The 72,089-nt window shown below is 45.5% G+C and overlaps 1 protein-coding gene across 3 annotated transcripts; it reads right to left on the bottom strand.

Moving 5' to 3' along the window:
- Positions 1–30,486: 30,486 nt before the first annotated feature.
- Positions 30,487–69,103, bottom strand: IL1R2 (interleukin 1 receptor type 2). Of its 3 annotated transcripts, none has more exons than XM_012740529.3 (10): positions 68,882–69,103; positions 54,718–54,845; positions 54,340–54,369; positions 53,832–54,096; positions 48,192–48,372; positions 44,883–45,057; positions 42,672–42,734; positions 40,568–40,703; positions 38,596–38,738; positions 30,487–31,470 (listed from the first exon to the last, which is right to left on the bottom strand). In XM_012740529.3, exons 1-10 carry the CDS (start codon positions 68,893–68,895, stop codon positions 31,382–31,384), a joined length of 1,224 nt encoding a protein of 407 aa, XP_012595983.2. In that variant the 5' UTR covers positions 68,896–69,103; the 3' UTR covers positions 30,487–31,381. The 3 variants fall into 3 exon arrangements, with proteins under 3 accessions (XP_012595983.2, XP_012595981.2, XP_012595982.2); XM_012740527.3 differs by lacking the exon at positions 30,487–31,470 and adding an exon at positions 36,378–36,575 and having other exon boundaries at positions 68,882–69,100; XM_012740528.3 differs by lacking the exons at positions 30,487–31,470; positions 54,340–54,369 and adding an exon at positions 36,378–36,575 and having other exon boundaries at positions 68,882–69,099.
- Between the last annotated feature and the right edge of the window lie 2,986 nt (positions 69,104–72,089).

Genomic DNA, 72,089 nt, shown 5'->3' with positions numbered 1-72,089 from the left:
CTGTGTCCCCTTCACTCAGCAGCCCCTCTGCCAAGCAGCTCTCAGCCTGCAGCTACCCGGGGGCCCTGGCCCCAGAGGACACCGGCACCCCGCACGCTCCTGCCCAGTGTTTTTATTTTCTTTCACCATTCCCCGTGGCCGAGTCAGGGCTCCTCGGCAGCCTGGGGACAGGACGCTCTGCTGTGGTGCGGGGGGTGACAGGAACTGGTCTGCGAATTAAGAAAAGGAAACCTCAAACTTTCTGAGCGAACAGTTTTATCTGTTGGAAAATAATAGCCGGACTCACACGGTCAGGAAGAGAAAGGGAAATAACAGCCCCCAGATGCTCAGGGCCTGCCTACTTATCACAGAATTCTTTTTTTAAAAAGGTGTTGGCTGGTTTCCCGGACGCAAGAGCTCTTTGGGAGCTTCTCCAGGCGGCAGAAGTGATGGAATCAGGAAACTGCCTGCCGTCAGCAAGACCTCAGACCCAGGGTGGAGCCGCTGCCTGTTACGGAGTAACTTGGGCAAATTACTTAGTTTTTCTGTGCCTCAGTTTCCTCATCTGAAAAAAGGAATGTTGCATAATGATGGAACCTAAGGCAGAGGGTTCCTGTGGGGACCATGCACTTGCTCATGCAGTCATTAGCACCTACTGTGTGCAGACACAGTTCTAGGGGGTGATGCTACGTCACTGAACAAAACAGATTCAGATTCCAGGCCTGGTGGAGAGTGAAGAGGAAAAAAATTGAGCAGGGACTCCGTGGAGTAGGGATGAGACAAGCAGGTACCTAGGGCCCAAAATTTATGGTGGCGTGCACACTGTCGGCACCTGTGTGACCCTGAGAGTGACACGCTGGGTGCCTGGGACCAGGTGGGGGTGGAGGTGGAAGGGTGGCGACTTCAAAAATGGTTGATCAAGGCAGGTAAAGTGTCCAGTGCAGTGCCTGGGATACAGGTCCTTAATGAACACCAGCTGCTCATAAGACTAACAGGAAGAGAAGGAGGCAGGAAAAAAAACTCCAAAAGGAAAATAGATATTTTCAAAAATGTCAGCAGGATGGGCCATTTAGTGTTGGGGCAAACACCTGGACACACCTCAATGCTCTGGTTGCAGCTGTAGCTGCAACTGAGCTCAAATTAAAACAAATCAAAACAAAAACCTCAATGCTAGAGTGGCAGCAACCCCAGAGATATTGATTCAGCAGGTCTTGGATGGGGCCCCGGCATCATGCTTTAAATGCTCCTGCCGGGGGATCCTGGCACCTGGGCTGAGAATGACTACCTCAGGGTGGGATGACACTCGAGTCACAATAGCAATCAGCTAGCAGGGCACACTGTGTGCCAATCCCCTTGCCTAAGCCTTTTCATAAACTATCTCATTTCTCCCTCCACAGTCCCACAGGGTCAATACTACTCTATCCCCATTCATAGATGAGGAATCAGAAACCTCAAGATTGTATGTAAATCTCTCAAGTTTGTGCAGCCCCCACCACATTACGCTGCCTTTCTGCCCTAGAACACACAGTACCTAATGCTTCTAATGCATGTGCTAAGTTTTCAGAAAATCTAATGTGTGCTCTGAGCCCTGCTTAAGAACATAGGGCACAGTAAGATCTGTCTTATAAAGATGAATGTGCAAAATACTTACAAGTTTCTAAAGTTGACTGTTCAGAGCAGTGAGCTCTGCTTCCTGGAAAATCCACTAAATAGCACATTCCTAAACAACGCCCAAGAAGTGAGATGCGTCTGCTCCGTAAGGATGAGTCAGGCGTGGGCAAGAAGCAGGGGGCTTGTCAACTCTGACACACCAGAAACGAACCTTGGCAGCACTTAACAACAGCGGTCTCCCCTCTGAGCCCGTAAGGTGAAGTCTAAGAGGAAACCTAAGTTTCCTGAGGGAAATTAGCCAGGTCACCACTGGAGCTGGGAGGCCACACAGGAAAGAAAATGCAAGAAAGATAGAAGCTTTTGGCCGCAGTGTTCTCACGCAGGACCATAATCATTAAAAAGAAGCTTTGGCAGTTGCCCCAGAGCGAGCTCAAAAGGCGAGATGAGGGTCACGGGGCTGCCCGAAAGTTCTGGAGGGAGGATGGCCCCTGCAGAAGCTGCAGACTTGAGGGCCAAGTGCATCTGCAAATTGTCACTGCAAAATCCCACTCTGCCCCTTACTAGCTGTGTGACCTTAGGCAAGTTACTTAACTTTTCTGGGCCTCAGTATAAATGGTAGCTAATATTACTGTTTTTGTTATTAAAGTGGTTGAATCTTTATAGGCTTAGGTAATGCACTGCCATAATCATGTAGCACTGGGGTAGGCTAACTTTCTTTTATTAAGAGTCAGATTGTAAATACTTTAGATGTTGTGGGCCAAGAAGCATGTTAATATAATATGTATATAAAATATATATTACATATCATATATTATATATCATACATGAGATATAGACACACACACATATAATATAGGTACTTCTATAAGAAGAGAAAAAACTCAGGCACTGTCTGCCTGGGCCTTCGTGGGAGGCAGGTGCACTGCACCCTGCACCTGCGGGGGACAGTCCCAGGAAGAGGAGCAGCCTGGCAGAGGGAGGGGGCCTGGTGGACTGGGTTAGTGGAGCAGGGGAGTTGAAGGGGACTCGGCCACCACAGCTTCTCTCTTTGCCCCAGTGACACCCGGACCCTCTCCTCCTGGAGCGCCCGGCCATCTCCCCATGGACAGCTGACCAGAAGTGAGGCTATTGACTCGCCAGCCCCCAGACCTCGATTCTGCAGTTCGGTGCCTGGCAGCTGCCACAGTGGAGCCCCCATAGGGGTGACCAGTGTGGGCCCTGCATAGCAACGAGGTGATTCCTCTGGCCGGGGAGGGAAGTGCAGGAAGCAGAATGGAACAGAGACCGATGGGGACACATCAGCTTGGGTCCTATGGCTCATGGTGCTCACCAGTTGTCCTTGGGCCCTCCAGAAATTAGTGACAGGCCAAGGTTGGCCCCCGGGCCATAGTTTGCTGAGCATTGAGGTAGCAAGACATTTTGCAAGAGAAGTCTAAATGTCACCCCAGTGTGGGTAAGGGGAGGACAGTGAGCCCATGCTCACCAGCATTCTCTAGAACATAACATGTTACTGGGTTACAAAAACACTTCTGTGCGTCACTACAGGCATTTTCAAAAAACGAAAGTAGGAGAATGGACGATATCCAGGTTTTCAATTGCATCCATATGTGCAAGGTCATATACAATGGGCACAATGTCAAATGTGTTTCTTACTCAGGATTGGGTGCTAGGCACACTTTTTGGCTTCTGTATACCTCAAAAGAGGTTTTTTCATCTATGCAGCGAGTATGCATGGAGCACTCACTGTGAAAGTTTAAGGATAAGCTTCTTGAGGAAAGGGGTCCAGCCCTCACCCTCTGTTTACCCTGAAACCCACCAACTTGCCACATGGTAGGAAGTGAAGGAAGGAAAAGAGAATTTTCTGGCAACTTGGGTGAATGCATGTTCCCTGGAGAAGGGGAGGTCTTTGGCACCATCCCTAGATGTGTCTCACACACTTACCGTTCGACCAGAACATCTTAGAGAGCCTCAGGCCAGCGGTTTTCAGACTGTGCTCCAAGGAACCCTAGGGTTCTGCTGTGTGCTTCAGGGATGCCCAGGGAAAGAGGCTCTTTGGCTACACTTTCTGACTCAACTAGAGTAGCTTTGCATTTTTTATGTATACTTTGAAGTGACGTGTAAATTTCTTCTGACCAACAGACTCCAATTCTAGAACATTAAACAACAAAAAGGCATGAAAACCATCTAGCTTGTCCAATTCATTTTATACCTGGAAAAACCTGAAGTGCCCAAGAAAAGTCAGCAGCACAGGGGAGACTGGGCCTCAGAGCTCTGCTCCTGTCCCATCCTTCCACCCTGCCATGATGACGCCCAAGTGAGTCCAGTCCTGCTCTGGGATGGATTCCCCATGGACAGGCAGCCGTCCAACCAGACAGCATCGTGACAGTGAGCTCAAACCAAAGAAGGGCCAGACGAGAGCACGCATTGCTTCAAATATTCATCACGGGGCTGTCCCCGGATTATTTTTCATGGTTCAGCCGCAGAGTAGCTTTGAGATCTTGGACAAGTCACTTCACTTCTCTGAACTACAGTTTCTGACGTCCTCTCTGACCCTCCGTGATGAGTCTCCATCCACATGAGAACTGATCTTCACCAGAAAGAAAGGAGGAGCTCGGCCGAATGCCCCAGGTGACAGCCATGCGACTCTACCACTATGACACGCCCTTTGGGGAGTGGTGGCCGCCTACGCTCAGCGTCTGCACAGGACGAAGGCTCTCCGAGAAGCCGGGGAGGTGGAGAGAGCAACTACCCTCCTCTGCTCCCAACTCAGCCCAGCCCTGCAGGGAACGCCAGGGAAAGTGCACCGGGACGGAGAGCATTAATTTAGAACCTAGTTGTCCTGGTGTTAAAGCGACATCACTATTTCTCTGTTATAGTTGAAGAAACTGAGGCTCGGAACGGTCACATGATTGTTTAAAGGGTGTAAGGGTGATGGGGGTGGGGAGAGAGAGAGATTTACCACTCGAGGTGAAGGGAGATGTCAATTATTTGTTGACTGTCTTCTGTGACAAGAACGTGACGTACTTTATCTCATTAAACCCTCGCAATAACCATGCAATGTAGGTATCATAAGCCCATTTTTACCAAAGAGCAAAACGAGGTTCAGAGAGATTAAAGAAATTATTCTGGCCGCACAGCTCTTACATGACAGCTCTCAGGCCTCCTCGCTTTTGTTTTTTTTTCCTGATTCCCAAATCTTTGATCTTCCCACTCTTCTTGGGATGCCTGGGGGCCGGGGCGTGGACGCACAGCCAGAATAACCCCCACTTGACATTGTGCAAGGACAGGACAGAGGAGGCAGGGTCGTCTGCAGCACGTGGCGTGAAAATGTGGTGGACAGCCACCGATCAATCACGGCTAGGACTCACTGCCTCTGGCCAGAGGCCGCTGTCTGAGCGCCTCTGATCTCTGTCTCCAGCGTCTTGTCACCAGTGTGTCACCAACTCTGGAACAGTCCGGTATCCACGTAAGGAAAGGACGGAGACAGGGCTGGGATGGACACACACACACCACCCCCCCCCGTCCCTAGTGCTTTGCCTCGATTAGCTTTAAGACACAAATGGCCTCACACAGTCTCACAAGCTCTTTTTACGACTTTCAACTGTTTCCTATGGGACTATAACGTTTTACGAATAAGGTTATTTACAAGTGGTTTCACCATAGTGGGAAAAAACAGGCTTGGGACTGAGAAATCCCTTTACTTCTCAACCTTTGCTTCTTCGTTGTCAAAATGGGATAGCAGCTCTAACTTCCAGGATGGGGGATCGTGAGGAGCCAATGAAGGGCATGTCTTGGTCACATAGGTCCCATGCAGATGTCACTTGGTTTTATGCCTGTGGGCAGCTCCTGTCCTTCCATTAAGCGGATGAGGGCTTCCAGCCTCGCCTGATGGGGCGGCGGGGGCCAGGGTCCCTCTGATGCCGTGGGCATTCTCTCGTTTGAGCCTCAGAGCAGCCCCAGGGTTGCAGATGATGTGCTGCCCCCGTTTACAGACAAGGAACAGGAAGTTGTGTGAAGTCAATCAAATGTAGGACAGGCATCAGAAAAAAAACTCCAAATCTTGAAATTACAGCTAGAAGAGCCCTGGGAGCAAGGGGTGCACATGTTCTCACCTCTGCAGACCTGGAACAGGATCCTGGTGGCCAGATCAGGCTGGTGAGCTGCACCGAGGGGCTCCGGGCTTGCCACTCAGCACTCAGCTCCAGGAAGAGGGAAACCACCGGAGGGAAGGGGCCAAGAAAGAAGACGCCGGGTCTGTTGTGCAAAAACACCACAGACTCCGGAATGCTGAATACAGCGTGGTTGTGTTGCATGGAGCTCCTTGTGCAGAAAGAAGTTGGGAAGCTACCTCCAACTGGAAAGCAGGATCCCCACAGTTCTTAACCCACCTGTTTACAGGCAGGTGCTCACGTGCGCACAGAGCCAGAAGCACCCCCTGCCAGCCTTCCAGTAATCGCACTGTGACCACAGGGGAGGGAGGGCTTGTACTGGCGAGGAAACAAACTTCAAAAGGCTGTTTGAAAGGGGAAACTGATAGTGAACATTTGAAAAGAGGTCAATGTTGATTTGAAAGGGGGTCAAAGGATGTTCGAAAACACAGGGAGTGACTATTTATTCCGAAGTAGACAGGGCAGTGTGACCTGGCAGATCTAGAGAGGGCTCATGAAGTCTGTTCCAGGGCATAAAACAGTAAGATCTTTGTTGTTGGGTGAGTTTAAATGTTAGGATGTGCGATAGGGAGTTCTGTTGATTACGGAGGGCCGGGTTTCCTAAGGAGGATGTGAAAATAAATTTGAAACTGAAGCTGGGTGCAACGTGTCTGAGGTTGTGACAATCTGAGTCGTCGGGGTTCTAGCATGTGACCTTAGCCAAGTGATTCAGGTCACACCTCAGCCTACACACCTGCCTCTCAAAGTGAGATGACACGTGTAGAATCATTTTAAGCCTGTCAGTAGCTTAAGCGTCATCTTATTCATTTTCCCCTAATCACTTTTTCCCCTTTATCTTTAAGGAAAATCTCTCGAAAAGGGGAATTTCAATGAACACTAAATGATGGACTCTCAGTCAGCACAGCCGTGGGAAAGTGATGACTCCTTTCAGTTCTCAAGGTGCTTTCCTGACCAGGGAGGTGTCCCCGGTGACTCCTCCCCCTCGTTTCTGAAAAGGAGAAAGAACCACTGGCCACAGCAGCCTCTGCACTGGGTAAACCATCTGTCAAAGACCAACAGAACCGGCACGAAGTCAAGTGCACATCCATTCTGCCAAGGGTGGCCACGTTTTTATCTCGATGTGCCGGCCCTCGGTTTTCACCAATGGGAGACACGCTGCAAAGGCCGTGGGGATAAATTTGCAGCGTTTCATTTCAACCTAGTTTTCTACTGTTGGCTCTGGGTGTAATAGCAGGGATTTAAAAACTCAGGAAGGGAGAGAGCCCTCTATATATCTCGGAAGGCAAAGGGAAGAGGGTGCAGAGCCCCCCTCCAGGAATCCCATGGAGAGTGGCCTGCTCGGTGCTTATGACCCGTGGGCATCTCACTTACGCAGTTTGTATGTCTACACGCCTGTGTCTTGCAGCATTGCACCCCCAGGGAAATCAAGCACAGGACGGGAAGCAATCGCCAAACCATTTACGTGCATGGCAGCCTCAAGAAATAAACCAGAAGAATATTCTTCTTGCCATTGTTAGAAAAGAGGAAACTGTGGGTGAAACAGAGTCACACTATTTGAGCTGTAGAATGGATACGGGACACGTCACTCAGGCCTCATCAACTAGATTACATTGTCCTCGTGGCCACAGCGACTAGTCCAGAAAGGAGCCCAGGACACAAGCAGAATAAATCAGACTCTTCCCCGGGCTCTTTCAGCCAGAAATATCAGGGAAGATGATCTCTTCTCATGTAGGTTGTTGTGCAAATATAAGGTACACCCTACCCTACCAATGGCTAATATGTCCATCACATAAAAAGAACCTGTCCAAGAAACAATAAGATAAGATATGGGATGGCCCCTAGATCCAGCCATGCCTGAAACTATGTTCTGTTGCTTACTTTACTGTTTAATGAACCAGTAGGTGTCTCTCCTCTCTCCTCTCTCTTTCTCTCTCTCTCTCTCTCTCTCTCTCTCTCTCTCTCACTACTTTGAGATGAGCTGTCACTTGCAAATTAAAAAAATTTCCTAGTACAAGTATTTAGTTATAAAGAGAGGGATTATGTGTAAAAAATTTTTATTCATCCATATATTTTGACCATGATTCAGAAGGGAAAAAAAAAAACCAAAATTGTCCTAAATGAAAAACATATGAATTAGAAATCTTTAAAATTTTGCTTTTATAAATATGTTGAAAGGAGTTGCCTGCTCAGTGGATTTAAATTTAAAGTTAATCCTTGGTCAAATATAGTCAAAACAGGGGCTTTCCACTTTGGGATTCATAATAGCATTTCGCTGTTTTAAATGCTACCCAAATGAAACATTCCCAGAGGAGAGAATGCTTGGTGGACCTACTCAGCCCTTCAATTCAAGAAGAGGAAACTATTTATTGCTGTGGCATTGAAAAGCTATAAAAGCACTTCCAAGAAACTGAAGTCAAATGTTTTCTGTAAAATCTAATTGCTGCTCTGCGTTCAGTAAGGTGTGTTTCATTAATAGAGCTTAGAAGCCATGCCTCCAAGTTCTGGCCTGCTGTCGCTGGTGGGCTGGGGTGCTCAAGCCATCCTCAATCCACTGTGGACCACGTTGGAACTTACCGTAATCGCGGGCTACTGGTTACCAAACACAATGAGCCAGACACTGTCATAGGCACAGCCCTCACTACTACTTTGCAAGGCAGATATTCTGATGGAGAAACACCAAGAGGGTCCAGGTAATAGTTCTGTGCCCAAGATCATAAAGCTATTCGGTGAAAGAGCTGGAATTAGAGCTCCTAGAGGTATGTGCCCAGGCCAATTCACTGTGGCTCTCAGTTGAAAATAGCGAAGAAATACCCATGTGGCAAGTGTATCAGCCCCTGAATGGTTGCCGCGCTCATCTCTGCACTGTCAGAACAGGGTCAAAGCCACGAGGTCATCCTCCACTACTGCCCAGTGATTGCAAGTCATGGAACACTGGTTTCGTAAGAAACATGTGGGTCACTTGGGACACTCTTATTTTACAGAAGGGAAAGATGGAGGTCCAGAGAGTGGAAATGATTTGTCCAAGGTCACACAGGTGTTATCTGGTGACAAAGCTCAGACTCAACCCTTATCCTGCTCACCCACCAGGACACATGGCACGTTCCTGTCTTCCGAGGGCTTGCCTCAGCCTGGTGCCCAGCTGTGCCGGACCACCTGCACACGGCTCGCCCTGCAGGTGTCAGGTGTGTAGACACCACAGGAGAGCAAAGGACAGAGCTTTGCCTGAGCCCCACTCCCCAAAACTTTGGAGATATTCATTGTACTTTTAAAATAGGGACTTTCTTTTTTCATTTTCCTTTTGTTTGAAAATGCGGTTTTAATGTTTTTGATAAACAATTCTAAAAACATTATTTTGAAAGCAGAGCTTGAATTACTTAATTTTGATTCATTTGTGTGTATAAATTAATATATATGTGTATATCTATATACATGTACACATACATAAACACATATATACATGAATATATATTAATATATAGAAAGGAAGGGAAATGACAAAATAGATCATGTCCTAAGAAATGACAGTTAAACCCTGTCTCTTTCACTCTCTCTAGCCCCACTCCCATCCCTGACCCCAGCTCTGACCAACCTTTTGAGCATTTCTCACACCCCCCTCTGTGACTCGTACTTAAGATGTGGCAGCCCTTACCCCATGGGACTGTCCTAAAAGCATCTGGGAAAGCAGGTAGCAGTGCTAGCTCTGAGCAGGAAAACCCAAAACAACCAAAGGAGTAGAATTCCTTCCAGATTTTCTGCTCATGAGCCGAACTCTTTTCGAATGGTATCAAGCTTATAATAAGTTGAGGGGGAGGAATAAGAAGGAAAAACCAAGGATCACATCAGGGCTTTGGGTACAAAATTAGAAAGGTGCAGGCTGGAGGCCCCAACGGGAAGCCAGGAATTCATCGCTTCAGGAACAGAAGGAAAGTGCCATGCAGGATGGCACTCCTTGTCCAGCACCCAGAAAAAGAACAGGTGAATCTTCAGTCTCCAGGGGATGCTAGGGACTTGTTTCTACTATGGTGAAGTAGAATAAAGTGGTGAGGACCAATCCTGAAGTTCAGGGGCTGTGTGTGAGACGCATGCACACAAGGGTCCAGGAATCTTTCTTCACTGGGCTCTCCCAAGTGTGGGAGAAGACCCTCAGCAAGCCCCACACCAGGCTGGCTGCTTCTCTGACTACGGGGGCCAGCCTTGTTGCAATTTAGTGTTCGAGTAGGTGACCAGGTCAGGGCAGGTAACCAAAAAGTGTTAGGTTGCATTGCCGCCATAGTGCACGCATGAGTGGTTGAGTAATCAACCACCTTTGAAGTTCACACCAGGTTCTGATTTGAAAGCCTGAAAGGCAGAAATGAGAAGGTGCCAGGGGTGGTGTGTAGTTGTCAGAGATTCACACACCGGAGCCCTAATTCACAGCGAAACCCGTGACTCACACTGATGTGCTCGCCGTTCGCCTCCCCCATGGGTCTATTGCAAATACGGAATTAAATGAATTACCCAAATAATTCCTTGTTTTCTCCATGAAAGAGCTCCCTTCAGGTGATTGGAACATTTGAAAAAGATTATCCTAGGGTGTGACATAAAGGTGGCCTCAGTGCCGAGTGAGGACAGCCTAGAAAACTCTCCCCCCACTCCTTGGCAGGGGAGGAGCCAGGTGAGTGCTCCGATGCTGCGCTCTCGTCTTCAACAGGTTCAAACCGGGGAGGAAGCTGGTGGCTCTGGACGTGCAGGTCACCACTGCACCTGTGCGCACACACACTCACACTCACACTCACACACACACTCGCCAAACCACCCCTCCTGGGAGGAGACTGCACAGTTGACCTATCAATTCACGGTAACTTTCGAGAGCCTACAGCAAAGCACACCCGATGGAAAAATGATTTAATGAGACCCAAGATGTGAAGACCCTTGGAATATGCACTCTGGGCAGAGTTCTCAATCTTTGAGAGTTTGGAAAAACTTTTGATATTTTTTTAACCTACATACATTCTCTACCCCAACCCTCTTCATAATTAGGAAATACGAGAGACCATTCTTTAAAACAAAACCAAATATGTGTGTGTGTGTACATATATATATATACATTCATATATATGTACACACACATATATTATATGTACATACATATACACATACACACAAACATTTTAACAGTAATGAACTAGAACTCTGAGAATTTTGGATTTACTTAGGCCTACAAAAAACGGGTAAAATTTGATACATGAAAAGGTCACTTTGAAGAGAAAGGACTGCACCCCACTATAACAGCTTTGACTAAAGCCAAATGGGTGTTAATACCATATCTAAGGGACATGTTCAGGAGATGAACTGGAGTGAGTGTCCCAGAACACCAGTTGCCCACATCTGTGCAGAGGAGCCAGCTGAGAGCTCTAGCTTCACCCAACTCAATCCTAACACCTACCAGGCTTAAAATGAGACCACAAGTGGAGACTCACATACCATGTGCTAAGATATTTCAAAGTTATTTAATATCCACCTAAGAATGCTAAGTCTGAATTCCTACCTATTTGTTTACAGGGCCTGTGGCCAGCAACCAAGGGATCCCCTGATCCCAAAACTAAAGAAACTCCTCCCTACCCCCTCCAGCCTTCTTCAAGCCTAAGAGGTAATATGGGGACCTGACTAGGGAGAACCAGGGGTGGGCACTGACTGGGTCAAGCACCTGAGAGCCTGGCAGGCTTGTTGCCCACCCCACCCCAGGCAGATCCAAAACTTAATGCTCTCAACAAAGGGAAAAGAGGGAGGGCAGCTATTCAGGGAAGCCTGCTACTGCCTGGACACCCACTGTGGATGATTTGGGGCAGTCAGCTTTAAACAAAAGCACCATAAAACAAAAGAAAACGAAAAAAAAGCATTCTCTGGATCCTGAGAGAAGGCCCATGATTTTCTCCTCTTCCACAACATCCTCTGGCTTGGAAGGGTCCAGTTTGGCTCAAGCAACCTTCTCCCATGACCCCCTTTTGCTGAATTTTCAGCCAAATTTTCAAAAAACTTCATTGTAAGATTGAAAATAAGTTTTAAAAGGAGTCTTTTGGTTTTGGTGTGGGACCCAGGAAGTTTAAGGAATATGGGGGAAAATAAAAGTTATGGAAATTAAGAAGAAACTAGGTCTGATATCCAAATGGACAGACTGCCAGTTGTGTTTCCTTTCACTGGCCACAGTTGTTTGATGCAGTACAAGAAAAATAAAATAAAATAAAATAAAATAAAATAAAATAAAATAAAATAAAATAAAATAAAATAAAACAGAAAAAAGCAAAAAGCAAAAAAAAAAAAAAAAGTTGTAGGCGAATCATTCGTTCAAAGCTGTGGGCCTCTGCAAAGAAGTTTCTATCGGTTCCGGGCAATCAGTGTTAACGCTCGCAAATGCCATCTGCCTTCACGGTGTGGGCTAGTCCTTCTCTAGGGCCTACATGCTTTGTGAACAAGTCCCTGTAATTGTTTGTATGTATAATTCAAAGCACCAAAATAAGAAAAGATGTAGATTTATTTCATCATATTATGCAGACCGAATTGTTGTATAAATTTATTTACTGCTAGTGTTTAAGAACTGCTTCTTCTTCTTTTTTTTTTTAATACTTTTTCTTCTCTCTCAATTTTTGGTTGAATAAACTAGATTATATTCAGTTGACCTAAAAAAAAAAAAAAAAAAAAAAAAAAGATCCTCTTGCTGGTCTAAGGGTCGTTGTGACTCCAGCCATCACACCTGTTGTCCCTAGAGGATGCTCTTGGTCAAGGCCAGCTGTGAATTCACCACATTTCCCCCAGACGGGATGCAGTTGATGGGATAGAAATATCTGACAGTTGAACATAATCTCTTCTTTTAATGGAGATTCCATGCTTCATGATTCTTTAATATTCCTCACTGGTAGCTAGTCCTTGGTTAAGAATTTATGTCCCTAACTCTTCTGCAAGTGATCATGTTGGATTGTCTCCACCCATGTGAGTACTGGACTGCCCAGGCTTGAGGAAAAGGCACTAAAATATAAGCATCAAGGAAGTCACATGTGCCAACTTCACGATATGAGAATGGGTGCCTCAGTCTCCCTCTCTGCCCACTGCATCCTCCCAAAGGATCGGATGGTTATTAGGTTGAGGAGAAAGACTAAACCTTCCCCTTCTTAGCCCCTTGCTCATGCACAGTAATTCTCCCTGATGTTCTAGTATCTCAGGGATTCTGTAGATGAGAGGTTGGCAAACCACAGCCACAGGACAGAATCCTGCACCCCTATTTCTATTTACAAAGTTTTCTATAAGCAAAGTTTCTATAAGTAAAGTTTTACAGGAGCACAGCCATGCCCATTTGTTTACACACTGTCTGGGAATGCTTTTGTGCTATGACAGCAGGATTGAGTATTTAGAATAGAGACTGTGTGGTCAGCAAAGCCTGCCATACTTACCATGTGACCCTTTACAGAGAACTTCGCTGAGCCTGCCCTAGATGGTGATGACAATGATGATGATGGTCACTAATGGAGCGCCTCCGAGTGCCTGGCATTATTCAAGGTGCTGGGTATGGCATATCTCATTAAGTCCTCACACCTGAAGCTATCTGATGAAATTATACCAACTTAATAAATATGGAAACAGAGACAGAGGACAGTTAAGGAAACTTCTCCAACATCACCAACATAATCGGGGCTGGGACTCTGTCAGGGCCAGTCTGGGTCCAAGAACCATGCTCTTAATGGCTATACTACATTGCCTGAACATTCCAGCAGGCCTGCATCCCCACTGGCAACCATTCCATGCTCCCCAAGTTGCCTCCAGATGCCTAATTCAGCTCCCAGATACCTCCATAAATTACTGGGAAGGGACACCCTACTATAACTAACAAGTTGGCATCCTGGAATTCAATAGCATTAGAACGAGCCTACCCTGGGGGTCTGAACATCTTTGAACACTGACAAAATTGAGTTTCTGGCCTCAATTTGAAAATACCCCAGGAGCTTCACTCACACAGTAGCAAGGGCCAAAAGGTAGATCTTTCCTGAGACCCACACCCCCCAGGATGTGCCGACCTCGTCTTTCTGGGACTCTTGAAACCACGATCCCAGAAATACCTCACTTTCCAGGACTCCCACTAAGCTTGGACTCAGCACAGTGTAGCTATGGAAAGCCACAACCCTTCCAGAACTGACCTCGATTCATCTGCTTGCCTCGACTGGATGTTAACAGTAACCTCCAGCACATTAAGTTCCTCCACTGAGAGAAGAAATGACAATCTATTTATTTAAGCTCATTGGATTTGGTGAAATCTGAATATTTCTATTCTGGAAGTGTTTTCTGAAAAATGCCAGCCCACCAGCCAGCAGCACCGGTTTTCAAAGCACTGGCCGGTATCAATGTCCAGCAAGAGGAAAGCTTCTGAAAAACAAAGCCATTGGATGGGACATTCAGGAAGTCTTCATGCACCCTGACCAAATAGGTTGCTGCTTCCTCCAGCTGTTGGCCTGAATCCCAGGGTTTGGCTTGACTTAAAAAGATTTAATTAGTCTCCCTGATCCACACAAACATAGGAAGATCTGTTGCAGCTATTGGACCTACTGGAAGTGATGCATTCTCCCCGTTCTGCCCACGTTAAGCGTCAGGAAGGGATGTATGACTGGCCTTATCAACATTTCCATAGTCTTGGCTATCAGTGGAACGGGCACTACTGGGATGAAAAGCAGGCTTCAGCTGTCAAAGCCAACAATAAATGTCTAGCTGGAAACCTGTTTTTAGTTACAACCAAATTGCTGGAGTATTTTAGTCTTAAAATTAATCCTCAGAAAGACCTAAAAAATATTTAAAGGTCTCTAACTCAAATCCCTTGTTTTGCAAATAAGAAACATGAAATTCAGCAATGTTAAGTGATACATGGCTTAAGGTCACACCGTTATCCTTAATGTAGCTAGAGAAACCCAGTCTAGTTATCTAAATGGAAAACGAATATGTGCCCTTGGTAAAACAAATTTGATGAAGAGCAGTACCATTCCCATTCCAGAACTCCTCTTTCTCCCCAGAGATGACCACCCTCAACCTTCTTTTATGTGTCCTTTCAGAAATAATGAAGACTGATGCAGCATCAGTATGTATGGACATAAGCTTCTCTTCCACAAATCAACCAGCACCTGTGGTCACCCTGGCTCTAGCCCCACCTCACCTCCACTCATAAAACGTGCCACAAACACAGCCAACCTGCTTGATGTGGTCAGACTGTAACGGGGCCCACACCCACTCTGTGCATTCGTTCATCTACCGCGTCTTTCGCTGCGTGCTGCACACTCTCCACGGTCACTCCTGTCTGCAGAATGTGGGATCCAGCTGACAGTGCATGCACAGCCCCCCCAAAATTTGGGCTAAATGGGCTTAAACAATGAAATCCTGAACCCCAGTCATGAAGGGTGGTTAGTGCTGTTACCAGTAAGGGTGTGTCCTGCCTTTAGATATTTCACTCAACTCGGGGAAATCCTTTTCTGCTTGCAGGCTATTCAAGATGTAATTTCTCCTGCCAAGAGGAGTTGGAAACATCCCTCCCTTGACTGCAGCAAGCCCAAAGAAGCAAGACCCGGAGTGTCAAATAGAGGGAGAGCACAGAGCCTGCAGCTCCCACCAGATGACCTGACCCATTAACAAAGCAGCGGCCAGAGTTCTGCAGAGTTGGACAAAACACTCTCTTCGGCCACACCATTGACAAATACTGCGTCAACACCTGCCACCTCGCCTTGTAAATGGCCCATTGAACGATGATCACAAACTGAACTGTCTTAAGTCAAACCCACTTTTTTCCATGGCCAAATATGAATGGGAATTCTGCTCTTGGAAACTCACTTCATGTAACTAAGAAAACACCAGAACCGATAACTAAAATAGATGAAAACATCATACATCTGTGTCTTTAATCAATTTAAATTGTGCCTGTTTAAATCAAACCCAGTTTAAAAGCAATCTCAAAAACATTTCCTTGGAAGGACTTTTCTGCATGGGTTGCACATACTGAGGTTTCTTTTAAATACAGTGACTTCTGGACCAAAGCCATATGCTTCACCTTTTTTCTATCTTTCTGTAGGAAACATATTCACTTTTATTACTTCAAGAACCTTGACCTTGAGACCACATCCAAAATTTAGATCAACTGTCTCAATAATTTTCACTGCTATTTGAAGCTACCAAAAAAAGATTTTTCTACTAATATATGGGAAAGGGGCCATCTCCATGGCGATTTCTACTTTCACTTGATCAGTCCTTTGATCTGCTATCACAATCCATCACCTGGGGGGCCCTGCAGCAAGTAAGCAGTCATGTGACCTGAGGGGCCCAGGGACATTCCCCCTAAATCTCTCATGACCTTGCTAGGTTATCTAAAATTCTAACAGCAAGAAGTCTCTCCTTTGAAGGCACCTGTTTCAAAGTAAATGCCCTCTACAAATGGCAATCCATGAAGTTTATCAGTCAATAAAATGAGAGGAGCCTGAGCAGAAGTTGGGGTCTCTGCCTGGGGTATCCTCGTCCCCAGAACTGTTCAGATCACAGTGACATGGGCAGGATAAAAGTTGCCCTGTCTCTCCCCAGGTTGTTGCAAGGATTAATTAATTTCAGTATAAACTATTAATATATAAAAGTGAGTTCATTATTTTTTTGCCTATTCCCAGACTGTAGGCAAGAAGAGAAGGAAAGACCAAGAATTAGGAGGCCAGTGTTCCCAGAGGAAGTGGATACTCAGAGACGAGGTGAAACACCCTGAAGTGAGCTTCAAACCCTTGTTTTGACTGCCAGGGTTCTGGGAGAAGGTTGTGAGACAATGTGCTGGTTGCTTCCTCTAAGGTCAAACTCGAAGGGTTCAGGATGTTCCCAAAACTTCTGAGCGTATGTTGTTATGATGCTCTCCCTCTTCCCACCTCTTTAATTTGTGCCACCTCTGGGGACAACTTGTGCCACGAGGTCACTTCTGCAGGGCGAGGCATCTTTGTCAAATCTTCCACCCGTCACATCACAGGGTATGCTCTGTTTCTCCTGCTCCAGAAACTGGGAGGGGGCGGGGCAGGAGTCCTGTGATACTTCACTATGAAGAATGGGCTCCAGCTCCATCCAGGATAACACAAGAGGCGTTAGTTCTCATTGGGCAAATATTTTTTCTTTATCCACATTTTCTTTATCCATTCATCTATTGATGGGCACTTAGGTTGATTTTATATCTTGGCCATTGTGAATAATACTGCAGTGAGCATGGGTGTGCAAATATCTCTTTGACACACTGATGTCATTTCCTTTGGATATATACCCAGCAGTGGGATTGCTGGCTCATGTGATAGTTCTGTTTTTAATTCTTTTTGATTAAAGAAAGATCCCTAATTCCCTTAAGTTATTCCTTATCACACAAATTGATGAATTTAGAACCCACTTGAACCTTTGGATATTTTAGTATGTGCCACCTCTTTATGAATGATTTCCACACACTTCCTTGATTTCTAAATATCCATTTCATTTTCTTTGTCCCTGTCAAGCATCGAATGGCACCCTCCTTATTCTAATATGTTAAATAAGCCTGATTTAAATTACCTAATGATTTTATACTCTTATCATGCCCATTCCTGACTCGCCTGAGTAAAAAAATCCCAGGTTTTGACGAACTACGCTTGTCCAGAAGGCCCTGGGTTCTGGCCCTGCTTCCAATGTGCCCATGTCCAGCCCAACTCCAACATGCAGCCAGAGGCAGAGCAGGCATTTAGCAAGTCTAGACAGGAAACCTGGAGACCTAAACCAACTTTCAGGATAAGTGAGTACTTCTCCGTGCTCTAAAATGAGGCAGTGCACAGGGAAATCTTGGCCCTTGCAGATGGCTCTCAAGTCTTCCAGATAATGAGATGGCACGCTGATGAACTTTAAAAAGATCCGACAAAGTAATGAATAGTGGGCAGGCAACGATAGCTGTGTTTCTCTACAAGTATTGCTGTGATTATAGTTTTCCCTTAAAATGACTTCCAGAAAAGTCACCTATACTATTTTTGCAAGATAAAGTCCCAGTCTATCCATTACAGCCCTGAAAAGAAACCCAGGAGTCACTGTGACCGTTTCCTGCCACCCCGCCACCGCCCTACCCCAGTCAACGGTCCGCACAGCCGGCTGCTGTCAGAAACAAACCCCATCCTGTGTTTACTCAAAACCCAGCTTCAGCCAGAATTGGAAAACTGCATGAACTTTGGGTTACCACAACTAAGGGGGAAAAAAAACACATAATTAGGCTGAAGGAAGTTCTCAGCAGCGCAAAGACTGGGGTGGAGATGCCTGCTTTATAAGGGGATAAACATTAGATTAGAAGGCAGAGTGCCAAGGCCACTGGCCCTGGGTGTGGCTCTGGGCAGCGCTTTGCTGTCTCAGCCTGTTTCCTCCAGGGTCAAGAGGGTTCGATTAGGCGACATTTGAGAACGGACTTCTCCGCGTGGCTGCTATGTAGTGAGACCCAGGAGAAGCCGTATTTTTCTCTTTATAGGAGGGCTGCTGGGGAGAGGTAGTCTGAAATGGTGAGGATGCTTCAGCCAGAAAACATCAAGGTGATGGGAGTATTAACATTATCGCAAAGTCCAGGGACCCAGTGAGCCCACCCTCCCAGGACCCTTGAGAGTGCACCATGCCCTCCCTCTCCCGCTGCAGACAGCCAGCACTTGGCGGAAGCCCCCGATGGCCCACAGCCAGGCAGGGTGACACAGAGAAGCAGCGCTGGCCAGGAGGAAGAGGACAGCAGCCTGGACAGAGGCAGCCACCCTCAAGGTCACTGAGGGCTTCCCCTTCCGTCCCGCAGGACTGACCGCCCCAGAGGGGTGAGCTGGCGGGGTCTGAAGTGGCCCATCTCCCTATACACAGGCACACGACAGTGAGTGAAAAGGAAGAAATAGATCATAAGGTTAAAACTTCAAAACAAACAAGATTAAGTCTTTAAAATGATTTTGTAGTAAAGACATCTGTAGTTGAATGTTTATGTCAGCACAATTCACTCTTGCAAGGATGTGGAAACAACCCAAGTGCCCGTCAATCCATGAGTGGATTAATAAACTATGGTATATGTATATAATGGAATACTACTCAATTATAAAAAATGATGGCGATCTAGCACCTCTTATATTTTCCTGGATAGAGCTTGAGCCCATCCTCTGAAGTGAGGTATCACAAGATCGGAAGAATAGGCACCACATGTACTCGCCATCAAGTTGGCATGATTGATCAATACTAATGTTCTTACATGGTAGTAATATTCTTTGGGGTGTGGGTGTTGGGGGTGGGTAAACTCATAAGTAATGCATTGAGCATTGTAGGGGGGAAGGGCACACCTCGAATCATGGTTTGGGTGTGCCAAAGTCATAACATGTAACGAAAATGTTTGTACCCCATAATATCCTGCAATAAAAAAAATTGGGGGACCAAAAAAAAATCAGAATTAGACTATTCCAATCACCCACTATTATTGAAAAGTTATGAAAACAGACCAAAGAGTTGTTAGGGAGATCCCCACCCAGTATGTAAGGGGCTTGTCAGGAGATAATTATTGGAAAAATAAAACCATGTCTATATGAACCTAATGGGTGCAGTGCACACTGTCTGGGGGATGGACACACTTGAAGCTCTGACTTCGGCCGGGCAAAGACAATATATGTAACCTAAACATTTGTACCCTAGTAATATGCTGGAATAAAATAAAAAATAAAAAAAAGAAACAATAAAACCACATCAAGCCTTTGTCCCCAAGGAGGTGAGATGCCTCACTTAGTTACACAACTGGTAACAGAAAATGTCTTTTTTTCTCAACAATACAGATATACCTACCCAAAGTAGTGGTCAAAGGGAACTATAATGAGGGTGCCTGCAAAGTGAGGAAGCTGTGACCTTATCTGAACTGTCAGTCTTGGATGTCTTTGTGACAAGAGATGCCACTGCTTTCTGTTGGAAACCTTCCTCCAACCTTGATGCAAGTTCTGCAAACCATCCGCTCACCTTCTAAGCACCCAACTGGGTCTCCTCTGCCTCCCTGCCTCTTTAACTGTGGACACTCCCCCAAGTCTTTGTTCAGCTTTATGCTTCATTTTCTCTCAGAAAACACGGCAACAAAGTAATCATTGCTTTACTCACCAACCCCCATAGAAAGCACCTCACAAGAGGTACAGTTTCTACTGCTTTGTATGCTTATGTCTAGAGATGGACTCTTATGACTTGGGTCTTAAAATTCAGTTATAAGGATGGAGGATGCTTTTACCCTCTAGGGAAGCTTCTTCAGATGTTTGATTCAAAATTCTAGACACGATTAACAGGCAGAGAGAAAGAAAGAGATTTCCAAACTTCCCAGTGATTACTGTGTCTGTGTAAGAACTTAGTCCAAGCAGCTGAATTTCAACTTAACATTTTTGGCCTCAATTTAAAGATGCCACACAGCCTGCCAAGAAGGGTACTACTGCAGTGATGAGAGGAAATAGACAGCCCTGGTCCAGTTATCTATTGCTGGGTAACTACCCCAGAACTTAGAGGACTAACATGACAAGTATGCTGTTGTAGCTCACAATTTTGTAGATCAGGAATTTGGGCAAGGCTCAGCTGAGTGATTCATCTGTTCCATCTGGCATCAACAGAGGTTACTTAGTGGTACTCAGCTGGAAGGTGATCTGGTCTGGAGGCTCTCATACATCTGGAATGAGGGGCTCGAACTTCCACTGGAGCACTGACCTGGGGCCACTCCAGCACGGCAGCCTCAGAGTATCTGGATATTTTCAGTGGCCCTGAGGACTCCAACTGCAAGTGTTTCATTCAAGGGTCCCAGTTGCAGGCTGCAGGAATTTCTATGGGCAAACCTTGGAAGTCCCAGAAAGTCACTTCTGCCTCATTCTATTGGTGGAGCAAGTCACTAAGACCAGCCCAGATATAGGGGAAAGGCATTTAGACTCCACTTTTGATGGAAGGAGTAGCAAAGAATTCATGAGCATCTTTCATCTCCCACAGACCCTATTGTTATGCCTTTCCCAGTTGTAGGCTTGGATTAAATACTCACAGGGCCACTTAGTTTGCTCCACAGATTACACAAGATCATCTCTTCACTGCCCCTGGTGTTGAGATACCTCTTATTCAGGTGCTGTAGCAGAGTCAGAGATTTAGCATCACCTTTAGGGCAGGAAGGATTAATGGCTGTTAGAAAAATATCTAACAGTCATCATCAACATTGATATTAATATCCATTAGAATTCATTACAGTCTTTATAATTTATGTTTTAATATACAGTGAAAAGGACAGCAAAGTATGTGGGTAAGAGTATGAGCTTTGCAGTCACAACCCACCTCGGTTCAAATCCCGGCACTGTCATTTACCGGTTGTATAAATTTGGGCAAGGGACTGAAATTTTCTGATCTTCAGTTTTAAAATTAATATAGCACAAGTAGCAGGTGTCTCAGGGGCCCCTCACTCTTGATCTGTGTCCATTTCCTTCAAGCAAAATTTGTGGGAGAACTTCTGTGTACTTCTCAGGGGATCCTGGTAGATGAGAGTTTCACTGGCCACAGTAGGTGACCTCCATACATCACCCTGCGCGAGATGTTTCCTTAATTCCCGACCCAGTCTCCAGGCGCCCTCGCTCCTGCTCCCTGGAATCAACTCCCCGGCAAGCTGGGGGAGTTTGCTACATGATGTTTGCTCTCTAGCTACATCAAAGTCTTCATCTTAAGATCTACATTCAGAGGAACCAACGCCAAGGGAATTCTTACCTTATAGGATTGTTCTAAGCATGACATAAGTTCAGAACATGAAAATTGTCTCGCATGGAGCCTGGCACACGGTTACCTCTCATTTGTTCTCTTCCCTTTTCAAGCATCCAGACCACTCACCTCTCCCCAGACCTGGGCAGCCCTTCCCAGCCCTGCTCAATGCTCAGCCTGTTCCTCCTGATGGATGCCTTCCCCTCCCTCCTCGTGTGGAAATCTCACACACCCTGACACATCCTTCTCTGCCCTCCGTGGGTGGGTGGAATCCTCTGATTATACTGACTCATAGCACCACAGCTGTCTCTCCTTCCTTACACTCCCCACGATTTACATTTTATCAGGGTCATTACATTATTTTTGTCTATCTTCTTCATGAGACCCAAGCTCCCACAGGGCAGGGGAAATCTCTGTTTTTCCTAGCTAAGGAAGGAGAAATTAGTATTTGCCGAATGAGTGAATTAATGAATGAATGCACAAGATGTTCTGCCATCTGTGATGCATGCACTGGCCCCTCCTCCTTCCTACTCACCTCCCACCAACCAACACACGTTTCTACCCTGGAAATAATTTATTTCTTCCCGGGCCGGGTGCGGTGGCTCACGCCCGTAATCCTAGCACTCTGGGAGGCCGAGGCGGGCAGATTGCTCGAGGTCAGGAGTTTGAAACCAGCCTGACAAAGAGTGAGACCCCGTCTCTACTATAAACAGAAAGAAATTAATTGGACAACTAACATATATATAGAAAAAACTAGCCGGGCATGGTGGTGCATGCCTGTAGTCCCAGCTACTCGAGAGGCTGAAGCACCAGGATTGCTTGAGCCCAGGAGTTTGGGGTTGCTGTGAGCTAGGCTGACGCCATGGCACTCACTCTAGCCTGGGCAACAAAACGAGACTCTGTCTCAAATAATAATAATAATAATAATTTCTTCCCTTCTGTGTTTACATAGCATATTGTGGTGACTTGCATTTACCACGTTTTTTTCTATAGTTCAGGTGTTTTTGCTTATTTGTTTGTTTTTTTCTCTTTCTTGCTTGCTTTCTTCCTTTCTCTCTCCCTCTTTCCCTCTTTCCCTCCCTTCCTCTCCTCCCTTTCTCTCTTTCATTCTTTTCTCTCTTTCATTTTCTTTCTTTCTTTCTTTCTTTTTTTCTTTTTTTCTTTTTTTTCCCAGCATAAAGGCATAAGCTTTGTGCTCACAGGAACTCAGGCGTGTCCGTGCTGACCCTGCCTGGGTCTCCTCTAACTGGGCTCCCTGGGCTTGTTGCACTACATGTAGGGCTGACATCTGGCATTACCCCAGATCCACCTCTCCCCAAATCAAGGAGCCCTGGCTGTCCCTTAACCTTCACAACAATGTTCCCATTGAAGAAAGAAGTTGCCCCAAGAAAGCGAAAGGCAGGCCTGGGAGCCAGGCCAAGGACGCCTGTCATAGGGTGAGAGCAGAGGGACACATCTGAAGGCTCACGTGGCACTGTCTTCCAGTCCAGCCCACAGAAACATTTTGCTAGGTCCCTGGGAAACTGGGGCTTTGACAGATGAAAAGAGAAAGACTTCTGAAAAGACTGTGCTTGTGTAAGGTAGAAAATTGAGGGGGCGTAAGACTGGGGCGTGGCTTCCCTAGACTCCCCTGGGGCTACAGAAGCCCACATGGCAGTTCTGATCAATGAGGTGTGAGCAGAAGCCTGCAGGAGCTCTGGGAAGGGCTTCTGGGCACAGGTAAAGACACAGCTGGTGTTTTCCTTCCCCTGTTGCCTGCCTGGAATGTAGATACTATGTCTGGCACTACAACAGTCACCTTGTGACCATGAAGCAAAGGCCAAAATTGAAAGGCTAAAATTGCACTGGCCAGGACATCATCAAGCTGCTGAAGCTCAAGATTTCTGGTGAGGTGAGAGAAATCAGCACCAATTTTTGTTTAAATGACTCTCCATTGGTTTTTCTGCTGCTTGCGGCCAAACACATCCCTAAGCGATCCAGATGTCATTTAGTTGCCATTGTGTGGCCCCGTGAGTCAGCGTGTCAGTAAGCTGGCGCGACTGTGGAAAGCATTACAACCTAGGAACCTGTCACACCTGCTCTGTTCCACGAGCTCCTGGAAAGCAAGGAAATGTGACACAGCCCATCAGTGCATTTCTCCCGAGCCCTCGCCAAGCACAGCATCTCACTCATGCTAGGTGGATTTGTAATAGATTTTTTTTTTTTTTAAGTAATCTGCCTCTAAGCAGGAAGAGATGGAGAATCTACTTTGGGCTATTAGAAAAAAATCGTGACTTCAGAACTATTAGTGTCAGCGTTGCCAGTTGGCACGGGGAGGTCAAGAAACTCACGTTCCCCCCAGTTCAGCCCCCCTCTGCCACCAGGTGCTCTGAACTTGGGGGAGAGGTGGGACGGAGAAAGGGAAACTGAGGGCAACCCCTTCATAAGTTTTCTCTCTTGAAAGATTGTCATTCCAAGCGTGTTACAAGGAAATTTTTATTTTAAAAGTTACGTGAAGAAGGGAGGATAATATAAATATATATACAGAAAAACTAAAAGCGTGGGCCAGCCCACGAGAAATCTTATCAGGATCCTTTATCTCCAGGGGGTGTCTGAGATCAATAGCCTCTTGACTTTGAGGACAAGACCCCAGAATTCTCCAGGATGGCCACTGCCGAGGAAAAGCTGGCGCAGACAGGCACGGCAGGTTCAAGTGCTTACCGAAAAAAGTACACTCAGCACTTGACATAATCACCAAAGGATTTTATTCTAAAAAACATTTTTATTAAAGTTTGAAATAATTTAATCATAGACTTTCATCAGAGTTCAGCAAGTACTCTGTGCCCAACTGTGATCTTCTTCCAGACGTTTAAACAGGAAGCCCTGAATCCAGAGAGCAGAAAACACCTCGAACCGAGCCAGCAGTGACTCGGAAAAGTTAATCCTCCTTGCCCACACCAGGCTCTCCGGGGGTCCCTACTTTACTGGCAATCTGTTGCCTCTGAAACAAAAGGGGAGGTTTTGAGGGGTCTTTTCCAGTGAAATAAAGGACCTCACAGCTGCAGGTGCGGCCGACAGAGGCTGGCAGCAGCATTCAATCTTAAAGAGAAAAAAGACTCTGATTTCTGAGCAGGGAGGAGTGATTTCTGGAACATGACTCGAATCTTGTCTTTTGATTACTGGGAAAAACCTCCCTGTTAGCTCTCAGAGCATCCCCCAACCATGGATATCACCTACCCCCATATTTCATTCATCCATTCGTGTGACATGTCTTTGACATTGGGAAATCTGTAGGCCTCTGCTTTCCAAAGAACATTGACAAGGGTCCACTTTCCATTCCCCACAGTGATACGGACACTCCACGAATCAGTGGTGAGCCTCCTGGATGGTCCTGGAGGTAGGGGACAGGGACTCTGCCTTGCTTGTCTCCATTCACCAAGAATCCACTGAGTGCTTGTGCTAGGCATAAGTCATTAGGAACAAAGACCAAAGTGTATAAGAGAAAGCCCCTACCCTCAAGGAACCCACATTCCATTAGTAAAGACAGACAAGGACATGGTGGTTTCAGCCCTCAGCAGAACAAGTGCAGGAGTTACGAATATGGCGTCTGGAGCTGGGTATAAGGTCTCAAATCCTGTTTCTACCCCTTACTAGCTTGGTAACTAGGGCAAGTTATTTAAGCCTTCCAAGCCTCAGTTTCCCCATATGTAAACTAGAGGTATTATTATTGGTTGTTTCACGGGTTTGGGTAAAGGAATGAGATAATGTCTGAAAAACTACTTAGAAAAAGCCTGGCCTAATGACTCAATCAATGGCAACCGTTCCAACTGTGGTGACCATCTGGTGCTCTGGGATCCTGTAAGAGGGGCCTCTCTGCCAGTTTAGGGGTTTAGGAAATGCTTCCCAGGGAAGACTTGAACAGAAAGGAGGACTCAGCCAATTGGACAGGATGGGAAGGAGTTTTCCAGAGCCAGGAAACAGAACATGCCCTGACAAAAGAGAGAATGGAGACTAAAGAGGAGATGCACACGGTTCTGTATGGCCAGCACTGAGTGGGGACAGAGATGGAGGGATGGCAGGAGATAAAGCCAGAGCTAAGCATTCATCCACTCCTTCAATAAATACTTGCTGAGCATCTACCATGTGCCCAGCACTCTCTTCTCAAAGGTGCAAATACACAGTGAGCATAACAGATACAAACCCCTGCCCTCACAAAGCTTTGAGTAGACAGCTTGAAGGAGGTAAATAAGCAAACTGGAAAAGGCCTCTATGTCTTAAATAAGGAGTTTGTGCTCTGACATGCAAGCAGTAGGCAGCCATTAAAAAATTAGAAGCAGTGGAGTGATGCAGTCAGGTTTGGGCTTTAGAAAGAGCACTTGGTTTGGTTGTGGGAAGCTGGAGGCAGGGGACCCATGAGGATATCGTCATTTCCTAGGCCAAGGAAACTGTGAATCTGGGCTAGCCATAACCTGAACTGGAACTGCAGCCTAAGAAAACAGTCAAACTGGCACATGTGAGAGCTGCATTAGTGTGCAACCCTGAGAAATGCTTCTTATCCACACTCCTTGGTTTCAGGCTCTGCACTCTGGCTCCCCCTAGCTACTGGCTCCCTGTAGAGTGTTCAGACTCCCAGGCAAGAATCTGATTGGTTCGGCTGGTCCCTTGCATCGCCGTAGAGCTGTGGTCCTGGCAACTTCCCTTTGATGGAAGGTGAGTGGCAGAGGAGGTTTATTCTCTCTTCACAACCTTTCTCCTGTGCCATATCACCTTTTAAGGGCCCATTCAGAGTTATGAGTTTTCTATCTCAGAGCCTTTGTTTTTTGCCCTACAATATCTTACAGGATGCTTTGGAGAGAGAAAGACCAGTCGAACCTTGAACCTGCCCTCAAGTTTCTCACAGTATGGTAGGGAAGAAAAGTGGAAAATGTGATTAACATCATAGAAAGTGGAAAGCACTAAATGCTATACTAAAGGTCCGGATAAGCTACTTGGAGAATTCAGGACTTGGAGAGATTATTCCAGGATTTGGGAAAGACTTTATAGTGGAGGAAGCATTTGAACAGTCCTAAAGTGGGAATAGTGTTTGAAGAGGGGGAAATAGCACAGGAAAAGCCAGTTGCAGGAAAGCCAGTGGTGCATGGGCAAGCTCTCCCCTCACCCTTTCCCTCTGGTGCATTCACACTTGCACACATGCATGCAACAAGCATTATTTGATCACCTACTGTGCACCAGGCTAGAAGGACCTCCTCCTTTTGGAATGTTTTTTGAACAACTACTGGACTATTGTATTCTAGGAAAAATGTCCTGTAGTAGCCATAGGTTGGGCCACATCACTGAGAAAATGAGGGCTTGGACAGCAGCCTTCATAAGACTCTGGTCCTCCCCTTTAGGGCCTGGCCTCCAAGGAGATAACCCAGGAGTACTCAAACTGTGACCACAGCCCAACTACCGTCTAAAGAACTGAACAGAAACAACAATAAAAGTTGCAGTACATTTGCTAGAAATAACCAAGAATTATTTGGTTTTTTAGGTGGTAACACCCAGTTCCCGCTACTGATGTTTCCTTCCATGTGGACACTCTGGACCCTCGAGGGAGGTGGCATTCAGGACCTCACTGTGATTTTCAGAAAGGAGCCAAGTATGCATGGCTCAGTCCCAGGCTCCTGCTCTGTTCCTTGCAGGCCAAGCCATGGGCAGGAACTGAGCAGCTGCTGGGCTTCTCCATTTCCTGAAGTCCCCAGGGCCAGAGCCCAGGTGGGGAGGCTGCAGGGCCCCACATGTCCTGGAACTGGGTGTGGGAGTGTGCCCAGCTCTGGTGTTCATGGTCAAGAAGCTCTTTGCCACACGCCTACAGCACACCCTCCAATGTCAGCTTGCGGTGATACAGGAAACACTCCGCAACCCTTCTACCTACTCTTTTGTCCTTTCTCTGAATTGTTCAGAACTCGACTGGGAAAAATGGGAATGATAAGGAGTGGAATTTGTGGGAGAAATACACATGGAGTGATGAAAACATCTGATGTGGCCTGTGGTGTGGCTCCAAGCCAGGGTGGCTCTAGTGACCTTTTCCTTGGTGACTTGTGGCAGTCTACACAGGACCATGTGGCTGTGGGGCTGTTTCACACTGGATGGCAGACAGTTTGCAGTCTGTATCATGCTCTGACCCCTGGAACCTTCCCTTGGCAGCCACTGCAGCTCATGGTTGGTTGTTTGTGGATAAGCATATGGTTTTATCTCAAGGCTGTTTGAAATAGGATAGAGCTTAAGCAGGGAGCCAGGCCATGGGGTGATGAAGGCCAAAACATGGGCTTTTGGACTCAGACTACTGCAGCTGACCTGGAACTACCTTAGCCACAGATGGGCATGGTGTGATTCCAGGCAAAGCTGGATGAAACAGGATTAAACCTTCTTAACACAATAATGCTGCAATTAAACTATAAGGTCACCAAGTTCCTGTGCTGCATTATAAGTCCTGGCCCTGAGTTGTCAAAGCCAGGTCACCTGCCCAAGATTCTGTCTCCTTTCAGAGAGCTCTCCAAGGAGAGCTATATTTAGAGAGGGACGCATCTTAAATTTATGTGGCTTGTCCACAAACTAGGAAACTTAACATGTGCTCAGAATGCTGAGAGTTATTAGGTGAGTTTTGATTGACACAGTTTTTGTTAGATGGGGTTGCAAGAGTCATTTATTGAAGGAACTTGGCTGAAAACTGTATGTAAGTAGGACAATAATGAAGGAAGGTACAGCAAAGAGGAAGCACAGAAAAAGAGAACTACCAGGACAATGGTACAGCGTCTAGCCTGGGGGAGCTGTTGAACTGATAGCAGTATAATGGGATTACCCAATTCCAAGGAGTGGGAAGGTGGACAGGGTGCTTCCAGCAGGCCCACTGATTTTTACAGCTCCCACATGGAAGACCCACATGAGACAAGATCTAGAGCAGTGTGCTAGGATACATCAATCAATGAATGAAGGAATGAATGAATTTCTGGTACAGAAAGCCAAGGGCCCTGAATGCCAACCCATAGGCGCTAGAAATTAGAAGTTAGACCAGCGGTTCAGCCCATGCAGCTCATTGGAATCCCCTGCAGAGCTGCGGAGACTCCGGAGCCCAGACAAATACAGCAGAACCCCTGGGGCAGGGTCCGGAGAGCCACCTCCCTGGAAGGCCCCAGTCTGCAGCCGAGGCTGAGAACATCCTGATCGCTGTCACGCATTCACTCGAGGCATATCCCCCCACTTTAAAAAAATACATATGCAGGAGAAACACTACACAGCATCTTGAACATTCAAAAGCTAGGGGAAAAAATGTGTACTAAAGAGCATATGGTGAGACAGCTGTCCCCACCGGGACCCAGAGGCACAGGCAGTGTGGGTGATCTGCTGAGGGTGGTTTTGCAGCTGGAGTGAGGCTAGCGAAGGGCCTTTTCCCTTGCAAAGGGTGCAGAGGCCTAGAAAGTTCAATAGCAGGAGGCTGTGGTCCCTGTCCGCCTGCTGACAGCTAAGTGGAGAAGCTCTGTCACCAGGCAGAGGCCAAGTTGTGAGCTGGAAGGAGGGGATGGGTGCAGGGAGGAAGCATGGTGAGAAGTTCTGAGTATGCTGGATATGGGGAGAAAGGCTCTCCAAAAGGCCTGGAGCCTGGCAGACTTGGCAGCTACCCCTGAAGATGTACACATTATTCAAGGAAGTCCAGGGTCCCAAATGCTGTGACAAGATGCACAGGTGGAATTTCCTCCAGATGTGATAAAGGTCATGCTATCAAATTCCTGCTGGAATAACTGGCCAAAGAGAGCTACATTCCCAGGTCATGGAGTCTCGACTAACCACAGAAGGCAGCGGTGCTCTGGCTTCAAGCGTGGGTGAGAGTCACATGGAGGGCTGGGGACCGTGGGATACTGGGCCATCCTGATCTCCAGTCAGCAGATGGACCCTGGTGCTGCCGGACTGACGTCCACAGGCAGAACGCCAGCAGCTCCGCTGGCGTCATCCCCCCTTCTTCAGATACCCCCAGGCTCTGTTGTGCTCACTGTCAACACTCAATACAGGTTCTGGAAGCCACATTTGCCTGGGAAATCAGTTCCAGGGGCCAGGGAATGGCTTCTTTTAAAACTCAGTGCAGGCGATCAGGGCTGTGCTAATGCAGGACACTTTTAAAAGGGACGTGCGAGAGGCCGTGTCGATGTCCAAAGCCTCGGGAGCCACCCCCTTCTCTGCATAAGGCAAAAGACAGTCACCTGTCTGGACAGAGCAGCCTTCTTGCTGGGACTGAGCAAGAAGGAACTGTGACGGATAAAAGCAGACTCTAATTTCAAAATTGTTGAGGTTTGGTACACTTCCTTTTTGGGGATTCCCACGGCTATATTTCCATGCAACGCTAACTTCTTTTGCTAATGGTTGCAAGGTTTTATGGTGGTTGCTCTACTGTGCTTCATAAAGGACATTTGATATTCTTGCAACAGAAAAATAAAATAAAACTGGGAGCATTTTATTTTGTTGGCTCTTTAGTTTTGGTCATTTAATTGTCTGCAGAACTTCTGGTGAGCTGTGGTAGACAGAGCTGGATGGAATTGTATTAGCCGTGTGCTTCTGATCCTCTCACACCTGGAGCCTTGCTGACCTTGGAGGGACTGTCCCTCCCAGGTGTAGCCAATTCCTAGAGACAGGAAAGGACTCACCTGCCCCTTGAGCGTACTTTCCAAATGCAAACCAGCCAATCCAGAGCCACCTGCTTCATGGAGGGCTCACACTTGAGGTCACCAGCCACCTGCCCTACACCCCGGAGCCCACGGAAATTATTCATTCCTCGTTCATTCCTCCCCACAGAAACCACCACCAAGGCTCTTGCCCACATCTTGCCCTTACCCCCTCTGCCTCTGGCTTCCCTGCTGCTACCCGGGTGCCCTCCCAGCCCCTGGGGTGTGGCGTGGCCCCTCCCTTTGGGATCTGTGGGTATAATTCCATCTTTTCAACGGCTGTTGTCTCCTCACCTGTTGGCCTCACTACACCTGAATGATAAAGCCTACCTTTTATTATTGGCAAATAATAAAATGCAGCAAGTGAGTTGTCAGCCTTGGATATAGCATGGTTTTGAAGCAAATTTAAGTCACAGACTGTTCTTCACCATTTCTGTGCTTTCTGGGAGCTAAATCCACATGGCCACCCAACCCCAAAAGGCCCAGAAAGGCCCGGGAAAGCGCAGCCGCACCTACAGGGACAGCAGCCTCAGAGAGGGCGGTGGGACACTCTGCCCGGCTGCTCGCCGTCACCCCTGCAGATAACAGTGCGGGACGGGCCACAGGCAGGCTGGGGTGTCCCACTGGCTGGCAGAATAAAAACTGGAAAATACTGCAGAGGACAGAGACACGTGGGTCCCATTTCTGAAGCTTCCTTCCCTCTGGAGGGGTCCTTGTCAGACTCGCTCTGGTCCCCCACCGGTCCCAGGTGTGTCTTCTGGTGGATTCGGGGGAGAAACGGGGCGGACTGGGTGAAGCTCTTCTTCCTTCTTCGTGGCAGCCACGCTACCACTAGGAAAGCAAATATTTGCTTTGTTCCTGGCTTTAGCCTTGACACAGACCAGCCCCCACTTGGCACCAGCTGTTCTCCAGCTGTGTTGCATCCTGGGGTTTGGTATTAGCATGTGTTGCTGCACATCTAAGCCACACTCTTTGGGTGTAATCTTTAAACTAGGCAAGCCTCAGTTTCCTTATCTCTAGAATGTGAGTTACAATACTTGCCTGGTAAATGCTCTTTGAGGATTCACTCGAGCAAAATATGTAAAACTTCGCTTAAGATTGTTGGCTTCCCCTCCTTTGTCCTTGCTTTTATTTCTCCCACTCTTCTTCATCTCGAGCTTTCTCGCCACCCTGGTCCTGGCAGTGGCTGAATAGCTGCTGGCCCCAGTGGGCTTGTCACTGCAGGCTGGTCCGTTTCTGAAGAGCCAGTGGGCAGCAGGTTCTGGGAGTTTCTCTGCAGGAGGCTTTGTTTTGCTCTGCTTTGCCTGAAGAAGAATGAGGAAGTGGGTTTTGCAAGCGTGCCAGAGAGGGGGAGAACACACTAGTGCTGGAGCCCTGAGGGGGAGGGGTTATGTCCTCCACCACTGCTTTGGGGTCTGGCTGGCCACAGGGACCACAGAAGGGAGAGCTTTTGGGAATGCACAGGAAGGCTCCAGGCACCAAAGCTGGCAGAGGCTGCAGCCCAGGGTGGCAGCTAGATGGCTTGTCCTCTGCACAGCCCGGGGCAGTGCCCTCTGTGGAGTGACAGTGATTTGTTGAAGCACAACGGCAGTAATGAGTAGCCCTGCATGGACCACAGAAGCCAGTGAGTGAGGACCGCAAGAGCAGGAAAACAACCACAAAAACACGAGGTGCTTCTGTTTGTCCAAGGGAGCTATGGGCAGGAGGTCATGGCCAACACCAAGGAGAGTTTGAGAGCAGAGGCTGGAGCAGGGAAACAGCTGGGTTCCACTGATGGCATCCACTTGCTGACCAGGGCTGGGAAAACCCAAGAAACACACGCTTTATCTATGCATTCAGCAGACATCTAAATGCTGTTGTCTGCTGCACTAGGTGCTAGGAATACATCAGCCAGCAAGAATGCTCCTGCCCTAGGAACTAACTTACAGGAAGTGTCCGTCCCATCCTCGCTTTAGAAGAGCCCCTAGGTATTCCCATAAGCATTTAAAATACTTCTTACATCACATTTATTTTTTAGCGCCTCGATTATTTTTGGTGACTATTATTGCTCTCTCCTGTCATCCTCAGTAAGTTCTTAGGGAAGTGGCATTTTACCATGTAAGGCTTGTGTTTTTCCTATGGGCAGTGCATAGAAGTACAAGGTTTTCAAAGACTATTTATAGCCCTTTCCCCCTAGATTTTGTAGGGTGGGGTGAGAAAAAATTCACCTTCAGAATGTTAAAACAATGAAATCAATATAAGATGGATAAGATCAGCAAAATTAGGAAAAGAAACTACCTTGTTTCATTTGTCTGTTTGTGTATGTGTGTCATTTGGATTCAGGTGCACAGAATCGGGATTAATCACAATCCTTGGTTCAAATCACGTATTCTTCTTCAGTCCTTGAATAGCCTGTTTCTTAACCTGTTTGCTGGATAATTAATTAGACAATAATAATCCTCCACCCAACGTTAGATCTAAAACTTAATGAAACTTACATCTTCCTAACCTATCCCAACCCTTGTCCCCCACCTGCCACCTGACATAATCACTGTCAACACACACACACACACACACATACACATATGCATGCACACATTTATATTTAAGAGCACATATGTGACAAAATTGTATTTTAACTATAGATGTGCATGTACATATACACTCACAGGAAAGAGAGAGGGCATGTTTAGTTTTGGTTGTTTTTTATTTTACATACAAGGGCTTCATGCTATAAAATGTTTCTAGGACTTATTTATCCAATAATATACTTCTAAGATTTATCCATATTGTTGCATATTGTTTATTTATTGTAGTAGTTTCTTTTGCCACTTATTTCACCGCTATTGCTATTTCACTGCAGTTTATGTCCACACTCTCTGGCCTAGTAGGTATTTGGGTGGTTTCTACATTGTATTTCACTCTTTATGATGGACATTTTCAATCATACGCAAAAATGGAGAGAACGCTACAAGGACACCCAGCGCAGCCATCACCAGCATCAACAATTATCCACGTACTACTGATCTTATTTCATGTTCTCTGACCCAGCACTGGATAATTTTGAAGCAAATCGCAGGTATCACCCATAAATAATTTAGTATGTCTCTTAGAAAGATAATGACTCCTTCTTAAAAATGTAGCAATCCCAATATCATGCTTATCCCTGAATAGAAGCATAAATCCAGCACTCAGAATTCCCCAGTCACCTTGTACAGCGTGACCCACACTTCTGAAATGACAGAGGGCAGGAAATACATAACCTGTGCAGTCAAGGTGGAGGCTAAAAAGCCGTTGGCAGTTCTCATCTGGCTGCAGCCAGCGGTTTTTCTGGGTCATTGCTGAAGCTGCGAGAATCCGAAGGTGGGGAGCTCCAGCGAGCACTGGCAAAGCCCAGGGAGAAGCCCAAGGAAGGAAGCCGCATGGCTCCCAAGCCTGAAGACCGAGAAAATGCCGAAGCGCCCAGAGCCGCAATGTGCAGCATCCTCACCTGATCCAGCAATCCCAAACCTCGTCTCCTCTCCTTTCACAGGGCAAATCCTCACTAGGAGCTCACGGGCCTCTGCCTGCCCTTTTTAATTCTTCTCCCTCCTTGGATGCTTAGAAAACACGAGAAGAAGAGCAGAAGAGATAAGGATAGGAAAATATAAAAGTGAGGGTCAAAAACTGCCCCAGATCTCCTTCATCTAAGCCACGGGTTGGCAAACCTTTCGTGTAAAGGACTAGACTATAGTAAATATTTTGGGCTTTGCTGTCTCAACTACTCAATTCTGTCTTCAAAGAGCAAAAGCAGCTGAGGACAGTAAACAGACAGGGCTGCATAGCAACAAACTGTCTAGGGAAGCAGAAGGCAGACTGCACTTAGCCCACAGGCTGTAGCTTGTCAATGCTTGGCCTAAATACAGCCAGTTTTATTTTGGTCTATTCCTCCTATGTTTCTGATTATTAAATAGTTACTATAGTTGAAATAGAAAATAGAATAAAATGGAAACATAAAATATAGTTAAAAGTTAATGTTATTATCCCCGTTTTTCAGATGAGAAACTTGATGTACTATGAGATTAAAGGACTTGCCCAAGATCACAGAGCCACCACGTGGCAGTGCTTGAACTTAAACCCAGAAAATCTGTCTTCAAAGTCCTTGTTTTTAACTTTCTCCTTGTCTAGATGCAAACACATTTCAATACGGTTGTAACCATAAAAATTGCACAAAACAATTTACAATTTTCCCTTAGCATTGCAAATATGTAAGTCTTACAATTTTGATCATTATAATTGTTAATTGATGCATAATTTTTTATCATCAGGGTAGTAAGTTTCACTAAATTATTTCATATATGTAATGATTTTCTTTTACTGAGTTATTTCCTAAGATAAATTTCCAGGAGTTGCATCAATGAGCAGCTCTCTGACCTTGTTGTAAGGAGATTGCTGGAGACTGCCAATTTCTATGGTGTAAATACTCCCACAGGGGCCGATTTTAAGCTGCCAACATGACACCACTGAAACAGTTGGGAAGAAATGCACACACTTGGCTCTAGCAAGAATGTGCAAGCTGGGAACCCAGTGCCCCACTGGCTTGGTTCATGTTGCCTTCTTACTTTCCAGCACCAAATTATAAGTGGAATTACAGGGTGTGAGAGTGACTGTTTTGTAACAACTTTGATCTCACTTCTTAACAATGGATAGTCCATGACTATATATTGGTAGCTCAAAGTTCCTTTAATTTATATCTCTGGTTATTACTGAAAATATCATTTTTCCATGTGTTCCTTTATGTGTGTCTTTTCTGCAAATTCCCTACTCATGTTCTTCTATCTATTAGCATGATGATGCTGCTATAGACTAAATGCTATGTCTTCCCAAAATTCATATGTTGAAACTCAAACCCCCAATATAATGGTATTAGGAGGCAGTGCCCTTCAGAGGTGATTAAGTCATGAGGGCAGCCAACTATGAACCAAACTAGACACCACATCTGCCAGCACCTGGATCGTGGGCTTCTCAGCCTCTAGAACAGTGAAAATTAAATTTCTGTTGTTTACAAGCTACTCAGCTAAGGTTATTTGACCATAAAAGATGCCTTTCTTAAACTTTGAACAACTCTATTTGTTATAGTTATTAATTCCTTCAACTTGTTTGACACAATTTCCTTTAAATCTTACTTTTATTATTTTATGGTGCTGAAATTATAACATAATTAAGACTGTCCATATTTACCCTGGCAATTCTTCTGCTGGTACAAGGGGGATTTCAACCTACTTTTTCATCTATTCTATAAATGTCTATTCAATGCCTGATCTGCAGTACTGGAGATACAGCAGAGATGAAAATAATATTTCTGCCCTCATGGATGTTCCATTCAGATAGGAACACAGAAAATAAACAAGCAAATATATAATGGAGGGTCTGGTGGTGATTAGAGCTCTGATGACACAAAAAGGGTGAAGGCACAGAGGGATGGAAGGAGGTGCTATTTGAGAAAGTCCTCTAGGAAGGTCACATTTGACCAGAGACCTGAATAGGTGATGATTTTCCTGCCATTTGATTTTTTTAAGTAAGCCATTTATCTATCTGGACTTTTTTTTTTTTTTTTTTTTGCATGATACAAAAACGGCCCTGGTGATATTTTTCCAATTTGTATACCATTATCTCAATGCTCTTCCTTCTCTTTGTTTTAAGAAGTATTGTTACAAAGTTGGGGCTATTTCTCAGTTCACTAATAAGTTTCAACATGTGTATTTCTCTGACAGCCCACTCTGCTTTAATTGCTATTTTCTGGATTGCCCTCTCCAAAAAGTCCACCAATCCCTGCTGATTCTTCCACTTGACCATTTCTAAATCACACTCCATTTTCCTGAAAGGCAAACTATGTCTTCACCATCTCTGTATCCACAACACCTCCCACACAGTCAGGCCAAAATAGACTTTTAATTCATTCTTGTTGGATGAATGAACGAATTTCAAAACTTAGGTAAATGTTTTCCAATCTTATTCAGACCTAAGGGCACTTCGTTCTGTTAAATAGGTCACAAGTAGCAGAGAGCTACTCACACCCACTCATGGGCACATTCACTCCTGACACTGATTTTCAGAAAAAAAAAAAACAAAAAACAGAACTTTAGTCCTCTACTACAAAGCCACCTTAACACAGCAACTTTGCTAAACAACTGAGGAAAAGAACGGTCTCTCAAAAAGGCGCCGCCACCTCCATAAGGAAGGACATACTTAATTTGTGTTTGAATTATTTCATTCTGTTTATTTTACTTGGGATGGGATTGGAAGTCTTGAAGGCCAGTCTTCAGCGTGGTGAGACCATATGCTTTTCCAGTTCTGTGTCTGCATCGCCTGTGCATCCATATTCCCCCCAAAACCAAGAAGACCAGCGAAAGGGGAGCCAGCGCAATCCCCCAGGAGAACGAGGAGGTGGCTGTGGGAAGAGCAGAGGAAGGTGAGGGGTTGAACATTCTCTCAGTGCAAAATAGGACACAGTCGTGCAGGTGTACAGAGAAGAAAGGAATTGGAGTTTGTTTTCCTTGATAACTGTGCATTGATTTCCAGAAAGTACCTCCCTTACACCAAGATCAAAGATATTTGAGAATGACGTCTGTGGCATTAGAAACACAAGCAAGGTAGGACAAATCTGTTAGAAAGAAACATCGCAGCATAAGTGGGCAGGTGCCAAGGACCTAACTTTGTTCCACCAGCAGGACAATATGCGTTTCATACGTTGCCTGTTTACGTCTGAATTAACCAGCTGTGACATGGCCAGGGAACAACCTGCCCTTTTCCAATAAGCATGGCTGTCATGAGGATTAAATAAATTAGCAAAGGAAAAGAAAACAAGCTTTGAATAAAGGAGCTTCAGGTGCCAAGATTATTGCTTGGATCCAGCCATTCTATATTCTGTTCCTTAGTATCTCTGTGTTACGGAAACAAAGGAAGAAACTATGAATAAAAAGTTAAAAAGTAAGTCTGAGAACAGAGTGTTATTAGACACGTTGTTGATGGGGCCAGAAGTCTACGTGTTTAAGCTGTTATTTGCTGTGGTCTGTTTGGCCATCCAAGAATCGACGCACTCTCAGCCTATTTCTCCAGAGCATTCTTACACCTTAAAATCCACAAGGATTAGAAATAAGTGAAGCTGTAATTTTCTGAGCAGCCACTGGAATACGCCCCTCAGTCCTGCGAAAGGCTTCCAGCCTGTGTTCCCTGGGGTCAGTCGTGGCCAGCCCAGCAAAGGACATGTAGGGACAGGGCTCATGCTTTGGAAAATTTTAAAGGTTTACAGCGTCAGGACCAGACAAACCACAGGTTCCTTTGGCTCACTAATCTGACTCCCAGAGGGTGGATTCTGCTTGTTGTGGGATCCCCTATTTCCAAATGTATACGGCCACAGTCTCTCTCCCCCAGCCTGCACGTCTGGAAATGATCTGAAACGCCACCCTCTGCACACATGCCCCAGTTCTCAAACTTCGACATGAAAGGAGCTTTGTAAGCTGCAGGCTTTGGCCTCTCTGGGAGAATTTGACTGGGTGGATTTGGGGCGAGTCCTGGGATCTGCATTTTTAGCTGGTGGCTAAGGTGAGTGTGATGCTGGCATCACTCAGAGCACAGCTGGAGAAAAGTGGTGCTGAGTATCAGTCCCTGACCCGAGGCTTGACCATGTCACCAGCTTTCCAATTGACAGTATGTCTGCAGCGGCCTCCCTAGCGAAATACGTCGATGTGGAGCACTTTGTGTTGATTGGATTGCTGCAAGGTTGTCCAGAGGCATTGCTGAGACTCCAGCCGGGACTGCTGTGGTTTGCCTGCCTTAATTTCCCCAGGCTGTCAATAAAGACTACATGAACTGAGCCTCCCTTTCTGCTCAACAGTTAAACATCGAGATGAAATCAATTTGGTCAAAAATGACAACATGGGTTTTTCTTTTCTTCTTTTATAAATGTCCTTAAACTGGCTCTAGGTTGGTTTTGCTGTCATCTTGTACTCATTTCCTATTGTCTAGTGACTTTGACCTCAAAGCAGTCCTGAACCCTGGGTATCGCCCAGCCCCAGCTTTTGGAGGATGAAGCTTCTCAACTTCAGGATAAAGAACGATCCACCCTCCTCTAGAAGCCACTCGGGGGCAGCTGTTCCTGGTGACCCAAGGTGGAACCTCATGAGAACACGGGCCATGTAAAAGTTGATTGTAGAACCATTTTATCTGTTTTCCAATAATCAGCATGCTACTTTAATTTTTCATTACACTATAATCTCCCAAAATCCTCCCTCCACACTACCGAAAAAAAAAAAAATCTTAAAAAATGGGAGATTTTCTTTCAGCACCCCACTGACAAGCAGCACAAAGGACTTCCTGTGGAATCATATGGAGAACAAGTAGCTCTGTCTAGTATCTAAGGAATATTCAACTTATTGTTTCCCCCTCTCGGCTTCCCCCCAAATACATACCTTCTTTGACTGTGGTGCGTAGTGTCTGAGAACTCCAGTTATTATGGACAACACATTTAAAATCCGTGTTCAAATCCTCTCTTATGACTGGATCAAAAATCAGTGGCACTTCAACGTAGTTCTCATTGTTTTCAGAATATTCCCTGAGTTAGAAAACATTCACGTCAATATGATGTGTCAAATGCAAGCTTGTCTTTTACAACATAGACACCCAAACTTTCTCATTTAGAAGCATCCATTGTGCTTAAATCGATTTCAGGTTTCATAAAGTTAGGAGCACTTGCCACCATACTCGTGACTTACTTGGGACAGTCCATAGGCCTGTTTGTTCCTGAGGACTGAAGTGTTGCTGAAGACATTGGTCACGGCAATAGGACACTTGTTACAGTGAGAACTTACAGGAGGGCCGGGCGTGGTGGCTCATGCCTGTAATCCTAGCACTCTGGGAGGCCAAGGCGGGTGGATCACTCAAGGTCAGGAGTTCGAAACCAGCCTGAGCAAGAGCAAGACCCCCGTCTCTACTATAAATACAAAGAAATTAATTGGCCAACTAATATATACACAAAAAATTAGCCGGGCATGGTGGCGCATGCCTGTAGTCCCAGCTACTCGGGAGGCTGAGGCAGCAGGATTGCTTGAGCCCTGGAGTTTGAGGTTGCTGTGAGCTAGGCTGATGCCACAGCACTCACTCTAGCCTGGGCAACAAAGCAAGACTCTGTTTCAAAAAAAAAAAGAACTTACAGGAGCCAGTTGGGTTTGGATAGTGGAAAAGTTTGTTTTTTAAGACCTTCAATGAACAAAGAATCAGTAGTGGGAACAGAACATCTAATTTGGGGAAACTTGACTCTCTCACCAATAAATCGTTCACATATTGAAGGGCAGGGAGTTTCCAGGACTCCATCCCCGAGTGGTGTCCCTTCTCCTCGTCCCTACTGCTGACTCACTCTGGAAACTCAAGTCCAGATCAGGGGCAGGGGAGCCACTCTAGCTGGCATAGCTACCATGCATAATCTTAGAGGAAGCCAAAGTCACTTCTCTACTACCTATGAGTATGAATAAAAACATCATTGAGTGGGTCCACTAGGTCTATTTTTGTTCTATTTACTAGGGGAAAATAGGCTCCTTTAAGTAAATGGTTAGTATGAGTAAGCTGACATAGGGCATTCAGTGACGGCCAAGTCTTTCGCAACAAGGACTTGCAAGAACACGATTATGCGAACCACACATAATTTTTATCCACTAAATTATACCCAGAAAGACCTTTTTGACAAGTCTTTCCAAAGAACACAGAAATTTGGCAAGCAAAAGTTCAGGTTAATTCAAGTATCAAAACTGTAATTAAAAAAAAAATGCTTTATAATTTGAAAGGTTGAATGGTTCCCATTTACAAGGTCTGACTGTTCTAGTTTCGGAGTAAGAAAACATTTTCTAGAGATGACTGCTTATGAGAACTAAATTCTTTCTGTCTTTTGCTATTACCCTTCCTTAGAGCCTGTGGCAGCCCTAAGAAACAGAAGAGATGCCTACAGAGACTGTGGCCAGGCCTCAAAGTCTTTTTCAGGGTTTATAAAAACCTTTAACGGTCAGGTTGCAGAGTAGGGAATGGAAATTTATTATAATAACTCCAAAATATTTTTTAATCCTGCAAAAATCAAGAAATAAATGTTTAAAAACCTATCGAATGCAACATTACTACCAACTGGTCAAGTCATAGTTACAGAGAAAGTTTGATTCTTAAGATAATTTTTGGCAAAACTCAATTTTTAATACACTTTAAAAGCCAACGGCTTAGAATGAAAAGTTACTTTTAATGTGGTCTGTGTGTCATATTGATAAGTTGGATATGACATTGTCTTCAAAAGAAAGTGAACTTGCAAAGATCACTGCAAAAGAAAGAGTGAAGCCTGCAAAAATCACTGCAAAAGAAAGAGTAAAGCCTGCAAAGGCCAAGAGAAAACGCTGGCCCACTTACTGGCGCGGCCCCTCTGTCACGCGGCCTCCCTGGTAGGCGCCGTCTATGAGGGTGTCGTTGGCTCTCCACCACAGCATGGTGGTTAAGGGCGTGCTGGCCCCCAGAAACACCTTACACGGGATCACCAGTCTGGACCCTGTGTGCGGCAAGACACAGCACGTCAACCCTCAGAACCCAGCATCTCACATCCACGAGCAAACTTGAACAGGGGACCCCCTTCCCTCGTCTTCTCAGACACCCCGCACTGGCCAAGTCTTTTCTTAGAAGGAAATTGAGTTTTCTCCAGCGACTTTGTTCACATAGAGTCTCAGCATGTACCGAGTACCTCCGATTCCTTCAACTGGACTTCATGGCAGGCCACAACCAGGAGGCACAGGGAGTCAAATGGCTTCTCCAAGGCCATTCGGCTCCTACGGGGCACTCTGAATTCAAGGGCTGCTTCCTCCGCAACTTTAGTCACCTCAAAAAAATCCAGAGCAATATGCAGATTCTTTCTCTTTGCCCATTGCTGGTCTCAGCTCTGACATTTACCCTGGGAACTCCTCGCTCCCGGACAGCGCTCATTGAGGATTAACCCTGTAAGAAGCCCTGTGTTTCCTGCAGATGGCTCTGCCGTTGTGTGAGGTAATGGTACTAGATCCCCTCGCCTCAGTCTTGGGAAGTTATTTTTCTTTTTAAGTCACCAAAGAGGAAGAGAGGGAAAAGTAGAAAAAAATTCTTCCCACTCATTTCTTACTCATGGGTGACATGCCTCCTTGTGGGAATGTCTTTTAAGGTCGCTGGCCCCACTAGGGCTTAGAATGCCAGCTTTTCCCCATCCTATGCCACCCCTTATGACTTCGAAGAGTCCCCATCAGCTGTAGCTGAGCCCATAAAATCAGTGTCACGTGAAGCCACCACCCACTTAGTGCATTCAGGGCAACTGACTAGGGACTGGTTTCCACTCAGTTGGGAAGCACCGAGGACCAGGGCCCTGGGACCCTAGGCAGCACCAGCACAGCCGGTGTCCCCATTGCCCGGGGTTTCCAGGCAGCTGTTCCTAGAGCCAAGGCGGCCACGTGGGCTGCAACTCACGTGCCAGCCAGCAGTCCCAGCATCTGCACAAAAGCCCACCTCCTCTATGGCCTCCAACTAAAATTTAAACTTTAATCCCAACACCAAACAGAAGTAAAAAGCAAATAATTTTTTTATTATTAATAAAAAGACTCTGCAGCCAGGATTTTATACATGAGCATCAGACCTTCAAAACCATTTTATAGAAACAAACACACAAAAGAGTGCAGGCTTCACTGGCACACAGACTGGAATCTGAACCCCAGAGGGTGGCTTTTTAGACTTTGTGGAGCCACCATGACTCCCCTAGGTGGCTTTTCCTTCTGGATAATGGGAGAAATAAAACCTTCCTGCAGGGTCGATGTTGGAGTTGAATTGGACAAAGTAGATGCTCAATAAATGTCAATCCTCCCACCACACATACATACAGAGCTAGCATCAAAAGGCTATTAACACAGCCCCCATACATGCCCCCACTGGCTACCGTGTGGACCCCCAGCGGGTGTGTGCTGGCTGGGATGGACTGCACCACATGGGGTGAAAAGCGGAGAACCCCGTGGTCATCTGCACCACACCATTCAGCTGGCTGACCAGCTATTCTGGCAACAAGAAACCGCCTACAACCACTGCCAGCCCCACTTCACAAACAGAGCCTTAGAGAGATGCTGAGATTCAGACAAGTGAATTATCTTAAATATACGAAAGGTGCTGGCTATGGAAGGGATTCCTGCTGTTGTTAATTCTCTCGTACAGTTAATAACTACTGCCACCATGTTTAGATTTTCACATTTAGATTTTGGTAGGTAGGGTTTTTACAAAGCAAAGTATACCTGTTTTCAAACAATGCCGTTTCTAACAACACTGGACAAAGGGACATGTCCCCTCATGTTTGTTCTTGCAGCCTCACACACTGGGATTCTAAGGCCTCCACCCAGGCACACTGCACCCCCAGGGCCAGGTATGGTTGGCAGGCAAGAGTCCCAAGCCCCCAGTGTCGGGATATCAGGCACCCCCGCAGGCGTCTGGGTTGCATAGTGTTTCCAGGCCTTACCCAGAGAAGCTGAGATGGTCTGGAGAGGAGAAATGATCACAGGAATGGTCTCCTCTTTTCTTTCTGGGAAAGATGCAAGGAAAAGAGATTGCATTAGGAAAGCTCTCATTTACAGCTGAGGTTCAAGGTCCATTGTTTGGCTAATTAGCTAAATTATCCTTTTCAGCAGGGCCAGTCATTGTGAGAATCAGCCTTTGTCTGGCAAAGGAAACAGGCTCTCCACAAAATTGAGCATCTTTGCCCAACCTTTCCCAGCAGAGAGATTACTGGAAAGAGGCCACAGTTAAATGCACATTCCGCTGATAGAACGGGCCTCTGCTTCTTTGCTCTGTGATAAACAATTAACCATTCCCCTCCCAGTCTTCCCGAACAGAATCTTAATAGTCATGTTTTGCCCATAGGATAGGCTTTACCGGAAGGTCTAATATCTCCTCCACCCTTCCCAAGTCCTGCCCCAAGACCCTGAAGATTCAATTCTTTAAGAAAAGGCACAGGGACTCAAGCTCCACTCATTTGTAAGGCTAATCTCACGATGGGTGATAAACATAGTAACCCAGTCTTGGCCACTACTGCCTTGTTAATTGAAGAGAGAAACTCTTCAGGAGGTAGAGGGAGGTCTTCCAGGGATTAGAACCAGTTTGAAAAAACTGGGCACCTGAAGTGAGCAAAAAAAGGATGCCTGGGGTGCATGCAGGGCTATTTTATATACTGAATACCTAACACAACTGGAGTCTTTTAAGGTGATTTCAGAGAGCTTTGGGAACATATTGTCCAAATTGGGCAACTATCCTCATCATCCTCACTTCTTCCGCTAAAAAGCATCTTGAAATCCTACCAAGCACAAGTGTGAGGCCGACAGCAGTGCAGCCGGAGGAGCAGTGGCTTCCCGACAGTGGCCAGAAGCCTTCTCCATCCTCAGAGTCACATCGCTGCCCTGTGGAGCTGGGGCATTCTAGAGAGAGACGCCTCCCGGCCTGGAACCTCAGTGCTTCTCAAACTTGAGGGTGCACCAGCGTCATTTAGGGGGGCTTGTGAGACCTAGATCGTAGCCCCTGCCCCCGTGCCCAATTAGGTCTACATGGGCTTGGAAATGACACAGCTGCTGCTGGTCCAGGACCACCCTTTAAGAGCCAGGGAGACGCGGGAGCATGACATCGAGGATGATATGTAGGATGGCTGCCCCCTAGTGTCCTGTGCAGTGTCGCACGACAGGATAATGCCCGTCAAAAGGCACAGGATGGCTCAGGCAACCACCCTGTCCGGGAACAAGGAGTCGATATGAATCAATCCTCACGGGACTATAAAAGAAATATATTCCAGACACTTTGGTTCATGGAGAAACATGGTAAAACTGAATGTCTGAATTCTCTGTGAGAAAAAATGTCGTTTCCCCTCACAGACCAATTATATGCCCTTAATATGTTCCCAAAGCTTTCTGAAACCCCCCTTAAAAGACTCCAGTTGCATTAGGTATTCAGTATATAAAGTTAAAAGTTGTGGCACACTCTTCAAGGCAGAGACCAGGACATACACACTTTCATACCCCTTGCACCTAGCTCCGTGTCCGGCATGCAGGAGGAGTGGTGTAAACACTGAACAAATGTGACATATTGGCCACCATGTTCACAACATTATTTTCAAGTATAATTCATTTTAATCAATGAGAACTCTACTTGAAATTCTGGTAACTAGACACACCTTAGGAATGACCAGGAAAAAAAAAAAAAGAAAGAAAGAAAGAAAGAAAGAAAGAAAGAAAAAGGATGCTTTCCACTGGGTTCACCCATGCATAGCCCTCTGGTTGAAAAATCCAATAAAATCCTAGTATCCTAGAATTACACATAAAGTTACAAAAACCATGTTGTGATCGCCAGGCCCCATAAATCCAAACCTCCCACAGTAAACTTTATAAAGGGAACTTCCAAGGAAACCACTGTTTGGCCCTCTCTAGTGGTATGTTTTAGCTTCGGTCTTGGAGCCCTACCAACTGCCCAATTCATTCATGTTTCCTAATAACAATACCCTAATTTATACCTCTCAAAGTGTCACACGAATGTCTTATTAGGATGATGCTTTAGGAAAGTTGACGTATCTGTTTCCCTTTACCCTTCTTTAAAAGACCTTCAAGGAATGCTATGTGGACCTAAATTTGTTCTTTGCATGCTTGTTATTCAACTAGGATGGAAAAATACCTGGATGGCAAGTACTTACCCCTGACGCATAGCTCGACACTCCTGCTGATGTCGTATTGCTGGCCTCCGTGCGTAAACGCCATGGAGCAGCGGTAATAGCCCGCATCCTCCATGGACACATCATGCACGACCAAGCGAGTGGTTCCCCTCACTCTTGCAAATTTCTCATTGTCTTGATCCAAGAGGACAGAATCCTTAAGGGAATATTTTTTAAGGCTATGTTACATAATAATAGATACCTCAAAGGCTATATAAATCACATCATCGTTATCAACCAATGTTGAATTTGCAGCCCAAGAATTGTCCTGGTATTTATTTTGCCAAATTTGTTCTTTGGGCATACTTTTAACTGTATTTTTAAGAAAGGGAATTTGTTAACATGTAAAACAAATAAAATTACTAGATTTGTTTAACCACCATATTTGAAGCATATTTGTTTAAGCACAACTGGGAAAAAAGAGACTAACTCTTCTTCCACAAAGTAGGCCACTTAAAATACAAATATATTTATGACTTGGCTGATACCCATAGGCCTTAGGAAATATGTGGGAAGAGCACTATTAAATAGCCATGATGACTTCGACAACAATGTTCAGAAGAGATGACATTGCAGTGATTACTTTAAAAATCATTTCAATCTTATGGGTCAGTATGATACAGAAAATTTTCTGAGAGAAAACTAAATGGGGGAAATGAATCTACACTTTGTATGTGGACACAAGGTTCTACGGGTTCTCTGCAGAATGGAATCCTCACTATCAAAGCTTTAAATTAATAGGAAGAGCCGAATGGGATTTGAGAAAACATGCCAATGAGCACACAATGTTCTCAGGAAGATCTCTTTCAAAATCATGGTCATCGACAGCTTGCGATAGTCAAATATAACCTTGAGTCATTTCAGACTCTTAATCTGAGTGGGAACACAGATAAAATTGAAATAGCCACATGGCTCATGAAGTATTACTTTACAATGTATTTAATTAAAAGGAGAGATTTCATAGTTCTAAGCATGAGTAGTCAGATATGAAAAATCCATGAGGACTCCGCACCGCAGCTGTCCCCATGGTGTTGGGGCCTGGCCTCCAGGCTTAGAGGTTTGGCTTTGCCACCTGCCAGCTGTGTCACCTTGGGAATGTTCCTTCTGTTCCCTTATCTGTCAGATGGGTGTGTTGACACTTACATCCTTGGGTTGCATATTAGGGAGTTTAGAACAGGCTGGGACACAGTATGTGCTCGGTGATGCTTAGCATTATTATGAAGTGGACAAATATTATTAAGCACCACCATGATCCTTGTCCACCCACATTTACTGAGCACCATTTATATGTCAAGCACTGAACGAGGTGCTTCATATGTGTCATTCTGTTTAGTCTTCAAAACAATCCCAGGCAGTGGGAATGACTAATTGCCATTTCACAGAGGAAGCAGGTTTGAGAGGTAACGTCACTCCGCCAAGGCTACACAACAGGTAAGTGAAGGGACAGGGTTTCAAACCCAGACCCATTGATGCCAGAGCCTGGGCTCTTTCCTCCGTAAGTGAAACCTTTCGTTTGTCCTCTTTGTACTCTTCCTAAACCAAAAGATGTATTCTATGCCCAGGCCAGCTTATTCATAGGAGCTGGCTGCCTTCCTCTACTTTCAGAAAATCATCTTAAAGTTTCCAATATTAAATTGATATCATATCTATCTCATAGTTACAATACCAGTCAACTGGTCAACCTGTTATTGATTAAAGAGTTAATTCCTATCGATGATTAAACCAATAACTGTACTTTTCAGTATCAATCTATAGTCTATATCAGCAGTTGGCAAACTTTTTCAGGAAAAGGCCAGATAGGAAATGCTTTAGGCCTTATAGTCTGTGTGGTTTCTGTCACAACTACGCAGTGCAAAAGCAGATAGACGATACATAAACAAATGAGCGTGATAACTGTGTTCCTGTAAAACTTTATTTAATGACTCTGAAATTTGAATTTTGTGTGAATTTCACATCCTGAAATATTCCTTTAATTGTTTTCAAATATTTTTAAAAAAAAGCAAAAAATGATACTTAGCTTGTGAGCTATACAAAGATAGGAGGCAACTTGGTCTGGCCCCAGACCATAGTTTGCCAACACCTGGTCTACTTAAGCTTAATATTTGATGTTCTCACTATGAACTACTAAAACATCCAATAGTATTTACTCAGCCAGACAAGGGTGTGTTTACATTTACTTCTTTAGCCCAAAGGTTAATTGTCATGTGCTTTTAAAAAAAAAAACCTCCTTTAATATGTGCATAAAATTGATATATAAAGTAACAATTTTTTTCTGAATTTTTAGAGACAAATGATAAAATAAAAAGCTATTCTCTTCAGTTGTTTTTTAGTCTGGATTCATTTTATATTCTGTCTTCACAAATCACTATTTCAAGGACCTTTACCCAAGCCACATAAGGAATAACAGAACATATTGATCATGGTCCTTTAAAATTGTTTAAAATATAATCATCCCTCAGTAACTTTGGGGGATTGGTTCCAGGACTATTCCCACAACAGGTACCAAAATTCACAGATGTTCAAGTCTCTGATATAAAATGGCATAGTACTTGCATATAACCTACACGCACATCTTCCCATATAATCTTTGAATCATCTCTAGACTACTTATATTACCTACTACAATGTAAATGCTATGTAAGTACAGCCATTCGTCACTTAACAACAGGGATACATTCTGAGATATTCATCCTTACGCAATTTCATCATCGGGCCAACATCAGAGTGTACTTACACAATCCTAGGTGGTACAGCCTACTACACACCTAGGCTATGTAGAGATGTAGGTATTGCTCCTATGCTACAAACCTGCACCACGTGTTACTGAATATTGCAGGCAATTAGAACACAATGGCAAGTATCTGTGTATCTAAACATAGAAAAGGTGATGCATCACACTACATTACCCACAGCTACGATGTCACTAGACAGTAGGAATTTTCAAGCTTTGTTATAATCTTATGAAACCACTGTCGTATACATTGTTGACTGAAATGTCATCATGCTGTACATGACTATAGTTATTACACTGTATTTCTTTATTTGTATTATTTTTAATATTATATTGTTATTTTGTTTCTTTGTTTTTCAATACTTTTGATCTGAGATTGGTTGAAGCCAAGGTTGGTTGGATCCTCAGAGGCAGAATACACAGAATCAAAGAGCACACAATTTGTGTGTACCTGTGTGTGTGTGTGTGTGAATGTATTGTCTTCAGAAAATGCGTATTGTATATCTTTCCTATGGCTAGTAAAATACATTTTAATGAAATGGCATTTTTTAAAGATATACCTTGTACCATTGAATCTTCAGGTCAGTTTTGTTACGGGTGAATTCACTCAGGTCAGGGCACACTAACATCCCGGAGGTTGACAAGGTTAGATATTGCGGGTATGAGATCAACGGCATGGAAGCTTCTGTATTCTCAAAAACCCTGAGCTCAATGGACATTTCGTCACAGTGAGAGGCATTTCTGATTTAAAAGGGGGGAAAAAAAGGATAATAAATGGCAAAGCAAAATAAAAGTAAAATGAAATGAAATTAAGAGTAATTTCCCCAACCCCATTAAATTCTGTATCTGCATTTTCTTGATTGGTGCAGATGGTTCCCAACTTACAATGGTAAAGTTTAGAATCTTTTGACTTTACAATGGTACAAAAGCAATACGCATTCAGTAGAAAACACATTTCAGTATAGTATTCAATACATTACGTGAGATATTCAACACGTTATTATAAAATAGGCTTTGAGTTAGATGATTTTGCCCAAATATAGACTAATTTAAGTGTCCTGAGACCATTTAAGGTAGGCTAGGCTAAGCTACTATGCTTGGTAATTTAGGTGTATTAAATGCATTTCCAACCTAACGATATTTTCAACTTAAGATGGATCAGGACATAACGCCACCATAAGTCAAGGAGCATCTGTATTACAGTACTTCTGTCCCTGAACCTTTCAAATTCTTGAGAGACAAAGAGCATCACAGCCTAATTGTTGCAAAGAAGCAGTGATATGTCCTGCGTTTTTCATAAAAAGTCCTGCCACAAGCCCCATTCCAAGGTCATCAAGGGCCACTAAGAAATTCCCACGTCTTCTTCAAAAGGGTTTAAACCCTCCAGTTCTGGGGCTTCTTGAACACAGCCCAACATGCTCCAATTTCACGGTCCAAGGAACCATATCCAAATGGAGAGATTGTTTCCCAAGAACCACTGTTTCCATAAAAAGAAAATTTCCTTTACTTCTCTTGGGAATGATCTATCAACTGAAGTCTAATTTCAGAGCACTGCTGGAAACTTAGTGTAAGAACTATAAAATATTGTTGCAATACTACATGGGGAAGTTAACTTGGTAAGTTTGTTTGTTTTTGTTATCATTATTATTTTTGTTGGCTTAATCATAATTTGAATACCATAATTCTATTGAGACACTAGAACTGGGAAAAGGGCAGAGGCAAAACCTTGTTGGAAACATGGGGGGACAGAAGACAGTAATTAAAACTCCTTTTTAAAGTAGAAAAACATAAAAATACAAATTATTTCAGCTAATTTCCTGGTTACCTAAGACACAAAAGACTTCAACAGAGATAATGAGAATGTGTTTGACATCAAGGGGTAAAAATTACACAGCAAAATGTATAACAATCTATACCCAAAGAAACCACAAAATGTGAAAAATATATGTGGAAGAAATGTGATAAAAGCTTTCTACCTGAAAGTAAAAAGAATTAATTAAAATACATGATCTGGTTTAAAAAAGGAAAAGTAGACGAACATTTTATGCATATAGAACCGCAGAAAGTTAGCTCTCACTTTGAAAAGTGCACGATCTCACGGCAAGTTGAATAAAGGCCAATGAGCCTGAGATAAAAAAACAGTGCACACTTGAAAAACAGTCACCATGGTAGCTATTACCAGAGAGTAGCTTCATGCCAGGCCTGTGCCAAGGGCTTTACATACAGAGTTTCATTGATTCCCCAGCCCTATGAGGTAGGAATTCTTATTATGTCATTTTCAGATGAGAAAAATTAACTGCACAGAAATTAAGTAGGCTGGATAGACACTAAGAGGTCAAACCAAGGTGTGAAGCAGGGAAAACCCATAAATTAGGGCACTATCTCCAGAAACCAAGCTGACTAGACATATCGAGAGTTACAAACCTGTTCACCTTATTGATCTGGTAATTCCCCTCGAGCAAAACACTCCCTGAAAGTAACTCAAAAGAAAGAGAGGGGTGAGGGGCAATTTGATCAGTACTCACACTCCCCATGCAGTGTGGCATCACCCTGGCAGAGGGATGGTAACCATTAGTGCTGGACACCAAATGTGCCCATTTCCCCCTATTGCAAGCACATGGTGCATCGCATGCCCTGGCCTCCCTGTGGGTGGGTGCAGTTATGATTCCACTCAATGAGTTGTATATGTGCTACTTCTATATCAAAGTTATAGTAGCCATGAAAGACACTCCAAAGCATGTTTCCTTCTAGTACAGCAACCAATAACATTTGAAATAGCGACTGTTCCTAAGGATCTGCCAACCCACACTGGACTTGTTGAATGTGTGAGAAATAAGCCTTTGTTATTTTAAGCCAGCCACTGGGATTTGGAAGCTGTCTGTTATAGTGGCATAACCTTGCCTACTCTGGCAGAAAGACAATGTGGATTCTAGGTCATGAGATCATAAAAAATCACGGAAAAAAGGCAGTCCCATGCCCTATGACTCTAAATCTCAAAGAGTATTATGTCAACTGCTGGTGACTGTCATTCTACTAGAACCTCAACCTTATAGCTGAAAGAGAGTTTCAGAGATAAGCCAGATAAACCCAGCCACATGCAAAGAAAGCTTGACACACATTGGGATTTGCATTGCCCCCTCAATCTCAGGTCTCTTTTTTTTTTCCTATAAAAATAAATAAAGGCATTAGGTATAATTTTTTAATTCAGTATAAAAATACACTGTAAGACAAACATGACTCAGCTCACATCTCCCTGATTTTGCACAGCATCACTTTAGTAGTCTTGCAAACTGCCTTTTGGGAAGGAGAGAGTGTTTCCATGTGTTTATTAACCGACTTCCATGGCACTCTCCATGCTAGATCCTTCTCATGCTGTGGTCCCACAAAACCCTTCCAACAAAATTCCTTACAGGGAATAAAATTGTGACTTATAAAAGTCAATAAATAAGACCAAGTTCCCACCAGATAGAAAGTGAGAATGCCAAGATTCCCATCTATATCTGTCTGACACCAAATTTAATTTTTCTTTACTATACTATTAAGTTATCCTGGAAAAGAATTTGTATCCTAAAAAAAAAAAAAGAAGAAGAAGAATCATGCATTTATGGCTATTATGAAACCCAGACATCCATATTTTTCCAATATAAGAATAGAAGATTATTGGTTCATAGAAAAGATTGAATCTATCCTAAAATTGCCTATAGAAGAGGCTAGGCACAGGGACAGTAGTGTCAAGCTAGGTTTGGTTTAAAAAGATTCTCAACATCACACACACACGCAGAGAACCCTCACCCCATCTCTCTCTCTCTCTCTCTCTCTCTCTCTCTCTCTCTCTCTCTCTCTCTCTCTCTCTCTCTCTCTCTCTTTCTCTCTCTCTCTCACGCACATGCATGCATACCATCTAGGACTGGGGCTGATGTGGTCAAATTCTTCCATCCACCAGCAATTCCTTTGTGCTAAGAATATCACTTTCTCTGGTTCTCCTTCTAAATGTAAATATTCCTGAGTACAATTCCTCCTTAAATCCAGTTAAGTTTATGAAATGTGAAAGGCCTATCAAGCCAGCTGGTAGAGGGAGCACGCAGAGCCTTGGAAAAGATTGAGGCAGCAGCTGAAATACACCAGAAATACTATTTTCCAATCAGGCCAGAGGCTGCCCTCACCCTTTCAGAAGAACTAAACCAGGAAACTTTGACGCTTCCTAGCACTAGGCTGAAAACTTGTCCTTCAGAAAGCAGCAGGACATGCCAAGACCATTAAGTGGGGAAAGGGAAGTCTCTTCCATGAATGGTGTTGGGAGAACTGGATATCCACATGCAAAAGAATGAAGCCTTACCTAACACCATCTATAAAAATTAATTCATAACGGATCAATGTAACAGCTAAAACTATAAAACTCTTAAAAGAAAACATAGGGAAAATTCTTTATGATATTGGATTGGGCATTGATTTCCTAACACCAGAAGCACAAGCAATAAAGGAAAAAATAGATAAATTGGAATTGATCAAAATTAAAAGCTTTTGTGCATCAAAGGACACTATCAACAGAGTGAATATGCAACTCACTGAATGTGCAAAAATATTTACAAATCATATATCTGGTAAGAAGTTAATATCCAGCATATATAAAGAACTCCTAAATCTTGACAACAAAAAAGAAAATCCAATTTTTTAAATGAACAAAGGACTTAAATAGACATTTCTCCAAAGAAGTTACACAAATGTCCAATAAGCATAAGAAAAGATGCTCAATATCACTAATCATTAGGAAAATGCAAATCAAAACCATAATGAGATACCACTTCAAATCCATTAGCATGCCTATTATCAAAAAAAAAACCCACACACACAGGAAATAGCAAGTGTTGGTGAGGATGTAGAGAAATTGAACCTTTGTACACTGTTGGTGAGAACATGAAATAGTACAGTCACGATGGAAAATAGCATGGCAGTTCCTCAAAAAATTAAATATAGAATTACCATGTGATCCATTAATTCCTCTTTTGGGTATATTGTACTCAAAAGAATTGAAGGTAGGAACTCAAACAGGTCTTTGTACATACCTGTTCATATCAGTATTATTCACAATAGCCCAAAAGAGACAATAACCCAAGTGTCTATGGCTAGATAAATAGATAAACAAAAAGTGGTATGTACATGAAGTGGAATAATTCAGCTTTGAAATTAATAATAATATTCAGCTTTGAAAAGGAAGGACATTCTGATACATGCTACAATATGGGTGAACCTTGAAAATATTATGCCAAGTGAAATAAGCCAGTCACAAAAAGACAAAAACTGTATGACTTCACTTGTATGAGGTACCTAAAGAGTCACATGCATAGCAACAGAAAGTAGAATGGTTTGCCAGGGGCTGGGGGAAGGAGATGGGGAGTTATTTATTCAATGGGTGCACCGTTTAAGTTTGGGAAGATCAAAACGCCTTGAAGATGGATAGTGGTGATGGTTGCACAACAGTGTGAATGTACTTAAAGCCACTGATCCGTACACTTAAAAATGATTATGATGGTAAATTTTATGTTACGCATATTTGACTACAATTAAATGGGGAAAAGAGCAATAGGACAGAGAGGTGGGAGGACTGGACCCCCGGTTGGGAGACTTGGGTTCCAGTTTGAGCTCCACCACCCACGACCTGGGGAAGTTTCTAGGCAGCTTGGTTCCCTCATCCATACAATCAGCAGTTAGGTTAATTTACTCCTAAATTCTCATCCATCTCTAAAATTCTGTTCAGGGTTCTATATCTATTTCTTGTGTCCCTACCATGTGGATTTAGCAGTGAGCACAATAGATCAAGCCCTATCCTCCTAGAGCTTACGTTCTACTGGGAAGACCAACATTAAGCACACACACACACACACACACACACACACACACAGATGTGTCAGATGGGAAAATACTATCGAGTACAGCAACAGCAGGGTAAGGAGAGAGAATGGCCGAGTGCTGTGTCAGCTAAAGTGGCTAGGGACCTCCTCTCCAAAGAGGTGGCATTTGAACAAAGACTAAATGAAGGGAGGGAGGAGCCGTGAGAACATCCGGCTGGGGGTTTCTCAAGAGGACATAATGTGGATTCTCACCTGCCCACTGGATTTTGAAATCCAGATCTCACTGAAGAACCCCACAAGTGTCCATTCTGCAGGGAGCCCCCTCCCCAGCCCGGTTGCAGAGGGGCTTACCTGGTCGTGCAGATGTAGGTGCCAGAGTCCGCCTGCGAGGCTGGCAGGAACCAAAGGACATCATCATGGGCCCACATTCGAGTCTCTTCTTCTCCTGGTATCGTCCCAGCAGAGTCATTTTTACGCCACGTCAGGTTGACGTGGGGGCGGGCAGAGGGCCTCAACCAATACAGCATCTGCGGGCACCTCAGGGCCACAGGCTCCCCTTCCAGCCTTAATTCCCGTTTGTAATGCCTGCCACGATATTGGCAGTTTCCCGCAGCCGCTGAAAGACAGAGACAGCAACGTCAGGCTTTGGGTCCAAAACCTGCCCCGATCACAGAACCTGCCTGGACCCCAGACTGAGGACGGTTCTGGCAGGAAGACATAGAGCACATCTGAGGAAGATGTCATGTGTCCCCAACAAAACGACCTGCACCCTGGGGACCCCACTAACCCCCCGCCCTTGTCATTGTAATTTCAAAACTCCCAAATAAAAAGTTCAGGGATACTATACATTCCAACTTATATTTCGTGGGGAAAGTTAAATCGGGTTCACCTGGTGACCAAAAAATAAAAAATAAAAAAATAAGATTTAAAAACTTAGCCATATTTTTTACTTGTTGACCTCCTGTCCTTAACAGTAGATCTGGGCAGAGTTCAGACAGACAGGCTTATTCGGTAGGTCATGTGGTTAAAATCCAGAGGCGCCTTCTGTCAGGGGCAAACATGCCACTTCTCTGGTTTGCTCCTTGGCAGGAATGCCCGCCGCCCAGGGTGCAGCAAAGAGGATGGACAAGAAGCCGCATCTGCCAAGGCATGAACATTCACACCTTGCTTGCTGCTTGCAACAAAACCTCACTCGATAACAGCTTTCCCCGGAGAAGCTGCAGGATTTACTTCTTACCCGTGTGCACCTCCGGCCGAATGGTGAAGGCGGAAGCGCCCACCATCAACATGTACAAGCCGAACATCATTCCCGACAACTTCCGGAGGACACAGGAAGTGGAGATCTGAGGTCCAACACCATGTAGCCTAGGAGAGAGGACAGAGGAGTCACCAGGGGTCATGAGCCCCCAAAGAGAGAATCCCTAGAAGATGGTCCCAGGGGCAAGGTCCGGGGGCTTCCTGGGATGATGGAAACCTTTTTGCCTAGGTTTTCTGTTTTCGACAAGAAAACTCAACTTTTTTGGATTTGCTTCTCTGAAGCTGTAGATTCACTGAACACATCTAAAGTCAAATCCCTGGAGCACCTACAGATGCTCTTGGGATAGCCCAAGTCTCTGTCTCTCCAGAAGCATGCATTCGCAACCCTGCCTTCTGCCCGAGACGCTCTTTCCTCAGCTATGGCCACCGCGCGTGCCCTCTCCTCCTTCCGGTCTGTGCTCACCGTTCACTCTCACCTCCCCGTGTAAAACCGCACCACCCTTCTATCCCAATACTATCCCCAAGTTTCTTTTCCTGCTTATCATTTTCTGTGACATTCAGCACCCAACCATGTCTCCCCTCTCTATAATATATAACATAAGCCCCAAGTATGTAAAAACACTGCTTTATTTTATTCACAATTCTAGCCTCCATTCCTATTTGTTGAATGAACAATGAATGAATGAACAAATCGCTAGAAGCCCAAAGGACTTCATATTTCACTTGTCAGGGGGCTTAGCCTATATTCCCTACAGCAAGCGTCCTCAAACTACAGCCCACGGGCCACATGCGGGCCGCCTTGCACATTTATCCAGTTTTCCAGGCGTTTTTGCGCCGCTGCCTGTCCTGCTTAGCAGCCAACTCGTCCCGGGCCCACAGTGCGCACTCTCCAACGGTCTGAGGGACAGTGAACTGGCCCCTGTTTAAAAAGTTTGAGAACAGAGGAACCCTTATTTTACAAACAATTCTGACATATGCTGAGAGATTCTATGTCCTGCTGACTCTCTGGTCTAGAGCATTCCAGGGGGAAAAACAACATGAGGTCCACACAGGGAATAACTTACACAAGTTTGTGAAGCATTCCTCCCCCAGCCTCCACAGGACTGAGGTATCAGATGCCCTCTGTACTTCCCTGCAATCCTTCTCACCCCATATCGCAATTATCCCTTGTGGACAGCTAACCATCACCACAATGATGCTACTTAACAAACCACCCAAAACTAAATGGTGTAAAACAACAGTCGTTCACTCTTGTGCACAAGTCCGTGGGTCACGTGGAGGTTGGCTAATCTAAACTAGGCTGAGTTAGGCTCGGCTCTGAGCTACAGGTAGGATCAAGTCTGCGGCGTGTGTCTCTCATCTTCCTCGGACCAGTAGGCTTCCTGCTAGACGATCTTCTCATGGGATGGCAGAAATGCAAACGATGCTGACAAAAGCTCACCAGGTGGCTCTGAGAACTGGCTCGCTCCTGTCTGCCCACGTTCCATGGGCCACAGCAGTCAGGTGGCCAAGCTTGCCATGGGGGTTGCGGGGAGCAGCTGTGCCCTCTGCCACACCTGATTCTTGTCTGACTCCCCACAGGTGGTGACAACCTTGAAGGCAAAGGCCTGGTCTTGCTCACAGCCCTTGTGGCCTGCACAGTGCCCAGTCCCAGAAAATACTGGGGAATATTTATTAATGTAATTGGAAGTCTACCCGAGATGGAGTGGTCAGAGACTACAGGGGGGAATAAATCCCAACCACCCATTGCTTGGGTCGTTCTCTGCTCCTGGACCAGGTCTTGTGAATGACTCCCAGTGAACTCAGATGGCTCTCGACTGGCCAGGGCAGGGCAGGCACTGAGGAAGTGAGTCAGACGCCTGAGAGTCTGAGGGCTCAGAGCTGCAGCCTGAGCTCCCCCTTCTGGAGACCCGAGATCTTCCTGGTAGCTGAGTATCTGGCTGGAGCTGTCTCCCCTGAGCTCTTTCTGTTCCTGGATGGCCCTATTCCTCACATGTTTCTGAAGCACAGATATTTCCTGTAACTTTACCAGTCAGGTTTCAGGTTTGCTGGCACGGAAGGTCACATAAACATCCACCAGGTTGCTTTTCCCTCTTTGGACATGCATGAGCTTGTCATGTCCCCGACTGTCCTGGCCTGAGCCAGACTTGCTAACTCTCTAGCAAGGACATGGAAGAAGTGGGAAATAAATACACCATATTGAACCAATACCGCATATCACAATAAGTAAATGAAGTCAAAGATGCTGGTGTAGGGACTCTTTTAATAATAACAGCTGCTGTGCCAAGTTTTGAACATGCCTTCTTGCATTTTATCCCCATGATGTGAGGAGCACGCCGATTTTACAGGTGATGTATTAGGAGAGTTCAAAAGGGTTAAAAGGCTTGGCCGAGATCTTACAGCTAGTAAGTAGACATTGAAATTTAACCCCAGGATTCCAAAGCCCTTGCTCTTCAAAAATATAATTTCTGAGACAGATGCTGCTGGTTTTCTCTCCCAGTATCTGTCCCCTCTGCCTCACCAACAATAGAAACCCTGACTTAACTGGGCACATGCCCCCCCCCACACACACACACAAACACTACATTTCCCATCCTTTCTCAAGACTAAGAGTGAGTGGCCATGTGACAAAATGTTGGCTGATGAAATGTAAGTGGAAGTGTTGTGTGACCCTCCTGGGAAGTCTCCTTAAAAGTCTCTGCCACTCTTCCCTCCTGATGCTCGCTGGGGACATGGGTCTGGATCATGGCCACCACCTTGGACTCCAAAGCGCAGACCACTAGCTAAAAGTGGCGGGGCAGGGAGAAGGGAGTGTGAGTCCTGGGTGGCTTCGTGAAGCCGGCCACCACCCTAGACTACCTTCTTTTATGTGTTCAGGCTTTTTGTCACGCACAGCCAAACCTAACCCCGATATGTTGCCTTTCCAGCGTTTATCAAAGGAACCCGGGCTCCTCTTTCTGACATGCAACAGTTTCACATCCACAGTTCCTACCGGTCGACTCTAAAAGTCACTTTGACTCCACGGCAGGAGTTGACGTGCAGCCTTTCCTCGGATGAAAGCACCCCCCCACACACACTAAGGCTCACATTCTCCTGGGTTCAGGCTGAGCCTTGAATTATGTGAAGGTTTATAACCAGGTTTAAAATGACTTTGACACCAGAAAACCTGGCCGTGTCCAGCCAGGGGCAGTGACTAGCTGAAGCCACACAGAGCTACGGAGCTGAAGAGTCTTAGAGGAATCTAGTCCAATCTCTTCCTTTTACAGTGGATGCCAGTGAGTTTGAAGTTAACCCTCTCCTGCAAATCACATGGTTGGCTGGATGAAAAGTAAGAAGTTTTCCAACAAGGACCCTGTGGTAGTGGAATTGAATCCTAAAACGTCCTTCCCAAGTAATTGCCACCCCTGGTTCACCCCCCACCCCTTACCCCAGCCAAGAGAATTGTCTTGGTTTCTCTCCCTTGACTTGGGCAAAACAGCTGCTTTGCTGTGACTTCTCCGGGAAGTGGCTTCAGACAAGTAAACCACAAACACATAGTAGTGACAGTTTTCAATAACCAAAACCTCATAAAAAGGCTGGAGCCAAAATTGCCGTAGTGTGGGAAACAGTAAGTCTTTGGCAGGCCCAGAGGAAAAAAAAAATTAGTTTTGCAGAAGTTTGCAGCAAAACACTATTCTCCTGCCCTACTTTCTTTAAATGTGTTTTAAAATCAGAGATAGCTTGACATTTCTGTTGAAATCTGAGTTGACCCTCTTACCGGAAGAAACAAATTGCAAAGGCAGCTCATTCCAAGTATGTGAGTTAGAATTCTATCCCTATTTGTTTTTTTTTTTTTTTGGTCAAATAACCATGTTTCACAACACTTAATGTAAGAAAACAGAAGGCTAGGATGACAAGCGGGGCCAGGCATAGGAAAATGACAAAAATGTGTGAAGAATGGAAGGAAGGAAGGAAGGAAGGAAGGAAGGAAGGAAGGAAGGAAGGAAGGAAGGAAGGAAGGAAGGAAGGAAGGAAGGAAGGAAGGAAGGAAGGAAAAAGAAGGCAGTAAGGTAGGAAGAGCTGATGGCACAGCCCTGAGCCGGCCAGGTGGCGCACAGGTGGGGCACAGCGTCCTCAGCAGCACGCACTACGGCCCAGGGAACAGATTACCTGCCTCTGATTCCCAAGTATCTCTCTTCTGGCCCCCGGCTTCTGTTCATAGGCAATACATATAGCCTAAGAGTAGATAAATGAAAAAAACTCCACCTTTTAATTCAATTTTTAAAAATTACAGAAAGACTGAAAAGTTGAAATAATAGTATGACTACCTCCAGGCTATATTTCACCTAGATTCACCAATTGTTAACATTTTGCTGCATTTACTTCATTCTCATCCTCATTCTACCTGCACACACACACACACACACACACACACACACACACACACACACACACACATATTATACCTATTTTCTCCTGAACACCTAAAAGTTACAGATATCATTAAACTTTGTCCCTAAATACTGCAGAATACACCCAGGAATACATTTTTTAACAGATCGAGAGCAAGTAAGTAAATGATAGCTCCAGAAATGAATCTCCAAACATGTAAAAGGAGCAGAAATTTTATTCTATAGTATATTTGAATACATCTGGGCTGAATTCACCCAGATTGAACTTGATTTAAATCCTTAACTTATTCCCAGAAGTTTTTAGGCAACTGTCCCATTTCTGAGTCAGGTGGCACAGTCATCCAAAGACAAAAAACAAGGTGACAGGTGTTGACTGTCAGTGAAGTCAACTAGCTATCGGGCCTGACACACACCACCTAGTCACCTCTAGTGTGCAAAATGAATTCCTAAGAACCCACGTTGCATAGAACCTTCTGAAACCCATGGGGAAAATCAATGTTTACATCAAAATTAAGCTCGGAAATTTGTTTTTTAAATTCAAAGGTGAAGTAATATAAAAAGCATTTTTAACTAAGTCTTGGGAAATCACAGAGTTGTAAGAGTTTGAAGATAGCGAGGACCTAGGTTCAGATACAGATAAATTTATGACCAGCTTTGAGGCAGCTTTTGTTGAAAAATGTACTGGGCTCAAAGCAGAACCCTTTGGGTGGATTGTCTGCAAATCATTTTTGTTCTATGGGAAAGGGACAAGCTAGCTTTTCCCCACAGCGTTAAGGGAAGGAGGCCTCAGAGCAGCACAGCAGGATGGCTTCTGTCGGCACAGCCCTGTCCGATGACAGCTAGAGCTCTCCTTGAGGCTGGTCTCCCATCCCTAGTGGGCCCTGGGGGGCTGGAATCACTTCCTGGAGACCCATCTTCGGCTGAATGGGGTGCCGGGCCACCTTGGGCTGAATCTCAGAGGGGCAGACCTGCAGAGGCTGACCCAGGCAGCCCCACCAAGGGCCACACGTATTTTACTTTCTGCCAACAAATATCCCTTCTTGCTAAGACCACCCTTTCCCTGTCAAACCTTTTGAACTTGATCAACTTCTGTCCCAAGAACCACTGACCAAGAGACACTTCAGTCAATCAACCCAACTCCTGTTCCCGCTCATTCAAATCCTCCATTCACACAACCCGATCCCAGTGAGCCTGGGTCATTCAGAGCCCCCAGCAGGCTGGACCCTCCACCCGAGCTTCCTTCACCTTCTTCCCACATCAGGCCCTCCCCCAGGCTGACACCCACCATCACCTCTCCTCTAGCCCAGAATAGTTGCCATCCTTCTCCGAAATGACTGATGAGGAAACTCTGCCCATGAGGCCCTGGGCATCTACAGGGCAAATCCATCAGGATTCAAATTCTGCCAGCCTGATACTGGCATAAGAGGGGTTTGCCACTCTGTTCAACTCCAGAGGACAAAGCTTGTGAATCTCATAAAGTACAGCATTCCTGTTACAGACATGGAGCAAGAGAAATAGACTCAGATACCTTCAGTCACTTGCCCAAGGCTACAGAGCTAATGGAATGATACAGTAGGATTTAAACCAGAGTCTACACAATCCTCAGCTTTGGTGCTCATTCTCTGCTCTGTAGAAGTATCAAAACCTGGTGCTACAGGGGCTCCAGAAGCCATTAAGTTTAGCTGTCCACCCAAACAGTCTTCCCAAACCCAACATCCCCAATAGAAGGCCAAGGTTACCCCATCACAAGATGGGCATTTCCTGTCTTGTCATTTCAGAGGCCAAATTTGCCTCCCTCTAAACTTCATTCATTGGTCAGATCCCACCCTCTTGGGCAGCTCAGAATTCCGTCTGCTCCTTCCAGTAGCCCTGAGGGTTAGTGAGTCCATACAGAAGGGCACAGTAGAAAATACAAGGACAGAACAAGTGGGAATCCTGCCTTCCTGCCCACCAGCAGGAGGGTCATGGGCAGGTTATATTACCTGTGTGAGGCTCAGTGTCTGCATCTATAAAATGGACATGCCCTAGTGTGCACCACAGGAGAATTAGGTGGCATGTGATGTGTAAAGAGCTCAGCAGTGCTGCAAAGAGAAAGAGTTCAGCAACCAGTAGCTCTCAGCATTTTGCAGAAGAAGATCCAGCTACTCAGGAAGGTGAGGAGTATGCTCAAGGACTCGCAGATAGCACACCTGAGACAGAAGTCAGAGTTTCCACTGTCTGCATTCCACCTAATTCCTTCTCAAGGTCCATTCCACAGCCCTGCCTGAGAACTTGCTGGTATCATAATTGGTAGCTTAGCTAATACCAGTTACTCTATGAGAACTGTGTACAACTTTACCTAGTAGAATCAAAAATCCCAAGTGCATAAATCCATATTATAGAAATGTGTTGGACATTTAAATACAGTCATAAACACACACAAAGAGACACACATACATAATCAAGGCCTTCAAGGAACTCTAAGGCTTCCTATGCTTTCAGTTCAGACTGACATCTTAGTGCCAGAGTCTTTAAGCACCTGAAACTGGAGGCTGGAACTTAGACTCCTTTCCTCACTCGACCATTAACCAGCTATGTGATCTTAGGCAACCACAAAGTCATCTACTCAATCTGAGTCACAATTTCCTCATCCCTAAAACACAAATCTTAGGCTGCCAAGAGTTCCCAGGTCCCTCACAGGTGTAAAACCCTAGGATTCTAAGTCAATCTGGATTTGAGCTTAGGCCTCCATCCTGGGTACAGCTTCAATTTCTAAAGCATCAAGTGAGAGGGCTTAGCAAGACAACCACTGAACAGTCAGCTCACTTGCCAGAAGTCCCATAGATAGCAAAGGCAGAGCCAAGTCACAGGGCTTCTAAGTGCTCCTGGGCATTGGAGCTGTAGCTCTGTTTGGTTACCCACTGGGTAAGGTTAATTAGTAACTGACTGTTCTGCCAGCACCGGGACAGAGGGCTGGTTGCTAGCAGATACACACCCTTTAAGCCAAATGCTGCTTTCAATCTCTTGTCATCTAAGTGTAGGAAACACTTCAAATATTTGGATCATCAGTCATCCAGAAAACTCGCCCATCTGAAATATAACAAAGACAGAAGAAACAAGGACAGAAAGCTCTGAATAGCTGAAAGACAGACAACAGAATACTGGCACAAAGGCATGTATGTACTCTATTTTACTCACAGAAGAAGTTTCAAAGCCTTCCTTCAGAAGCTCTTTCTCTTGATTTGTATGAGCGTGGCTAGTTTTTCAGAGCAGTAGATTGTATTTTCCAAAGATGACCACAACAATATCTCTCATACCACATGGTCTTCCAGATTGTGACTGTGCCACTCTGCCATCCCAAGAGGTGGAGTCCAACTCATCTCCCTTGAATGTGGGCTGGCCTGTAACTTGCATGTAACCAACAGAATGCAGCAGAAGTGATGGCATGTGAACTGTGAAGCTAGGTCAGAAACATCCATGCAGCTTCCACCTAGTTTCCATAGAATGCTCACTCTGTGGGAGGCTAGCCACCATGGAAACAGTACAACTACCCCGAGAACACTTTGCTAGAAAGGCCACATGTAGAGGGTCTGGTTGTCAGTCCCAGCTATGCCCAGCCTTCCAGAAATCCCCTCAAAGGCACCAGCCATATGAATAAGGCCATCTTCGACTCTCCAGATGAGTCCATTCACCACCTGAGTACCACTGTGTGAACCACATCAAACCACATGGAGCAGAAGAATCACCCAGCTAAGCCCTTCTCATATAGAAGGTGTGAGTTACAATAAAATGGTTGTCATTTTAAGCCACTAAGTTTGGGGGTAGTTTTGTTTTTTTTTTTTTTTTTTTTTTTTGAGACAGAGTCTCGCTTTCTTGCCTAGGCTAGAGTGAGTGCCGTGGCGTCAGCCTAGCTCACAGCAACCTCAATCTCCTGGGCTCAAGCAATCCTGCTGTCTCAGCCTCCCGAGTTGCTGGGACTACAGGCACGAGCCACCATGCCCGGCTAATTTTTTATATATATATATTAGTTGGCCAATTAATTTCTTTCTATTTTTATAGTAGAGACGGGGTCTCGCTCAGGCTGGTTTTGAACTCCTGACCTTGAGCAATCCGCCCGCCTCGGCCTCCCAGAGTGCTAGGATTACAAGCGTGAGCCACCGCGCCCGGCCTGGGGGTAGTTTTTAATACTGTAATAGGTGAACAGAATGCTCAATCAAAAGCAGATTCCAGGTAGCAAATTAGAAAGAAAGACAGGGCTGGTAGAAGAAAACACACACTGAAAAAAGTGGCACCTGATTGCCCAGTATCAGAGGAGACAGAAAAAATGCTAGGAGAGATGCAGGAACCAAAGAGTATGGCAATCTGGGGCCTTTGAGAGCAGAAACAAACAGTCCCCTCCATGTGACTGCCCTGCAGAGGACATCAGGACCTGGCAGCACAAGATGGTTGAAGTTCCTAATGATTTCCCCAAATCATGAAGAACCACTTAAAGTTTGCTGAAAATGCTCTTTCTCTGGGATGGAACAGTACATAATATACACAACAAAGCTACTATTTTAATTATCTCCTAATGTGTTTCCCTTTGTGCTATTCTAGATTCTTCTATGGCTATGGCCCCAGGAAAGGGGAAGGTCAAAGACCTGCTCAGAAAGGAGGGAAGGAAGCGGGTATGACACAGAGGAAGTTCCTTCCTGGTAGGAATGGGAAGTAGAAGAAGGCAAGCACAAGAGGAAGTAGGAAGGCAGTCCTGCTCCTTGCTCTGGGTTCGAAACCCGAGAGCAAAGGTGAAAGAGAGAGGGAAGCCAAAAGCAGAGGAACTTTTGCTCTGCTTCCAAATTGGGTCTCTAGGGGAATCCCACCATGGTGAGGTGAGGGGTGCCAGGGAAGAACAGAAATAATGATGTGGCCTGTGAGGTAGAAGGGATACTGGGTCATTCTCCTGCAACCTCAGTTCTTTACTAACAGGAGAGATGCAGACCTTCCCCTGCACTCCCAGTGGAAAGTGGGAGGCGAGCTGAGATCTGGGCTGAGACGGGGCTGCCGTGATGAAGGACAGGGTGACCTAGAGCCAAGGCTACAGGCTACTGAGTCAGTAAAGAGCAGTGTGGCCCAACGTGGGGAATCTGCCCCACCTGCTAGTACATGACCACGTTGCCAAGGCCCACACTCTGCTACCGTGGCGTTCCTGGTGCTCCCCTGGCATCTTCTTGGTCCAGATGCTCCAACAGGTGCTGGAGCATCTGGTCTGATGGGTTGGTGCTCATGCCCTACTGCTTGCTAAACATTTTGAGTATCACCTGGAAAGTCTGAGCCAGGGAAGAAACAAGGTGATGGGCAAGACGCATAGGAGCTGTGGCGCCAGTGAGAGGCACCGTGGGCCTAAGCCAGCCAGTCGACTCAGAGGAGGCACCAGAGCTCAGGTTTTCCCCGCCATGGACCCAGCAGGAGATTCAGCAGGACATCTGATGACCAGGCAGCACGTGTGGATCAGCCACCTCCCTGCCATTCCCCCTATCCTCAGGCTCCTACCTGGCTGGGGGGAGGTGCCCTGTGGGAAACTGGAAGACGGAGTGTCTACCCAAAAAAAACGGAATGAATCCAAGGGAGGTGGATTGGAGCCAGCTGAGATAACGTGTAGGGGCAGGTTTCGTTCTCCTTCCCTAGTGAAAAGGGGCCTCCGGAACCAAATTAGATTGTTACTAGAAAAGGTACTTTGTTACTTTGTGGGGTTTTGGCCTCAATTTGCAATGAGTATAAATTTTCACAATGATATATATATGTATATACATATATATGTCATATTTATATATAAAAGAAATAATTTCTTCCAAAATGGTTAAGATGTCAAAACAGACAGGATATTTTTTTTGGTTTTTGTTTGTTTTTTGTTTTCTTTTTTTGAGGCAGGGTCTCATTCTGTCTCCCAGTCTAGAGTGCAGTGGCATAGTCATAGTTTACTGCAATCTCCTACTCCTAGGCTCAAGCAATCCTCCTGCCTCAGTCTCCTGAGTAGCTGGGACTGCAGGCACCCGTCACCATGCCCGGCTAATTTTTCTGTTTTTAGTAGAGACAGGGTCTTGCTCTTGCTCAGGCTGGTCTTGAACTCTTGGCCTCAAGTGATCCTCCCAAGGTAAGCCACCACCGGGGGCAGCCAGGATTTTCTTTTATTGCTTTGAAAGATCATCTTCTACTCTCTGGAAAATGTGCCCACCTAGAATGGCTTGTCCTCTGAGGGCCACCAAAGGTGACAGCTATCCTGAGCGTGTCCAGAAGAAAAGATAAAAGCCAACCAAAAAAAAAAAAAAAAAAAAAAAAGACTGAAAAACCCAAGTGATTTTCATCTATTCTGTGTGGGAAAATCCCTCACCCCTCACCACAAGAAAACCTGATCTTTAGCCTGACGACAGCCCATATTTACTGGGTTTTCCCCACAGACCCAAAAAGTCCCCCCAGGAAACCTTCTGCTCTCCCCAGGGTTGTGGACAAGGGTTCCATTTGTGTCCCCAGCCCCTCTGGCTCCTCTCTGGAGTCAGGTGCCGACCAGCTTGGTCCTGGCAGTGAGCACAGCTCCAGGAAGCTTGGTGACCCTTCCCCTCCCACTCCGGCTGACCTAACTGAGCAGCAGCGTATGGGAGGCACAGCCATGGCCACCAGTATTCACTCTCTGCACCCGTGAAGCCTGCACGGCATATGACTGGGAAGGACCAGAGTGTCCTCAGTCCTGTGCATGTCCTCACTAGGGAGTCTGCCTCTCTCCCCCCACTGCGCGGAGGCAGAGCCCTGTTTGTCCACACTGCCAGCACAGCACGGACCACCATCCTGATGGGAGGCTGAGGCCCACTGCCATCCCGATCCGCCCACCTGCTCCTGCTGTGTCTGTTTCTCCTTCTGGTAAATAAGAGTAACCCCCCCTCCCAGCCCTGGTGTCGGAACAACGTGAGCCCCACATCTGGTCACTGTAACTTCTGTTTTGAAAATGGCCTGGGTCCTCGAGGGGCTGTCATGAGTCATCACAGCCCAACGCAGTTACCAATGACAATGATGCAGCGAGAGCAAGAAATAAACGTGTGTTGTATTAAGCTACCGAGAGGTGTTAGACTATTGCTGCGGTACACCTGGTATGCACAGCAACCAGCAGAAGGATTAGGACATTGCATTCATTTTCTGCTGCTGTGTAACAAACCACCACAAACTCAGCCGCTTAAAACAACCCCATTTGTGAGCTCACCTTGCTATAACAGGTCACATGTCTGGGCTCAGCTTAGATGGAGTATCTGCTCAGGTCCCACAGACTGAAATCAGGGTATCAGTTGAACCATGTTCTTGGCTGGAGTTGGATGTCCTGTTCCAAGCTCATATGGTTGTTGTGATTGAGAAGCTAAGCTGGGGTCTCCACTTTCTTGCTGAATGAGACCACTCCCAGTTATAGCTGCCACCCGTGTTTTCCTGCCCTGTGGCCCTGTCCACAGCATGACGACAGAACATCTGCTGCTGCTTCAGGTCTCTCTGACCACTTGACTCCTCTAAGGAGCCCACCCGATGATGTCTGGCACAGCCATCATGGTCTTCCATTCGTTAACTTCAGGTCAACTGATTGGGAACCTAAATTACAGTGCTAGGATTCCTTCACCTGTGCCATCTAGGTCACTAGATCACTCCCACCGGATCATGGGAGTGACGTTCCACCTATTCGCATGTCTCACAGGGAGGGGATTCTACCAGGGCATGAATCAGCGAGAGTCATCCTAGAGTTCTGCCTACCACAGACATGTAAGAAAAATACCCTGATGAATATTACCTCTAGAAATTTAGGATCCACCAGAAGCTTTTTATTGACGTCTCCCTTGCTCCTAGACCTCTTCCTGAATTTTCTAAAGCCCTGCTACTCAAAGTGTGGTCCGTGGACCAGCAGCATGAATATCACCTGTTAGAAATGTAGACTCTCAGGCCCAACCTCACTCCTCAGGGATAAGTCATCCGCCCATTAACAAGACTCCCGCAGGATGTGAGAAGCATTGATCTCAAAAGACCCTTGTCCTGAAATAGCCTCCTCAGAGGCTTGTCACTGGGCAGGACACTCCTCTTCTCTCTCCTATGGATGTGGTTCTCAAAGTGTAGTCCCCAGGCCAGTGGCATCAGCATCATCCGGGAACTTATCAGAAATGCAGATTCTCAGGTCCCCAAACTACACTGAGTCAGAAATTCTGGGTGGGCCCCACAATCTGTGTTTTAATAAGTCCACCGGGTGACTCTGATGCAGCCTCAAGGTTGAGAACCATTGGCCAAAGGCAGTGTCATGACCAAGTGTCCCCCACATGGAGAGCAGTGAGGATGACATACAGAGGCAACCTGCGTCTGCAATGCTTCTGTTGTGTTGTTTCCAGGGGCCCACTGAGCTCTCCTGGCGCTAGGGAAGAGGGATCAGGGTTTCTGGGTCTTCTGGATCACTCAGCTCTGGCTGCCAAACAATTAGGTGTTGCAGGTTGGAGTGGGAGAGGGGACATTGAGGGGAAGGCAGTGGGCAGGGCCAGGAAGGGGGGTTCCCAGGCCAACTGAGAAAATCCCAGGCAGACACTATCCTTCCAGTTCCCCCAACCCATTAAGCTAAGATTCCTTCTTGCCTTTTGGGATAAACAAAGAAACAAAAAAAAAATGGACTAGAAAAATACAATTAAAATGGACAAGATTTTAAATGAGGTTTAAAGGAAGGCGCTCTCTTCCGTCTGTGATATGGGAATGCCAAGTGAGCCCGGGGAAGGATGCCCACTGGCCTGGGAGGGCAGAGCTGCAGAAACGGGCAGGAGAAGGGGGAGTCTGGTGGGAGACGAGATGAAGCAGAGAGAGGGGAGCTGGCAGCACCCACCGCAGATACGCAGCGCTGGGAGGGACTGGAGGGTTGGGACACCCAGTTGCCTCAGTTCATACAACAGGAAACTCAGAGAGATAGATCCTGATCAAGATCGCACCATCTTAGATGCAGAGCTAGAAGGCTGGGGCTCAAAGAAGACGAAGGGGCTCCAAAAGGGACTAGAATTCAAGAGAGGGAGCTTCAAAGAGTAAGAGCAAATGTTTATGTGGCACCTGCTTCGTCCTGCCCATAGTTGTATGTGCTTTATGTTATTCAGATTCTTTGGCTGTGTGATCATCACCATCAAGACCGCTATTTGTAGATGGGGAAACTGAGGCACTGGATAGTTAAACTGTGTAACATCACACAGCTAGTCAGAAGCAAGCTGGACTTTGAGCCCAGGCCAGTTAGCCTCAGGGGACAGGTTGCACCCCAACTGCATTTTGCTGCCTCTCACAGACAACCTCCAGACTCACTGCTCAGCCAACACCAGGGGCTCAGGCATCAGAGAAACGACACGTACTTTTAAAAATCAAGCATTCTACACCAGAAAATCCCAAGGAACGAAGCGTCTACATTCAGCAAGTCCACATCTCACATGTGCAGCCTCTTGTGCGGTGGAAACCGGTCTCTGACAATCAATTTCCTCCTGTCAGATGCTACAACATTTTTGCCTGCCACCTAAAACCACAGAACGTTCTCAGAAACCCTGGGATCTAGCCCTTTCTTTTACAGAGAAATTGAGGGCCAGAAAGGTCAGGAAATGCTTAAGGTCACCTTCACACAGGTGAAGAAAGTCACAGATGAAGAAGGTCACCCAGATGAGGTCTGGAGTCACCTGAGATCCAACAGAAATGGACTCAGGTGTCCTGACTCCCAGATAGCACTCGCTCTCTGTCGCTCTCTGTCTCTCAAAAGCCTCTTACCTGCAGCTCTGCATTCTTTCACCTTGTTGCTTCTCGTCCAGGGAAGGCTGCCAGGCCAGACTTTCACCTTCAGTGGGAGCTCGGCTGCCTGGGCAGGGATTTATAACCTCCTGGCGCAGGATTTCCTGACTGGCTGTGTCACTCACTCCCAGTGAGTGGCGGTGGACACACCTTTTTCCTCTTCGCAGGGGAGCACCCCCAGCTGCAGTCCTGAGTATGTGGTCACCCAGATGGGGAAGTGGCCAAGGAAACTCTGCGTAAGTTTCCCTATTTTTTTGTGACTCGCTAAAAATTACGTACTTCCAGCTGAGAGGTGGTTTTAAAATGATGTCTATTTTGCCCAACCATGGCCCCATGAAAGAGAAAAAGAGGTTCTTGGTTTTTAGCCAGTGGAAGAGTTTGTTTCTTCTCCCTCCCCAAGGAACCCTTCTAGGTTATGCTTATGTTTTGATTTGGTTGGCGTTTATTCAGAATCTTATATAACTTTTAATTGTTAGGAGAAGAAAGAAGTTGATTTGCAGATTCTTTATTACTTTTTTTTTTTTTTTTTGAGACAGAGTCTTACTCTGTTGCCCATGCTAGAGTGCCATGGCGTCAGCCTAGTTCACAGCAACCTCAAACTCCTGGGCTCAAGCAATCCCCCTGCCTCAGCCTCCCAAGTAGCTGGGACTACAGGCATGTGCCACCATGCCCGGCTAATTTTTTCTATATATTTTTAGTTGGTCAATTAATTTCTTTCTATTTTTTTTAATAGAGACGGGGTCTCGCTCTTGCTCAGGCTGGTTTCGAACTCCTGCCCTTGAGCAATCCGCCCACCTCGGCCTCCCAGAGTGCTAGGATTACAGGCGTGAGCCACCACAACTGTCCTGATTCTTTATCACATTTTGTGGAGTTTGACTAACTGAATAGTTTGTATTCTAAAAGTGGAGCCCAGTGCTAAGTCATGTCTATACAAAACAAATGTCTCCTAACCCCTCTGGCTGCCCCTCCCCCACAAGTCATCTCCATAACATTAGAGAGAGGACAGAAGACAGAGCGTGGGCAGGGGGGAGCCTGACCCGCAGCTGCTGCAGACACTTGCTCAGAGCCACCCGGATCCCCTGCAGGCCTCACCAGTGACAGGGCCAACTTGATCCTGCCTTTCAACACCCTCCACCTCGCTGACTCAGATCGATACTGGCCTCCAGGGACGAGATTTCAAAGACCTCAGGAAGCCAAAAGGGTAAGGACTTGGCCACAGGCTCCCTAGAAGGGCAGGACCTGGTGCTTGAACCCCCTGTGTCCCCTTGTCTACGTGCAGGGCCATGTCACATAGTTTAGGCAGAGGTATAATTTGGATTCCCCCTGTTGGTAGATGGAGAAGAAGGACATCTTTTCAAAATGTACTTTAAAATCCATGTTATTAAACTTCATGACACCTTCTGCCTGATTGATTCAGATCTACGTATTCTTTTACAGGTACAAAGGCAGGTACAGAAACTCTTTTAGAAAACTCTTAGGAATTTCATACCCCAAACAAACAGCTCACAGCCAGAAGGGCCCACTGGCCCTGTCTTTATGCTTTTGCTAACAAGGAAGGTACCTCTTGGAGGTCAAAACCCAGACAATAAAAATCATAGATAAATACAATGTTAGAGCTAGATGGAAACTTAGACCAAATCCATCCTCCAGTTTAAAGAAGAGAACACTGAGGTCTGAGCATTTGGGGGGCTGCAGGTGAGTATGCTATGTTAATATCACAGTGTGTGTAATTTCGTGATGGGTGGTGTTCTTATGGAAACAGTGAAGACCCCAAAACGGAGTTTGCTGGGCAAAGTATAAAATGTTACATTGTATCCATGTTTGTTCTTTTTCCAAGGACCAATGGAAGGTGGAATATTTGTTTTGATTCCATCATTTTGACATGGTAAGATTGAAGTGTGAGCTACACATTTTGGGGTCAAGCCTGATAAGTGTGAAGGACAGGAAGATCTCACCAAACACATCATGCCAGGAAAAAGAGCATGCCAATAATTGAGTTCCTCCCTCCACACTCTCTCTGTGGTCAACCAAACACATCACTCCCGGCTGACCTGCCTTGGTGGGGATCCTCCTCACTGAATGACACCGGCAGCGCACAGCTTAATATAGCCAAAGAGAGGAAGCAAAATCATGAACTCTGCCTCTGGCCATGCTGAAATGTAACTGCTGATCTTGTGATCTACAAAGAGGAATTTACACAACCTCGCTTCTTTATGGAAAAACTTGATCACAGAGTCACAAGAATCGCCTGAACAGTCTTTTCAAGAACGAATGCTCAGACCCAATGCTCAGCCGAGAGTAAGTCCCCACGCCTGCGGTCGGACTCGAGGAACAAGGGCTGCTCTTCCTGTGTCCCTTGTGCTCCGTTAGCAGCCTGCACTGTGCTGTCCCCACCATCAACAGCACATTGGGCTCAATTTCTCCACCAGCCGACAGGAAATGGACAAGGTACAGAATGTTCTGTGGTATCTCGAAATCCTCTGACATTTGGGGTGAAAGTCAGTAGGATGTTGATTGCAAGGACTGAAGCAATGATTCTCTATTTTTTAGACCCAGGAAGACTTTCCAAAGTCTGTTCTGGTTCAGAGATTAATAGGATCCTCTGAAAGCCCTTGTAGCAAGGTTTTGACCCCTTTCCCTTCCTTATAATGTACAAACCAGAGGGTGGAGGAAGGTGAGAAGGGAGGAGATGGGTGTCTGTTGGCCCCTGTGACATGTATTATAACAGGTGTTATCTGTCCCCAGTTTTATGGTACAGCCTCAATTCCACATACTCTGTCATACCATCCCCATACATCCACTCATTCTTATCAGAGCAGAGTCCCATCATTTTGATTCAAGAAAATATGGTCATCAAAACCATAGGATAAATTTAGAAATCAGACCCCACAAAATTAAAAAACTCTAACGCCTGCCCTGGCCAACTGGACAATAGCAGAAAAAACTCTATGTCTTAGTCCCTTTTGCCATATACAGTAACATGTTCACAGCTTCCAGGAATTAGGACGTGGACATCTTTGGGCTCTGTTATTCTGCCTACCCTAAGCTCATAGATTCCCTCTAGTCCTTGTGGTTTGAGCTTTACAATTTTACACAGAAGCATTTAAAAAAGGCTCTGCATTAATATGAATCAGAACACCACAATTCCTTTCACGCCTAAAGCTAAAGTTGTCTAGAAAGCATAGAC

This window comes from Microcebus murinus, chromosome 3 (assembly GCF_040939455.1).
Source record: "Microcebus murinus isolate Inina chromosome 3, M.murinus_Inina_mat1.0, whole genome shotgun sequence".
In the NCBI taxonomy this organism is placed as follows: Eukaryota; Metazoa; Chordata; class Mammalia; order Primates; family Cheirogaleidae; genus Microcebus; species Microcebus murinus.
This window is presented reverse-complemented; position numbering and strand designations above follow the sequence as displayed.

What these genes read in the sequence shown, in the direction of transcription:
- IL1R2 (XM_012740527.3), bottom strand. An exon ending in GACCATCTCAGCTTCTCTGG is followed by an intron (nt 40,704 to 42,671) that starts GTAAGGCCTGGA and finishes TGCCGCACACAG; the next exon opens with GGTCCAGACTGGTGATCCCG. An exon ending in GTGACAGAGGGGCCGCGCCA is followed by an intron (nt 38,739 to 40,567) that starts GTAAGTGGGCCA and finishes TTTCTAACTCAG; the next exon opens with GGAATATTCTGAAAACAATG.